Source organism: Eretmochelys imbricata, chromosome 1 (genome assembly GCF_965152235.1).
Source record: "Eretmochelys imbricata isolate rEreImb1 chromosome 1, rEreImb1.hap1, whole genome shotgun sequence".
Lineage (NCBI taxonomy): Eukaryota > Metazoa > Chordata > Testudines > Cheloniidae > Eretmochelys > Eretmochelys imbricata.
Genome location: NC_135572.1, coordinates 321828113 through 321882291, shown reverse-complemented (window position 1 = coordinate 321882291; position 54179 = coordinate 321828113). Strand labels below are relative to the sequence as shown.

Here is a 54179-nt window from a genome sequence, read left to right as displayed (position 1 = left end):
CATCAACAAGATACTTTACAGCCATTGCTACAATGTTTAAGTGGCTGGGTTGTGGTAAGGCACTAGATTACTGAACTGAGGTAAATTTGTATAGATCTGTGTACGTACAGAAGGCTCGCATAACACAGTTGATTCCAATAAAGTGTCAAGGGTGTAGTGAGATATTTATCTATGCACATACCCACAACCTAGAATTAGGAACGGTCTCAGAGCTTCAGGTGTCTTTATTGCCCCAGCTTTCGAAAGTGAGGTAAATTCTTTCCCTGCTGACTAAAGAAAGTAATGTTTTAATGTAAGCTATCCAACCTTATACAAATATTAGCCACAAGGCATTTAAGGCAGTTAGATTTCCTACTCCTCTCAAAATACTATTTCTCCAAAGTCTATCCTTTGCAAATAGACTAGTCATGGAAGCATCCTTTTAACAAGGAAAAAAAATGTAAAAGTCACTCATTTTATAGAGAAAATTATGCCTGCATTGCACTATTAGTAAGTCACAGTGTAAAGTAATATAATTCAGTAACCACTATTTCCATTGAGGACTTTGATAAAAACTGAATTTGTATACACTTCCCACTGTCAATTCAGTTTAAAGAGCTATGTACTTATAAATTAATCAAAATGACACGTTTGGGACTCTGATTTAGCTGGTGTTTCACAGTATTAGTACTAGAACCACATCTGTCCCTCTTTAGATGCGAGTATAATTAGACAAATATGAAGAAAATAGGAAATCCACTTTGTGGAATTTAGCAAATTGGTACTGTTAAAGGCTATTTACTCATAGCATTCAGTCATCTTCTAGTAAAAAGAAAGCATTAGCTACAGACAGTCTTCCATGCCTTATGAAAAAAATTGTATTTACAATTTTATATTAAGGGCATTGTTGTAACTTATCCATTTGTCCTTGTTGCTATGCTGATATATGGGTCTTCGCATGTGCTTCTTGGACCTCCTTGACCACCAGAATTCTGGTCAACATCTGCTCCATCACATCCACTTTCACAGGCTGAGCAGAGTACCAGATAGGACTGTTTGGTGCCACGACTGGTTCAGGGACCAGATAGAAGGCATCACTTGGCCCTTTGACACCTTGGGGGCTATAAGGAAAGTTTGAATTATACCAAGCAACACACTACTTAGTTATACTCCTTTTAAGAGTAAAATTAGTACTGACTTTCTTCTTTATTATGTAATAAGATATATTTGCTCCCACACATAAAAAGTTGCTAGCTTTAGGCATTCCTCTTTGAATTAGCAGTGATCCTCTCTTGCCAAACTCAGACTGGAATAGGTATTTGTTGTGGTGTGAAGCCCAAGTATTAAATGAGGGAAGTCGATCATTATAGAAGAGAAAATCTTTCCCTGTGAACTGCTGAAGTTGTTATAGCTAGTATGATGAAATGTGTTGAAAGCCATCAAATGTTTAAAACTAGTGTAGAAAATAAGTCCTTAGAGCCTTACCATTTAAAGCAATAGAAGTCATACAGTTTTATGGGGCACTGCAAAGGGTTGTCCGGGTTTTCAGGTTGTTCCACGTAAGTCTCATCTGCAAATCAAAAAAGAGACAAATAGTGTGCAGTATGTTCACAATACAGCATTTAGTTTCAATAAAGTATTTTTACTGATGAAAGTTTTTGATCAATAGTACTATTTTAAACAGTCTTATTTCAACATTTAAAAAAAATGTTTTTATAGCAGCTAAATATTTCAACAACAGGCACACCATTATTGTAGTATAAGAAACGTATTGCTCTTGCCAATGTCTGACCTAGTCTGTGGATAAATGATTGACAGCTTAGGAAAATAAAGCCAATCTGGTATGTTGTACTAGCAGATAAATGTCAGCCATACTGATTATCGGTATGCACAATTTTTATCATAGGAAACAGAGGGTGAAGCTCATGCAACAGTGAAGTACTCCCGGCAGACAGTGGCAGCTAAAAACATGTAGCTATAAAAACGTATACTGTGAGTCGTATGGCTGACCTAAAACATAAGGATTTAACCTAATATAAACAAACTGTTCATGTAAAAAGTTATTTACCAGTGATGAGTTTTCTGAATGTATCAGATGAAATCCTGACCCCCGTGAAGTCAACAACAAAAGTCCTATTGATTTCAATGGGGCCAAGATTTCATTCACTGTGTCTGCAGAACCCCATCATAGGTGTTGCAGATCCAGTCTAAAGCAGTCTGACTTTATGGGCATACATGCACCTCTGAAAATCCACTAAAACAACCTATGACTGAGTGATTGCTTCTTAAAGTACTTGATTTTGCAAATCCTTTTCAAAAATTACATATGCTTTCTGAGCTAGGAACCATTTTAAAATGCTTTGCAAAAAGAAGTGTATAAGAGACGGGACTTTTCCCTTGCAATCCGCTCAGTGGCTCCAGGAGCTGGATCACTAGGATTGATGCCATTTCACTAGCCTAGTGAATGCCTGGGCATCGTGGAAGGGACTGATTTGTAAACAGGTAACAATTCTGTTGCATGTCTTGGTGGGTAGTGTTTAGCTTCCACTGGATAAGTAGACAGTGTCATTCCCCAAACTGGCAGAAGGAGAAAGGAGATGCGGGGGAGACAGAGAAGAGGCAATACTGTCAACCTTCCTAAGGACTCCAAATCCTCCATTCTTTTAAGTAAATCCTATACAATTTCTTTGGATGAAGTCCTAACTAATATATATATATTTTTAAGTTGATTTAGACCCTCTGGAAACCAAGTCATAGTCTCTTTAGGAATAGCTGCAACCCAACTATTCAAACTCATTTTCATTAATAATCTGAAATGCTTAAACTTAAGTGGTTAGCATTTTTGACTGTCGTATACAGGATGCCTACTGGTTTATATTAAAGTCGCACTGAGAGGCCTCAATCAGCGTTGCAGCCCCAGGCAAACAAAAAAATGAGGATCCCTGCCTCAATTTAAGACAAGCTGTAACAAGCGACCACCAAGCAACCTGAAAGAAATGTCAGTAAGATCACATGGTAACATAGGGAAGCTGTGCAAGTTATTCCCACGAAGCATATAATAGGGGTGCCACAAACTTTTGCAGCATAAAGAAAGTTTTATGGAAAGCCATGCGCTGTTCAATACTTGCAGAAAGTGACCCAAAAGAATAAAATATGCATCCAGCCTTTCTGGAGACCAACTCTATTCAGAAAAGTTATAGTAACCAGTGTTTGATGCTCTTGTAGAGTCTGAATGTACCCTCTCATTCTATAACTTAGGAATCACCTCAAGAGTTCATCTGTACATGCACAATCCTCTCAGGCAGTGGGCGCAGGGATTTCATTTGAGCATATATCTGATGCTGTTTCTTTAAGCAATCTACTATGCCTTATGGCCGCAGAGAAGATACTCAACCATTATGGGGCAGAGCGTATGTAAAGAAGACCTGTAGTAACTGGAGAATGAAGCCAATCACTTGACAGTTCAGAGCACAGAATGAGTTGTAGTTTGTTAAACTTCTAAATAGGCTAGTTCCATGGCTCCAACCATTTTGGAAAATGTCTGGGACAATAGCCTGCCAGTATGCTGGAGACAAAAATCCTCTCCCCTACAGACTGTCAATGTGAACTCCACACAGATTGATGACAGGTTATAGTTTTAAGGAGAGAAACACACACACTGAAGAGGGCAGATATGCTTCACCAAGGCAGAGGTGTGTGTGCATGTTTGTAAATTAGGAGGAGTTCAGGGAGCAAGGAAATGGCCCAAGCATTTTGAGCATAAGTGATCTAAAATATACATAGCGTAACGCCATCTATGAAAGAAATCCTATGTCTGGGTTTCTAAAAGAACTAGATGTAGAAAAGATGAAAAAAAGAAACATGAAGGGAGAGAGGAGAAAGGAAAGAAGGGAGACAGCTTTAATAAAAGTTGAAAAAATCTACTATCTCCAAAAACATGAAAGTTGGAATTTTTAAGAATACCCTGTATTTAGCGCTGGCCTACCTTTGCTCTAGTTGATTTCAGTGGGTGCAGAGTTAGGCCGATACTGAGTGCATTTGAGGGTCCCAACCCAGATGTGCATCACTAGGGCTGGGGAATACAATCTAAAGCTCCAGTCCTGAGATTGACTCCACACCAGCAAACCCCTGCTTCCTTTAAGAACCCCACTGACTTAAATGGGGCTCTGCACAGTTGGAGGGGTTCACCTACAGTTATCTCTGCAGGAACAGGGTCGAAGCATATATGTACACTAACAGCAGTGCTCAGATTCCAAACAAATTGCCAAGAAGGCTTTTTTGTCATGTCCTTCACGATCTTAGTGGCAAACAATGGTACACAATCATTTTAAAGGTTATTATCCTAGTTTAATGAGTTCAAACCTTTTCGTCCTCCCAGAATCTGTCCATAAAGCCTCAGGAATCGTATTATAGAACATTTGTCCTTTCCGATGCTTGTATTTTTCCTGGTCTGCTTCAGAATTTTGGAAAAGGCTAGCTGTGCATGCTGCTCCACAGTTTTCAATATGAAATACCTACTCACATACAAGCGAAAAACAATTATAACTCAGTTTTGGAGAGAGAGAAAGACTCGGCAGACTCGGCAGGGAGTACTTAAAAAAAAGGGGGGAGAAATATTTTTTAAAAGGCTTTCCAGATTCTCAATAAAAAGTATAGCTTTGGACTGTGGACCAAATCCTGACCTGCTATACCTGTGTAAACCCAGAGTAATTGGATTCACTAGTACTGTTTTATGGCACAACAAGAATTCAGAATATAATCCAATCTATTCAAAGTCACATTCTGACTTTAACTAATTATTTGAGCTCATCTAGACCTCACATCAAATTTTAAAAAGGTCACTTCTGCATTGTACCAAAACCAGAAGTGAGGGCAGAGAGCTGAAACATTCCTTAATATCTCACTATACAGGTGTTTCCTTTTGGAGGTTAATCTATGGACTTGATCCTGGAAGTAACTCTGCTCACATGAGTAGCCCAACAAAGTGAGTATTTGCAAGATCCAATACTATGTTAGAAAACATCACTTAATCCTGCAAAGACTTACGCACGTCCTTAATTTTACACATTGTGAGTCGTCTCACTGAAGTTTCAGCTGGATTGGAGCTTTAGTGAAAACTCAAGGGTTGTTTGAGATCTTACTCCACTTGTTGTATACTCCTAATTTGTACCAAGGAGTCTTAAGCAACATTATAAAGAATCTCTAATAGCAAATAATCAGTTCTGCCTTCCACCACCATAAATAAAAGGAACATAAATCAACATGAAAGAGAAACAGGAAGACAGACTAAAAAATAATTGTAACAACCCAAAATCAGATTCTGAGAGCTATTTATTACGGCATAGTAAACAGAATAATCTTTCAAAATAAACGCGTTCTGAATGCTTCAAACTTCTTTTATTTGGGGAATGAGAGGAAGGTTAAAATATTGGTACACTTTTTGGTAGTTGAAGGCACTTACAGTATGTCTACACAGGGATAAAACACTTACAGTTAGACCACATCAGCTGAATTGGGCTCTGGGGCTGAAAAAAAAAAAAAACAAAAAAAAAAAAAAAAAAAACCACACCACAGCCTAGATGTTAGGGCTTGAGCTGGAGCCTGAGCTCTGGGACTCTGCGAGGGGGAGGGTCGCAGAGCTCAGGCTCCAGCCTGGGACTGAACATCTATACAGTGATTTTTAGCTCTGCAGTCTGAGTCCATTAGCCGGAGGCAACTGACCTAGGCCAACCAGGTCTTTAATCCCTGTGTAGACATACTCTCCAGCTCTTATTCAACAAAGCATTTAAGTATGTGCTTGAAGCTAAGCACATGGTTAAAACCATAATCCAAAGCCAACAGAACTCAAGGGGAGTCTTTCCATTTACCTCATTGAACTTTGGATCAGTGCTCAAGTGCTTTGAAGAACTGGGGCCTTAATCTTTAGCCTAATGACAGATCAAAAGTGCGTAACAGTGACCTAGGAATGCACATTCTATTGTGATGTTATTTAATTCCAATCTGTTTAAAATCATTACACACTGAAATTCATTTCAACTATAAAAAGAGTAATGCTGTCTTTTATAAGATTGCAAAATGAAGTTTATTTTAAATTTCTGTTTTTGGCAAAACATTTAAGTCTCTATACCCCCTAATATTTGGACACATCTTGTAATTAATGTTAATACTGCTTTGTGTTTTTGTTGATTCTGGTGCAGAAAGAAAAACTATTTAAAAAAACTAGGAATGGTATTTCTTTGTTAACTGCAGTAACAGAGGAAAAAAACAAAACTTGCCTTGCACAGAACAGTGATTTTTTTTTTTATTAAAGTAAAGGCACGAACAAATATTTTAAGAGGATATTATTTACCAGATAATTTTAAAGGGAAGTCAAATTCAGACCAACATGAATTGAAACAGTTACTTTAAAATTTTAGTAAATGTTTATCTTAATGCTTTTGTCAATACACATTCTAAATAGAGTCAAAGATCATCTTGTAATATAATTGAATACAACCAGCATGCGGTCAGGAAGAATCATTGATTTAATATCTACCTTATAAATATCAGAATATTTAGTTTTATACAGAGAAAGAATATATTTACACAAAGGAAGAATAAGTCAACATATATTATAGGACTTCTTGATTCCAACCTGTTTTTAGAAAGTTAAATTCCAATTTGAGATGAACAATTCAATGCCAATGTAATTAAGTACATTAAAATTCTAAATTATACAATTAGGGTAAGCAAGTGGTGGGGGGAAGAGGAGGGAGGGAAGTGTAATAGCTTAAGACACTAATGCAGGGATTGGCAACCTTCGGCACGTGGCCCATCAGGGTAATCCGCTGGCAGGCCACGAGACACTTTGGTTACATTGACCATCAACAGGCATGGCCCCATGCAGATCCCAGTGACCACAGTTTGCTGTTCCCGGCCAATGGGAGCTGTGGGAAGCGGTGGGCTGCAGGAATGTGCTGGCCGTCGCTTCCCACAGCTCCCGTTGGCCAGGAACGGTGAACCGGGGCAACTGCAGGGGGCCGTGCCTATTGATGGTCAATGTAAACAAAATGTCTCGTGGCCTGCCAGCGGATTACCCTGATGGGCCACGTGCCGAAGGTTGCCAACCCCTGAACAAATGAATAATATATTACCTTTCAATTGTGGTTTATTTGCAATGTATACATAGTTTGCCTGGCATTTAAAATGGGGCTTTCACTGAAAACAATATTAATGGATGTTCAGAAACTGACAGGACAAAAAAAGAAATACCAAGTTATTAAGAATTTACATAAGCAGCATACAGGGATTGTATCTTATAAGACTCAAGTAATGAGTCCTATAGTGGTTTTCACATAAATATTGTTTGTGGTTGTGAGAATAACCAACATGATAGTTCTGTTGTAAAGAAAGCAGTATAAAAAAAGAGAATGAATTATTTAAGTTATGATAAGAGGTTTGTCTTTCAGTACTTATCTTATGAAAAATTAGATATGAGTAATTAAGGAAAATAAATCTAATGACTACTCCCAACATGCACTATCTACTCCTCCGCCCCCTTCAGTTCACCGTGTGCACTATTCATCAAGAGATAATGAGAATTTGAGCAAAACACAAATAGTAAGGTTTTGGCAAGCATTAAAAGTATATTTACCAATTCATCTGTTTGGTATGCAGGGGATAGAAGGAGTTTGGGAAATCTTTTTCAGCAAGTTACAAAAACTAAGCCATTTGGTAGGCTACATAAACTCAGACATGGAAGACTTTTATAGAAAACATTCTTACTTAGTGTTGAAATACATCAGTGTGAACAGGAGAGTAGCAGGAGAATGTGCTCCAAGTTGTTTGCAGTCCCATAACATTTCCTCCATGATACAACTAGACAGAACATACCCTGGAAAACATATACTGATACTAATAAATTCATGTCAGAACATAGTCAAGTACAGACTTCATTTCCCCCCCAATGTTTCTCCACTTACCAGAGGGGCTCACTCTTGGACACCATCCCTTCATCACGCCATGAAGCCTTTCCAAAAACTTCACATAATAAAGATCAGCAAAAATGTTGTCAATTCTGTCATTGTCAAACATATACTATGAATAAAAAAAGAAACGGATGTTGGTAGGATAATAACTGAAATGAAAGCTTAGTTATAAAATGAGATCTAGTAAAACAAAGTTAGTTAACCTCTGTGTCGTCTCAACCATAAAATGGCTCAGAATGTAAACTCTACAAAAACATTACTCACTCAGTACAGAAGAACAGGAACATCAGTAAGTCTTCATCATTTCACACTAACATTTTCCCTAGTGGATTGGCCTAGCATGTTGGAATTTAAATTCTTTTTTTTTTTTTTTTTTTTACAATCATCTCATGTTTTAAATGAACCACTGACAAAGTTCTACTGACTTTTGCATGAGAGCGCAATTCCCATAAACTAGTACATTTTTAAAAATTGGATTTTAAGTTTGTTTATTTAAATTATTACAGGGAGAAAAATGAAACCAGATTCCCTTCCACCCAAATAGTCTGTCTCAATAATGCCTGTGACACAAGCATATACATCAACTTACTCCATTTAGACTTTAGTCATCTGAACAATAAACTGGAAAGTGAGTTTTGCAAGGACACAGTGAATTCAGAAACACTTCAAGAATATAAAGCTCATTAGTCCTATTGATCAGGTATCAGCAATACAGGTATTTAAGACTTATTGGAACAGTGTGTGCAAATTTACTATCACTGGCCTCGTCTACGCTAACAAAATTAATACCTATGTTCTAACAGTTCAACTGATGGCTGTTAACACTACCTGCACCTGAGCCCTATCTATTTTATAGGCTAAAACCTGCTCCACACTAAGTTCGCTTAGCAACACAAGGATGGACTGAACAACAAGCTGTGGGTCGTCCCATTCCCATTCCCTCTCCACCCTCCCCCAGCCACCCAACTATTTTGGATCTCTTATCATGAAAGCTTTAGTATGCTGAGTATTGAGGAATCCTATTATGCCTGAAAAAGCCCAAATTGTGCCCTTCCCCAAACCTCTCCAATTCCAACCCCCACCATCCTCAGGTTCAAAATTTTAAGCTTCCACTGTTTAATTCTATATTTTAACAAACTATTTTATGGGATTGCGCAGAACACATTACATTCTGCATTAGTGACACGGTTTCAGGAAAGGGAATATATGCTTTTTCAACTCGGCATGAGTAGCTACAATCAGCTCTCTTAAATTTTCTTTGGCAACTAGCTCTCATGGGTTATGTCCTGAAGGGGAAAACAATACTTTTCATGTAAGATCTAATTCTCCGTGTACAGTAAGAGTCCAACAGCCATTCAACTGAATTTTATGTTTACCTTTTGAATACAAAGAAATAAATAATACAACATGTCTGCTTCATAAGAGGAACCATCTTGCTTTCTAGCTTCTTTTGTCATTAGGCACAGCCCATAATTCAGTTCTGCTATTGGCACTGAAAGGACATCTTCCCTAAAAGTCATTGGTTTTCTTCCTATAATGTGAAAAGAGCATATTTTGAATCACAGAATATCAGGGTTGGAAGGGACCTCAGGAGGTCATCTAGTCCAACCCCCTGCTCAAAGCCAAGTTTACACCAAGTTATTTTTCTCCTGTTCTTTGTCAAGTTAGCATAAACCTTTCTTTTCTCTCTAATACGTGTGTGATTTCAATGAAGAGGAAATCTTTCATGATATTTTTGATGCTGAGAAGTTTGGGGGTTTTATAAGTGACAAACCACTACATAACCAAGTACACTGCTAGAAAAGAGCTCTGGTACTGTTTCTGGAAACTGCTATAGGTTGAAATATTCTGAATGAGCAGTTTCCAACTAAGGCTCTGTGTAAACTGTATTATTTTTTGTATTAAATCACAACAGCTTCAGGGGTAAGTGTTGGAATTTCATGGAATACCAGAATATGAACAGTTGCTGAGTTCCCTGCCCCGCTGAACTGCTGCAATTTTTCCAACAGCAGAAAGCAGGCATCCCAGCTTCCACCTCCCAGCTGAGGCAGAGGCTGCTTATGGGCGGGCTAAGTAGGTTGATCACATCCTGGGGAGGGCAGGTAAGTGGTGGGCCAGTGGTGGGAGTGGACATGGCAAACTGGGGCAGGGTGTGTGTCATCACATGGTGCTATCCATCCCAGCTCTGGCCCCCCTCACACACATGCTCATGCTCCAAGAGGAAAATTTCTCTCGGCTCCTGTGGTGTCTCCCCTAAGCCGGCCAGGGACTCCTGTGGCGTAGGTTAGGCCAGCCCAGGGTCTCCTAATCCCCATGCATTGTCAGCACCTTTCCCGTCTCCCTGCTGGCCAGACAGAAAGTAACAGTAGCAGTCTAGGCCAGACAGCTAGCACCACATGATGAGACATCTCAATCTCCAACCCCCAACTGCAGTAGCTGAACCCAATACGTTGATTTTTCCAACAGAGGGGAGGCAGAAACAGGGATGCCTCCTTCCGCCTCCCCACTGTTGCAAAAGTCACAGTATTGAGCTAATCTCACCATTTCTGTGCAGTCTGTGAAATCATGATTTACACAGAGCCTTGTTTTATATCTAATAGCCTAATTCTGCAACCCTTAATCATGGATTTCAATGGGATGACTTGTGAAGAAAGATACTATTGAACAAAATCAGGCCCTGAATCTTTAGATGATGTACAAGGACATCTTTTTTTCAAGAAAAGGAGTACTTGTGGCATCTTAGAGACTAACAAATTTATTTGAGCATAAGCTTTTGTGAGCTACAGCTCACTTCATCGGATGCATTCAGTGGAAAAAAATTACTTTTCAGTGAATGGTGAAAAGTAAGTTAAAAATCATACTTCCAAATCCCTGAGGGTTCTTTCCAGCATCTTTCCATACATCCTCATTTTTTATTTGTGCCCAGCTCTTCCAGAAATTAGCTCCTTCTTCTGGTTTGAGTTTGAAAGGAAGATGTAAATCAGTCTGTATCTGCAAGTGTGGCAGTGATTGAGAACCCTGTGTAACCAGAAGAAAAAAAAATAAGCCATTTGAGAAAAAAGAAGTTTGGTATTATAGGCAAAGAAAGAGTGTAACCTTAAGTATATGCTGATATTGTACTTAACAGTATTTAAGTTCTCTTAGCATTTCCATTATAAATTGTATAATCTCAGCAGTTTTTACAACCTGCTTTTAGATATGCAAAACAAGATTATCCTTCCCCAAAATGCTTTACAATACTATCTGGCAATACTGATGCCTTGTTTCAATTCTTTTTGGCCACTATTTTGAAAAATGCTTTGTCAGTGATTAGGGAAGTTTATTTAAATTTTTAAGGCAGAGAAAGGGTTTTTAGAAGTTGATGTCTTTAGGTTTAAAGCTTTACTATTTTGTAGCAGTTATTGAATCTGTGTCATAACAATACATTGAACAAAAGCCAAGTGCTGAAGCATATGCAGGACACTGCCTTTAGGAAGCAGGCCCTATTGTGCACAGACAGGGACCCCTGCTTAACATATTCCAGTCAAGTGATTTCAAGCCAAATTTATTTATTTTCTTTCAATTTATAAAGATACATGTTTAAGAGGGCCCATCCCAGCTCTGTACACTCTGCCATTATTTAATCTTGTAGAATTTGTATAATCCCTATCCCAATCAGCTTCATTTGTTTACAAAAACAGCTGTCTCCAAACAAAGTTTAATACCTTAAACCATATCCCTTGCCACCTGCATCAAAACCTCCCAGCATGCCCTGAAGAACAAATTAAGAGATATTTCTAACCAAAGGAGGCAGAGAGAGTGAGCTGCAAAGCCAAGGAACCCACAATGGGAATGCTACACTAACCATTCTTTTATGTTATGGATACTTGATCTCAAGTGCCTCCACTGACTACATCTTTGGCAATATCACAGAGAGGCAGTCTCTCAAGTAGGCAAGTCCCAGGTCATTTTGCATAATAGTAATTGGTTACAGCATCAAACCCGAACAGAATGGTGCAACTGAAAGAAGCTTCAGAAAGAACAGAAGTCAGCTGCCCGTATTCTAAGTCTGATGGACCGTTAAACAGCTAACAGGTTACTGTCGACCTCTTAGTGTCAATTCAAAGTATTGGTGATGCTCTTTAAAGGTCTGAGTAGTTTGGAACCCAGCAACTTGAGTGTTCCACTTTATACCCAGCCAGAGCTATCTAAGAGCATTCCAGGTGATCTTGCTAGTGTAGAGAGATGTTTGTAGAATATTGTAATTTAGAGACATTCCCTCATAAGGGACAGTATTATGAACACAGGAATTTGGAGATGTGCCTTGGAGGCAGGGGGTTGGGAACACCATATGGCTGTGTGCAGCAGTTCACCACAGCAGCTCTCCAGTTTGTTTTCAGAAAAGTTTTATTCCTCTCTTTCATTTGGTTTGTTTAATGAACCCCATGATTGTTACATGGTGTCAGAAGAGCCAAATGAGAAGGAAACTACAGTCATCTTGAAGTTAACTCCTGTGTTTGGAACAGAAAGAGTCAAAGGGGGGCACCAGAGAAGCATGTGGAGCACTAGGCACAGAGGCTTTTGCATGTATTTGTTGAGTACACTAGTAGCTTGACTAGCTTAAAAAGGGGGACAGGGAAAGCCAAAAATGGATGTGTTGCAACCTCCTTCAAGTCTTCAACTGTCAGGCAATGCTGCAGAGAACTGGAAAAAATTCAGACAGAGATTTGAATTGTATTTAGTGGGCAGAGGGGAAAAAAGCGATAGAATGAATTCATCTATCTTTTTGCATGTTGCTGTGGAGGAAGCATTGGACATTTATAACAACTTTAAGTTTGAAGAAGGTGAAAGAGTGAAGACAACTAAAATACTGATTAAATTTGAGGAACACTGCATGCCAAAAACGAATGAAACCTTTGAGAGAGATGAATTTTTTACATGAATGCAAAAAACTGATGACACCATAGTTAGAGCAATATGTCACAGAATTAAGGAAACTCAGTAAAACCTGTGACTTTAGTGATCTGACAGAGACCGAATCATTTGTGGCATTAAAGACAATGTGTTAAGAGAGAGAATGCTCCATGAAGGAGATTTAACTTTAGAAAAAGCTCTCCAAATATGCAGGCAGCAGAAACTGTGAAAGCACAAGCCAAACAGCTGAAGGGTATGTACTGAATACAAAAGAATATAGCCAGAATAGGTCAAATCAAAGAGTGGAACCACTTGCTACGAAAACCACTGCTAGGGGGAAGACTGGGTACAGACGGTTATATGTGGAAGGTGTGGATCACAGCATGGCCCCAAACAGTTTTCCAAAGGCAAGACACTGTCACAAATGTGGGGAAAATAATCATTTTGCAAAATGCTGAAGATCCAAAATGCAGAGAAGTCAAGCACATCCAGTTCCACAAAGGCCTTATCAGAAGGTAGGCACTGACTTATTTACCTGGCAATCAAAGGGTTATTTTAGAGTCACATTATTCTCTGTATCCAAATATTTGCACACTGCACAGTACTAACAGTAAGTCTGTGATAGCCAGTATGAAGGGAATCTTCTCCAGACATGGAATTCCAAATTGTCTTTAGTGATAATGAGCTGCAATGTTCCAGTGCAGATTTTGAGCAATTTGCCATAGATGGGATTTTCATCACAAAACATCAAGTCCAAATTACCCCCAATCAAATGGACTTGTGAAAAGGTCTATAGGGACAGTAAAGAGCCTTATGAAAAAGATTTTTGACTGTGGGGGGTGATTTGTCTAGGGCATTACTGGTTTACTGAAGTACATCCCTGGAGAACGGCTTTTCTCCAGCTCGGCTGTTAATGGGAAGAAGGATCAGATTTAATTTACCAATTTCTGATAACTTTATGAAATCACATAACAATGAAACCATGCGGAATACAAAAAAATTAGAAATGGAAGCAGAATTATTATTTTGAAAACAGGGCCTGTGATCTCCCATCTCTTAACCCAGGTGATGGTGTGCGCCCCTGAGGAATCACACCTCTAATACTTGCGGCCAAAGGGGTATTATTAAAGAACAGCTGCATCCAAGGCCTTATGTAGTCCGGACAGATCAGGAAGACACATTTCGATGTAATCGAAGGGATCTACAAGTAATCCCAGAAAGTTCTAACACATTGATAGCTGACGTGGATTATGGTTTCCCATCTGACTGATCCTTTATCATCAACGCACAAAGGAACGAGAGAACAACTCACATGGTAATGAGAGGCTGATACTCAGAAGATGAGAGTGGGAGACTAAACGTCCTGAAAGACTAAGGGTATGTCTACACTGCACAGCTCTTAGTGACAAGACTGTGTTGCTACAGCCGTGTCACTAAAAGTCACACAGTGTAGCCACTGTTTGTGGGCTCTTCTGCCGACAAAAAACTTCCACCCCCAACAACTGGCGTTAGCATTGCTGGCAGGAGAGCGCTCCTGTTCACACTGGTGCTTGTCGTGGCAAAACATTTGTCTGTCTTTTTTTTCTCTTTGGGGGGGTGGGAGAGGAGAGAAGAGGTTAAACACCTCTGAAAGACAAAAGTTTTGTCGTTCAGTTGCCAGTGTAGACACAGCCTCAGAGAGACTTGCTAACCTGCCTGGATAGTGGGTATTTGAGGAAAGTGAGTGGTAAAGACTCACTCAAGAACGATGTGCTGGTAACCTCTCCTCTCTAGGTAGTAGACACATTGCATTTTCGGAAATGTACTAGATGGGTTGAGAATGTGTTATTGGAGCATGGCTAGTTGTTTATATATAAGAGTTAATTTGTTTTTCTTTAAGAGGGAAGATGTAGAGATGTGTTTGTAGAAGATTATAATTTAGAGATGGTCCCTCATAAGGGACAGTATTATGAATATAGGAGTTTGGAGTTGTGCCATGGAAGCAGGGGTTGGGACCACCAGGGCTGTGTGCAGCAGCTTACCACAGAAGCTCTCCAGTTTTATTCCTTTCACATTTATTTGGTTTGTTTAATGAACCCCAAGATCATTACAGTTAGTTCCTGGAGTTTAATTCTGCAGGACTAGCAGCGGAGTTCCCAGTAAAGGGTGTTCACCTTGGGAACTCATTCCCCAGCCTAGAGCTTAAGTCTGGCAGCCTTCAGAGCACAAGCTTAAAGCACTCATTTTTTGGTTTTAGTACTCAATAAAGTTTTCATCTGTGTTATTATAGAGGGTGCCAGCAGATCCCCCTATCTTTAGGTTGGGGAACATTTTATATTATCCATTTTGTTACTGAATCACATGATAAAATTTGTTTTTCCCCCTTTTTCTTAAGAAGTCCAAGACAATTACACACAAAACGCCAATTACTCAAAAAACTAGGAAATGCCAGTTGTATGGTTGCCTCAGAAACCTTAGTTTTGCCCCCCCACTCCATCTGTATGCACTATACTATTATGTAATTATACACATGGGGGGGGGGGGGGACAGAACTAAAACTGAAGAGGCAACCATATATCTGGCATTTCCCAGCTTTTGAGTGCTTGACTTTGCAACCTAAATAATGTTATTTTAATATAGTTTTTGTGGGCAATAGTATTATTTAAAAGTGTCAGTAGCGCTGTATTGCTTATTTTTATTTTGTATCACATTGCCAAGGCAGCGAGTACTCTAGAAGCTAAGAAAGATTATTCTAAAGATTTACATGTTTGTAATTTAAAACAATTGACCCTCCAGATCAGGAACAATCCAATTGTCTCAGTTTTATTAGGATTACCCACTGCAGACACACAGCATGGGCCTCTAAAAATAGTGGTCGTCTTTATCAATATATATTTTTTAATATTGCGTTTTACTTGAGCTTTTTTTCTGGGGAGTGAAGAAGAGTGAGATAATAAAAGGATTATTTTGCAAAGGAGATATTGTTTCAATTTCTATACCAATTTTAAAAAAAGGAAAGGAGTACTTGTGGTACTTTAGAGACTAACAAATTTATTTGAGCATAAGCTTTCGTGAGCTACAGCTCACTTCATCAGATGCATACAGTGGAAAATACAGGAGGGAGATTTTATATACACAGAGAGCATGAAACAATGGGTGTTACCATACACACTGTAACAAGAGTGATCAGGAAAGGTGAGCTATTACCAGCAGGAGAGCGCGGGGGGTGGGTGGGGGGGAAGGTGAGCTATTACCAGCAGGAGAGCACGGGGGTGGGGGGGAAGGTGAGCTATTACCAGCAGGAGAGCGCGTGGGGGGACACGGGACGACACCTTTTGTAGCGATAATCAAGGTGGGCCATTTCCAACAGTTGACAAGGACAGTCGGGGGGGGGGAGGGAATAAACAAGGGGAAATAGTTTTACTTTGTGTAATGACATCCACTCTTCAACAAAAAAAACTTCAAAAACAGACTCCAATGAGAGACTGCTGAATTGGAATTAATTTGCAAACTGGATACAATTAACCCAGACTTGAATAAAGACTGGGAGTGGATGTGTCATTACACAAAGTAAAACTAATTTCCCCTTGTTTATTTATCCCCCTACTGTTCTTGTGAACTGCTGGAAATGGCCCACCTTGATTATCACTACAAAAGGTCATCCCCCCGCTCACCTTTCTCGATCACTCTTGTTACAGTCTGTATGGTAACACACATTGTTTCATGTTCTCTGTGTATACAAAATCTCCCCACTGTATTTTCCACTGTGTGCATCCGATGAAGTGAGCTGTAGCTCACGAAAGCTTATGCTCAAATAAATTTGTTAGTCTCTAAGGTGCCACGAGTACTCCTTTTCTTTTTGCGGATACAGACTAACATGGCTGCTACTCTGAAACCTGTCAATATACCAATTTAGATAGTTGTAGCTTAGAATACATTTTGTTTCCATGTTAGCACAAAATGAGTTTACTGGGAAAGTCAGTCCATGAGCTAGGGAAGAGATGGAGACCAGTTTTAAAGAGGAAACCGTTCACAGAAGAAGAAAGCTCCTAGTGCAAAGAGTGGCAAGTGAAAATGCAACCCCTAGCTAGAGAGAGTCACAGCAAGAGCACAGAGATAAATGAAGTGAGTGAGAAGTACTGTAAATGGAGCAGGAATCAAAGAGATAGAGTGTGGAATTAGTGAGTTCATAAGAATATGAATAAAAGGATTACTTGAAATGGAGGGGAGATATGCAGGACAATTAACTGTCGTCTGTAACCTATCATTTAAATCAGCTTCTGTACCAAATGACTGGAGGATAGCTAACGTGAGGCCAATTTTTAAAAAGGGCTCCAGAGGTGAGCCCGGCAATTACAGGCCGGTAAGTCTGACTTCAGTACCGGGCAAACTGGTTGAAACCATAGTAAAGAACAAAATTGTCAGACACATAGATGAACATAATTTGTTGGGGAATAGTCAACATGGTTTTTGTAAAGGGAAATCATGCCTCACCAATCTACTAGAATTCTTTGAGGGGGTCAACAAGCATGTGGACAAGGGGGATCCAATGAATATAGCGTATTTAGATTTTCAGAAAGCCTTTGACAAGGTACCTCACCCAAGGCTCTTAAGCAAAGTAAGCAGCCATGGGATAAGAGGGAAAGTTCTCTCATGGACTGGTAATTGGTTAAAAGATAGGAAATAAAGGGTAGGAATAAATGATCAGTTTTCAGAATGGAGAGAGAGAAATAGTGGTGTCCCCAGTCCTATTCAACATATTCATAAATGATCTGGAAAAAGGGGTAAATAGCGAGGTGGCAAAATTTGCAGATGATACAAAACTACTCAAGATAGTTAAGTCCCAGGCAGACTGCGAAGAGCTACAAAAGGATCTCTCAAAACTGGGTGACTGGCCAACAAAATGGCAGATGAAGCTCAGTGTTGATAAATGAAAAGTAATGCACATTGGAAAACATAATCCCAACTATACATATAAAATGATGGGGTCTAAATTAGCTGTTACAACTCAAGATAGATCTTGGAGACATTGTGGATAGCTGTTTGAAAACATCCACTCAACGTGCAGCAGCAGTCAAAAAAGAAAACAATGTTGGGAATCATTAAGAAAGGGATAGATAATAAGAGAAAATATCATATTGCCTCTATATAAATCCATGGTCTGCCCAAATCTTGAATACTGCATGCAGATGTGGTCGCCCCATCTCTAAAAAGATATATGGACTTGGAAAAGGTTCAGAAAAGGGCAACAAAAATTATTAGGGGTATGGAATGGCTGCTGTATGAGGAGAGATTAATAAGACTGGGACTTTTCAGCTTGGAAAAGAGACTACTACGGTGGGATATGATAGAGGTCTATAAAATCATGACTGTATGGAGAAAATAAATAAGGAAGTATTATTTACTCCTCCTCCTAACACAAGAACTAGGGGCCACTAAATGAAATTAATGGGCAGTGGGTTTAAAACAAACAAAAGGAAGTTTTTTTTCCCCACACACAACACACAGTCAACCTGTGGAACTCTTTGCCAGAGGATGTTGTGGAGGCCAAGACTATAACAGGGTTCAAAAAAGATCTAGATAAATTCATAGAGGATAGGTCCATTAATGGCTATTAGCCAGGGATGGAGTCCCTAACATCTGTTTGCCAGAAGCTAGGAATGGGTGATGAGGGATAGATCACTTGATGATTACCTGTTCTGTTCATTCCCTCTGGGGCACCTGGCATTGGCCACTGTCGGAAGACAGGATACTGGGCTAGATGGACCTTTGGTCTAACCCAGTATGGCCGTTCTTATGAAAAGCCACAATGAAGTTTAAGGCTTCTTATCAGGGAACCTTAATGGTAAGAAGGAAGATAAAAGTTGGGAGAGGTTAGTATGGGAGAAGAGAAGAATTCAATCTGCAAGTAGAAAACAAGGAAAATGAAAGGAAGGAGAAGAATTTCTCCCTCATCACCACAAACAGGAGAAAAGAAGAGAAACAACCTTCCCAACCTTTACTGGCCTCACTTCAGTGCTCTTGTCTGCCCTCTCTGATCTTTAATGACTAGCTAGCATATGTAGAGCTAACTGGAACATGCTTGCTATTTACTGCTTCAGTTTCTGAACTTCACTATTTAGAAGAGGTAATTCTTTCAACTCGCTGTTTATATTAATTTCCAGGAGACCAGTGGAGCCACTAAGAACCTAACACTGCATGAAAGTGTGACAAATCAGTTCGTACTTTTTATGCTACTGTCTGAGGAACCTGCAGGAATAGTTGTAGAGTGAAACAAGTGGTGATCCTTGAGGAACACAAACTTGTTAAGTAACGTGAAGTGATATAGTTCAATAGTCATTTCCATTAATTACTGAAATATAGCACTGCACATTAAGAGTTCTCACTGTACAGCTGCAAAAGAATACTTACAACAAACATGACTCTGCTGGTACAGCACAGTTCACTAACATAAAGCAGCTAAGGAAGGCTCCTAAAGCAACATCAAAAAGGTGATTTAGAAATCTTGTGTGCAGATGAATCTCAAAATAGTTGTTTCAGTAGCTACAGTGATCACCTGGAAGATAAAACAAGGCCCTATTAAGGAAACTTTATTAGTTCCACTAATAAATTTGTAAAGATGCAATATCGAATAATTCAGATTCACTTGTCTCCTTTTTTGTTTGGTCTTGGCTTCCTTTAATGAGGCATTGTTGGGTTAAGACGTTTTTTAAGCGTAAGGAAATTTTTTTTTGTAAACATTCAAATACATAAACTGAAATAGATCACAATTGCAATTTATTTTTTGCCATATTTTTTGTTGGTTACTTTTTACCTCTTGCCTAGAACAAAATGAGGCCTTATGGGAAGTTTCTGCCCCAAGACAAGTACTTGGTAAAGGAATGTAACAAATGATTCATAGGGTAAGGAAGGTGGCAGCAGACAGAGCCTGACTGCTGTGAGGGATACAGCACTGGTTTAAATCTATGTATTTTCTACCAATCGTTATGTTTTGTACTTGTACATTAAGATTTAAGTTATAAACACAACGAATTAATTTTTCCCTATTGCTCAGGAGGTACACTCCTAGGAAGAGGAGGCAATGCGCACACACACACACTCACTCTGTCTTCTCTCCCTGCATCAACTTTGCACCATATAAACAGGCCCAGGTTTCTATTTTGTACCATACCTAGTGAATGAGGTTATTTAATCCTTGCATTATTGTTTTAGTAGGACTGCAGTGTTGGATCTAAACAGTGGAAAAAATAATCAGTCCAAGAGTCACATACTCTAAAAAAAAATCTCTATGCACAAGTGTTTATATAATATGAAAAATATTTACAGCTAATATTTCAAGTGTTTACAGTATCCTGGGCTGAGGGAGATTCAACAGATTCCAACATGGGAGTCCAAGGTTCCTTCACACCCAGTATAGTCTTAATGACATACATGGACTGGGGGTAATGCAAGACCCTCTCTAGATATCATAAACCCCATTGTGCGGCCTACACAACAAGGAGTAACGAGTTCCTCCATGGCTGCTCATCGAGAAATAGGCTGTTCATGGCAGGCTGCCCAATTTGCAGATCCAATCCCACACAAGTTGTCTGAGGTTACAGCAGATGCTAGACCAACCCACATATAAGGGATAGGGAAGTTGTTCTGAAGCCTCCTTGCTAGGTGGGGAAAGTTCCATCTCCCCTCCCCCCCAAAAATATTTCTCTAGTTGTTGGAGAAGAGTAAAGTTAATACTGTATATTCAGTATGTACTCATACTTAGCATAAGCAAGCTGTGTTGATGCAAGTTCATGCTTATTCAAATAAATTCAGTATTAGTTTGAGAACATGGGGCAGGGAAAGATTTTCAGATACACAAATAGAAACAAGGTGCACAACTCTCACTAAATCTCAATGGGGGCTGGGCATCAAACTACACTTTGTGCCTTTGCAAATCTCCCCCTTAGTCTTTGTGCATATACTATTTTTAATACATATTCACAGCATATACTTAATGGAAGCCATAAATACTCAGTTAGAAAGAGGGAAAACATGGTATCTGTAAGAAGAGTGGGAAGAAAAAGCTGGGTACTACTAGCCTGTCATATTGATATTTATCACAGTCAAAAATTATTGAGTATGTCAGGATATGAATGTTTAGAAGAATAATGTTTAATGACCACTAGAATAAGTTTGTTAATATAGTTGTGTAAAATATAACAGACTTGCTAAGTAATAGAAAAAGGGTGGTACGTATACTTGCATTTCACCAAATCATTTAAAAAAAACTGTATCATGATAAAGTAAATGGATAAATAATAGGGCTGCCGATTAATCGCAGTTAACTCACGTGATTAACTCAAAAAAAATTAATTGTGATTAATCGCAGTTTTAATCACACTGTTAAATAGAATACCAATTGAAATTAAATATTTTGGATGTTTTTCTCCATTTTCAAATATATTGATTTCAATTACAACACAACACAAAGTGTACAGTACTCACTTTATAATATTTTTATGACAAATATTTGCAGTGTAAAATTGATAAAATAGTATTTTTCAGTTCACCTCATACAAGTACCATAGCGCAATCTCTTCATCGTGGAAGTGCAAAAAACGTAGATTTGTTTGTTACATAACTGCACTCAAAAACAGAACAATGTAAAACTTTAGAGCCTACAAGTCCACTCAGTCCTACTTCTTGCTCAGTCAATCACTTAGACAAACAAGTTTGTTTACATTTACGGGAGATAATGCTGCCCACTTCTTATTTCCAATGTCACCTGAAAGTGAGAACAGACTTTCGCATAGCACCTTTGTAGCTGGCATTGCAAGGTACTTACATGCCAGATATGCTAAACATTCGTATGTCCCTTCCATACGTCCATATGTCCCTTCCCTTTGGCCTACCATTTCAGAGGACATGTTTCCATGCTGATGTTGCTTGTTAAAAAAAAAAAAAAAAATGCATTAATTAAATTTGTGACTGAACTCCTTGGGGGAGAATTGTATGTCTCCTGCTCTGTGTTTTACCCACATTCTGCCATAGATTTCATATTATAGCAGTCTCGGATGATGATCCAGCATGTTGTTCGTTTTAAGAACACTTTCACTGTAGATTTGACAAAATGCAAAGAAAGTACCAATGTGAGATTTCTAAAGATAGCACTCAGCCCAAGATTTAAGAATCTGAAGTGCCTTCTAAGAATCTGATCAGCACGGGGTGTGGAGCATGCTTTCAGGAGTTTTAAAAGAGCAACACTCCCATGCAGAAACTACAGAACCTGAACCACCAAAAAATAAAATCAGCCTTCTGCATGTGGCATCTGACTCAGATGATGAAAATGAACATGTGTTGGTGTGCACTGCTTTGGATTGTTATCAAGCAGAACCCATCACCAGCATGGACGCATGTCCTCTGGAATGGTGGTTAAAGCATCTTTAGTGCATCTGGCACATAAATATCTTGCAACGCCAGCTACAACAGTGTCACGCGAATGCCTGTTCTCACTTTCAGGTGACATTGTAAACAAGAAGTGGACAACATTATCTCCTGCAGATGTAAACAAACTTGTTTGGCTGAGCGTTTGGCTGAGAAAGAAGGAGGACTGAGTGGATTTGTAGGCTCTAAAGTTTTACATTGTTTTATTTTTAAATGCAGGGGTTTTTTGTACATAATTCTACATTTGTAAGTTCAACTTTCGTGATAAAGAGATTTCACTGCAGTACTTGTATTAAGTGAATACATTATGTATTAAGTGAAAAATACTATCTTTTATTTTTACAATGTAAATATTTTTGTTATAAAGTGAGCACTGTACACTTTGTATTCTGTGTTGTAATTGAAATCAATATTTGAAAATGTAAAAAAATCCAAAAATGTTTATATAAATAGTATTCTATTAATTTTTAATTGCACGATTAATCACAATTAATTTTTTTAATCGCTTGACTGCCCTAATAAATATCAATTAAATAAAAATATCACATCTTGGATTAGAGATGGATTGACAAAAAGGAAACAGAAAAGTCCTAACTGGCAAGACCTCCACATGATAAACGATCATGTGGTTGTCACTGAGTCCAATATCTGATCTAAAAGAAGAACAATGCGGATCACTCATTCTATTCAACCAGGCTTTTGCTTCTAGAATGAGGAAAGAGTAATTCTCTAGGGTAACCTCCAAATCTGTCAAGTAGAAGTTTTTTAACCTTCTCTATACTGATGTATGGCTTTTAAAAAAAAAAAAGTGATCAGGTTACTCAGTTCTTAAGATTTAGTTTGAAAGAGAAACACAGACCTCTTCTTTTAATAATATTTACATTCTTTAATATGAGTATTACCATTGTGCCTAAGTCATTTCATTGCTACACTGGTGTATCCCTCTGGAATCCCCTTATTTATTTATAACTTTTTCAAAACTTTTGGGTGCAACAACAACAACAAAATTAGGACTATAAACTACTACTATTACAGCCCTTGTCCATTTCTGTCCCAAAACAATGCTACCATAATCCCACAATTTTAGGTTTACATTCAGCTACATTTTAAGGGAGGGAGAAGACCAAGTTTAAAACAAGTAGGGTTGATTAGTGTTGTTCATGCAGTCAGCTAAATTAAGGTTTGTAAACAAATATTGTGCTAATTTTGCCAAGAAAATTAAGACAAGCTTGCTCCTTACAACGTATCTATAGTCAAACAAGATTTTTAATTAAAGGACACATTGGTTTTGGCCAAGTTACTTTGCAATATAGAATATGTACTGTAATTACTGCTTTTCAGTACGGTTCATACCAGAACTAAGTTAATAGAGAATTATTTGGTCTAGTACTCAGAAGTAGGGGCAGTTGCCTGAATGAGAAATCTTTTTCTACTGTTTATACATTGTAGAATCACAGTTTTATTAGACATAGTCCCGAAGCCACAGTTTTGACAAGGATCCCTAGTTTCTCAAAAACAAAAAACACACCCACACCTTGGTCTGCCCTCATTGAGACCTGTGCAGTGCAACTGAGGTTCAATATGAGCATAGGGCCGTGGAGCTGCATGCAGATACAAGACCATCCACCTGGAACACTTTGCCTAAATTTGTTATAAGGTAGAAGGGGGGGGGGGGGGGAAATCTACATGGGTACATTTCAAATTTTGGGACAAATATGCCCTGGTGGTGTAATGTTTTGTCTTTTAACATGGTAATATCCTATCAAATAGGGAAGTTTGATTATTAGAGTACGTTATGCAATGACAAAACAGGAAAAGCTAATTTTGCAATGTTTAATATTGTATCTCTGAAGCCTGTACAGTTATGATTTATACACTTGTTAAACTCTTCAGGAAGTTTTTGTGCATGTATATTTTAGGCAGATGAAAGGCAGCTAAAGCTTCAGACTATCTTGGCCTCAATACATAATCCCACCTGAACACACCTTTGCCTGAGAAGGAGTTAATACGAGTGATAAGAAACCCAACTTGGAGAAGCAAATTGGACCCAGAGAAGTCACAAACACACATCCCACCACAGACCTTCATATTTGTGCTCACCTGCACCTGTTGCTCATCCCAGTATTCAGCTGGTTGATACATCCTCTTTCCACTCTGTACAGCAAGAGGAAGGTGTGTATTTCCATTCTTATTTACACATTGCACTGGGAAACAGGGTGTGCTAGGAATAGGACTCTCCTGAATACTCTTTCTAGCTTCTGAAACAGCTTGAAAATTATCCTTGCTTTCTTCTAACTTAATGCTAGTCATATTCATAGCCATTTCACCAATCTGAATAATACCACAGGCATCCCGATAAACAGGGGTATTCATCATATTCTGAGTTTCAGGGCAAATTGCATGAGGACAAACTGCCCATGATTCTACATCAGGCAGATGGCCATTTGTTCCTGTAGCAGGTGCAAGTCCATACAGTTGATTGCTATCTACTGTTAGCAGTTCTTGTTGAAGAGAATTGTAAGCCTGCTGTTGGGTATGGCTAGGCATTGTTAGTACAGTAATAGGTATATTCTGCAGAGAACTTTGACTATTACTGTAGTTGTCTTCTACTGGCATGTCAATTTTCCTTTTCTTCATAGGTTGAGAAATACATGACAGTCTTCTTTCCCGTTCAGAAGTTGGTGTATTAAATTGCCCTTCAGGGGAGGGCTGAGCCTCTATCTGCAGTTGTACTTGTTTGATCAAATTATTTTGCTGCATTTCTATTTGATGGCCTTGTTGAGGCTGTGTATGGTACACTTGAATATGCTGATGCTCCAGTGGTCCACAGTAGCTTAGTGCTGGATGTTGGAGAGGAGATGTAACTGGATGCACCAACTCTAACAAAGGCCCTGATACATCGGTGCTGCCCATGTATATATAATGATTTCCTTGTTGGTATACCGAGATTGGAGAATGCACAAATTGCTGTACTTCTTCTGGCCCTTGACTACTTAACGAGTCTAGAAATACTTTCATGTGATGTTGAGGTATTGAATGGGCTTTCATACTTTGGTGATCTTCATACTGGATGGAATGGTGCATCCTTTTGAGAACTGAAAGAGTCATGCAAATAATGTATGTTTAGACTAGAGCTATTGTAGAAGCAACATTCTCTGACACTCACCTAAACGAGTCTGGTTGCTCTTCATTCAATAGACATTTATAATTCCCAACAACATTAATGAGCATTACTGCATGTTTGGACTAGGTACCTACATATTTAGGATGTTCTAAAGAAGCATAAGTCAGAAACTCCTCAAACCCCTGAGAAGATGACAGCCGGGCTGTGCTTAGCTACTTTCCTATGCACATTGCTCCCTATAAGCTTTTGCTACTTTATATTTGTGAGAGAATATGAACACAGAAAACAACTGAAATTATTTCGTGCCTAATCGCCATATGGACATTCATGTGGAACCCGGTGAAATCAATGGAGGTTTATGTGCAGGGTGCTCACTGCAGGATCAGTGCCTTAGTTTTCAATTTTTCTACTACAAAAAAGGTGTAGAGAAAACAGTTTATAGGTTCATATTTATACATGAGTAACAATAAGAGGGCAAAAACATTTCTATAAACATTGTGCAAAACATAAACAACAGAGTAAACATTGTTACTGCACTAGTCACTTCAGTTTATGTGTAATGAAAGAGAATGGTTGGATAATACTTGTACCTGTTATATGGAAAAATGGAAAGCTTTAGTTGCAAGATGGATAATATGAGCTTTACCACTGCCTTAATCATAAGCCTCAACCTTGTTCTGGTGTGACGCTCTCTAAATGATGGGATTGTTCAGTCACCATGTCCACTATATCCTTAGTTTGTGTATAGCAAAAAAGAAAGCAAATTGTAATCTAGACAAAGCCACTAAACAGTGGACCAAGTCCCATTAACTAAAAAAGGTGACAGCAGGAACCTGTTTAGTTACTGTCAGTGTCTGTTTTTGAAGCAGGAACCTAAAGATTAAAGGCTCCCTATATCCTTGCTATTCCATTAGTCATCTGATATCTGCAATAAAGAATGACCAGATAGTTATTCCTAAAACAGTTGGCTTTAGTCAAAATTAACTGTTTAAACAGATTATTTAGCTGTAATTTTATCTACAAAATGAGGTAACACTAAAAACTGTAAAATTGACTGATCTTGAGAGAGACAAGGGGGGTGAGGTAACATGTTTTATCAAATCAACTTCTGTTGGTGAGAGACATAAGCTTTGGAGCCACACCGAGCTCTTCTTCAGATCTTAAGAAGCACGTAACTGCTTTTATTTTCGATGTAGTTTTCAGTGAGAGGGACACGGCTTCTGTCCTGAAGCTGTCATTTTGTATGTAGAATAGGTAGGGGAATTTTCCCCATCCCCTCTCCCCCTTTATCTTATCAAGAAGTAAACATACATACTTGCACTTCTGAGACCAAAAGAAACCTCCGGTGTGCTAACTCGGTGCATTATTTCCCCTCAAGTCCAGCACTCAATCACTACACGCTAAAAAATATTTTCCACGTGAGCACGATTCTACCCCCCGTAACTCCGGCGGCTACACCTACAATCCCAGAGCAGTGAGGACGAGCAAACGGCGGTGTCATTTTCCCAGGGTCCCTACCCCACCCGTTTTGGCTGCCCAGCGGAGTACCCTGCAAGGGATCCAGAACCAGACAGCACTGGACGCGCTGCCGGATCCTCGCAGGCACTTCAGCCCCTCACGGGGCAGCGCCTCCGGGTCCCCCAGCACACAACAGCCGCTGCAGCTAACCCCACTCCCCAGCACGGCAGCAGGGCTCAACTCTCCTAAGGGCCCCTGGGCACCTGCCTGGCTCGGAGCCCCAGCGGGAGGGATGCGAAGAGGAGTCACAAGGACAAAGGGGCGGGTGGGGTGGAGGGAGCCTGAAGAGGGGCTGGGGGCGCGGCGAGACGGGGCTGGGTGAGGAGCAGCTGCAGGGGAAGGCAGCGAGAGGCGGAGGAGGGCGAGCGGCCGGGGTGGAGCTGGGGCGGCTGGCCCCACTGCACCGCGCCCCAGGCACGTTACCTCTGGGGTAGGGGAGTCCGCGGCACCGGCAGTCCCGAGCCGCCCACGCCGGGCTTTGTCTCTCCGGCTCTCTGGGGCAGCCTTCCCCTCACGCATCCGCTGCAGAAGGAGAGCTCCTGCTGCAGCTGTGGCTGCCGCCCGGATCCCGGCTGAGCGACAGCGGCCCGAGCCACAGGGAGAGGGCGACCCGCCCCAGGGCAGCGTGGTCCCAGGTGCCGGTGCAGGTGAGCTCCGGCGCGCGCGACCAGGCGCTTACCAGGGGGCCAGGTGCGTCCAGCTGAGGGGAAGATAGGCGCAGGCGCGTGCGCGGGCCTGAGAATGGGTGTGCACGCGGGTGCGCGTGCCTCGGGCGGGGGTGCACGCCTGGGGTTGGGTGTGCGAGCCTTACGCGGGCGTGCATGCCTCAGGCGAGGTGTGCGTGCCTGGGGTTGGGTGTGTCTGGAGGTGTGCATGCCTCGGACAGGGTGTGTGCGTACGCAGGTGTGCATGCCTCAGGCCGGTGTGCAAAGAAATTCTGTTCTCCTATTTATCTGTCTAGAATTGTTCTCATTAAAAGTCTCCCTTATTATTTTCACAAAGCCTCCCTCTTTTTGGAACAGCTTAGAGTAGTTTTCAGAGCAGCAGCAAAAAAACCAGGAGTACTTGTGGCACCTTAGCGGCTAACATATTTATTAGAGCAGTGTTATCACCCGTCCCAGCTGGTGCCACTCTGGAAATGGAGTGCCAGAGTGCCTTTGGGTGCCACAGGGCTGCAGGCCTAGGACTTCTAGCTAGTTCCTTCCGACTGGCCTTTCAGCCATCTGTGGGAAGAATCCTTGTAACTGCCTGCATTGTGCACCCAAAGTGGGACCCACATCTGCCTTAATCTTGTGTTGTCTTTAACAAAGAGGAACTATAGGTACAAAAGAGCAATGTGGCAGCCTGGATACTCCAAACCAAAATGGAACGTGGCATACTAAGACCTTTAGTCTTTTAGAGTCTTATTCTCATATGAAAAGTGAAGACCATGGTGACATACTCCTTTTGTATGGGGGGGAAATGTGCAGCCCTTCGTTCCTGGAAAAGTGCCAAATCCAGCTTGGAGGCAAAGTCAGACGCCCTTGCTTCTGCCATTGTTCTACACTGTGGTTAACTGGACCAATGAGCAGGGGAAGAGGACAGCAGGAGGGAGAACTTTTCCTTTCTGGGTTCCCTGAAATAAAAGAGCAGGCAGCACAGATGGAGTTCAGAACACAGGAGAAAAAAATTAGTTCGAACATTTCCCGACAGAAGGGCAGAGATTAAAACATTTTTAGCACTGGGTAGGCCAGTGATCATGAAGCATTTTCATCTCTACCATTTACACTATGGGGAAAGCTCTGTGAGGTCTGTGTATGTGTGTCAGGTCCATGCTAAAGAAAAGGATGACCCTCTTTAGCTCTTTAATTCTAGAACCCCATGATCCTAATAATTAGAACCCCCCTAATTGTGCCTACGCTTGAAAAACATGTGTTCAATGAGGATTGTCTCCTTCTCCCTCCATCCCCAAAGCCAGTGCTGGATACAGCGGTCCTACTGGACAGTCAGTTGGGTTCAACATCGTAGTAAAGTGTGCTAGAAGCCAATCTGTGCTGCAACTGGTTCACCCTGTCCACACCATTTTCAACAGTCTTGAGGTTGTGTGGGAGCTGCTATGCTTGACACCAGATGTCTTTCAGATGGCAGTTTTCAACTTTAGAAACCATAGATAAGTGTTTCCTTGTGGTTGTAATAGAAAAGCAGATGGAAATTAGGAGACTAAATACCTTTGTGGATCTGCACCATAGTAAATAGTGATGTAATGACTTCTTCAAGATGGTAATTCCAGGGCCATAACTAGGGCGGGGCATGCGGGGTAGTCATCCAGGGCATGAAGACTTGGAAGCAGAAGAAATGGGGTGGCATAGAGGGAGCCCATGGGGTCACATGTCCCCCAGATTTCTGCCTTCCATTTAGCACAGAGGTTTTCAAACTGGGAGGGATGTCCGCCCCCCAGTTTGAAAACTGTCATCTTCTGCCAGGAGCCAGTGGATCGAAAGGTGGGGGAGCCACTTAGGCCCCTGGCTCTCTGTGCTGTGGGAGCATGGGCATGGGCTGGCTGCCTGGCAGCCCTCCCTACCCTGCTCTCTGAGCCAGGCCACTACCTAGAGCGTACCTGCTGACATTGCCCCCTGTAGACAGCCAGGCACTATGGGCAGAGGCTGGCTCCAGGTGGTGGCACCAGCTGGTGCCGGGCTGCTATGGGGGAGAGGCAAGAGCACATCAGGGGTAGAGTGACCAGACAGCAAGTGGTGGGTAATAGGCGCCTATATAAGACAAAGCCCCAAATATCAGGACTGTTCCTATAAATTTGGGACATCTGGTCACCCTAGCCAGGGACTTAGCTAGGAGCTGTGCTGCCTGCTCTGCCTGGGGAGCTGCTGGCCGCGCAGAGACAGCCTAGCTTGGGGAGCAGGGCAAGGAGGACTGCCGGGCAGCTGGCTCGTGCCCCAGCTCCCACAGTGCAGAGAGCCAGGGGCCTGAGCAGGCTTGGCGGCTCCCATCAGCTTCAAGTTTGCCAGTTTTGTGCTAAGTGGAAGACAGAAATCTGGAGGGACACGTTGTAGTGAGAGATTTTTGCCTTGAATGTTCTGAGTAGAGGTTTGCAGTAAAAACACGGAAGGGGTTTAAATTTTCATTTCATTATATTTCTCTCAATTGGACGTAAAAAGAGTGGTGACAGTATCCGGACACTTTGGTTTGCATAAAACAGTAATTAGTTGTAAGATTTAGGCTTTAAATAAATAGAAATTAATGATAGTTTAAATTTAGAAAATCCACTAAGGCTGACCAAGATGGCAGATATAGGGAGGATGTAGTAATGGGGAATGATTCAGCAAAATCCTAGATTCCAAGATGGCATGAGGGGAGGAGCACTCCTAGATTGACAGCATGCTAATTACATGTGACATCATGCTAATAAAAGGGGAGGATCTAGACAGGAAGAGGAAATATGCTAATACCTAGAAGCTGATTGGCTGAGTTAGGCTAATAAATTATGTTTATGAGATGACCTTGAGAGCACAACCAGTATATAAGGCCAACAGCTAGCAGGCTGAACTTATAGTGGGTTTGGGATCTGGAGAAGAGCAGAAGCTGCAAGACATCTGCAAAGAAGAAGCTACCTGAAAATTAGCCACCTTCAAGAAGAAGTAGCAGCAAAAGAACCCTGAGGTTGCCTTGGCAATGGAGATATGCCTTCCAGCAGCCGCCCCACCACCAGCAATTGCCGCTGCCACCACCATGGGGCAGTAGCACAACTGAAGAAACTGTGCTTCATAAAGATTTCAGACAGAGCAGAAGGACCCTGTGACAAAGCAGAGGGAAACTTGAAGGAAGAGTGTAAGTCTGATCTCTTTTTTAACTACTATTTAAGAGTGTATGGGTTTTGCCTGTAAATAAAGCTGGATGCCTGTGTCTTGAATGAGATCTCTCCTACCCATCTTGTAACTGCCTGGCCAGCGCTTACAGGATGTTGAATATAAACAAGTGTTTTAATCTGTGAATATAGTGTTAGTTTTCTCATGGGTGTCTATAAGAGGCCTGCATATATCACATTGTATTAAATATAGGGTTAAACTGTAACATTAAGACTAAAGGCCTCTGGGTGTATGGGACCTCTATAGGCTTGTTACATTGAAAGGATTGTATTTCCTGCATGTGTTAGATATCCTTTGTAGTCTGTGTCTTGGATTTTGCTGCCCCGCTTAAATTATTTCAATTGTAATTCTATTGCATTTTACTCTGTTCTTTATACCTTCTTTCTTGCTTTCCTAAATACACAGTAATTTATTTCTTTAAATAAAGTATTCTTTTGTTTTTGAAGAATTACTGCTTGTGTGTTCATTCTTGTTTGGAAGGCTGTACCCATGTCCTTTCAGGTGTTAGCAAGACTAGCTTGCTCTGGAGAGCCCTCTGCAGGTCAGAGACAAGCCCCCTGGTAACACTCTGGCAATTCCTTTAGAATAGGCCACAACCTTGTTTACCCTTTGTCTAATTTTAACAAATTTGTAGGTAATTCAATTAGCATCTAAATTTTAGGGTAACAACATGACCCTACGGGTCCCTCCCACATGTTGCCCCTAGGGGGCACAAATATGCTTGCTCACCCTGGGTGCTCAAATGCCTGGTTAGGGCTCTGGTTAATCCATTTTATAAAAGTTAGCTCAAAACATAGGTTTGTAGAAGCAGCTTTTTTACCATTTTAGCAACAGAAGGATTGAAACACCAAAACAAAAGAAGAAAAAAAGTTGGGATAACAAAGAAGAGACTATAAGAAGCTGATATTTAGAAGATATTAAAGGAAAACAAGAATTTTTTTGCGCGTAGGTAACATTTCTTCTTTGAAGATAACATTTATAGTGGTACTGTCAAGCAATTAAAAAAAGTAAGCACTGTTAAACAATAGAATATCATTTTATTTAAATATTTTTGGGTGTTTTCTATATTTTCAAATATATTGATTTCAATTACAACACAGAATACAAAGTGTGCAGTTCTCACTTTGTATTTTTATTACAAATATTTGTGCTGTAAAAAACAAAAGAAATAGTATTTTTCAATTCACCTCATACAAGTATTGTAATGCAATCTCTTTATCATTAAAGTTGAACTTATGTACAAAAAATAACTGCAGTCAAAACCAAAACAATGTAAAATTTTAGAGCCTACAAACCCATTCAGTCCTACTTTTTGTTCAGCCAGTCACTCAAACAAACAAGTTTGTTTACATTTGCAGGAGATAATGCTGCCGGTTTCTTATTTACAATGTCACCTGAAAGTGAGAACAGGCATTCGCATGCACTGTTGTAACCAGTGTTGCAAGATATTTATGTGCCAGGTGCACATATTTATGTGCCATATATCTCTTTATGCTTCAGCCACCATTCCAGAGGACATGTGCCCATGCTGATGGGTTCTGCTCAATAACAATCCAAAGCAGTGCAGACTAACTCATGTTCACTTTCATCATCTGAGCCACCAGCAGAAGGTTGATTTTCTTTTTTTGGTGTTTCGGGTTCTGTAGTTTCCACATCAGAGTGTTGCTCTTTTGAGACTTCTGATAGTATGCTTCACAGCCCATGCTAATCACATTTTGGAAGGTACTTCAGATTCTTAAACCTTGGGTTGAGTGCTGTAGCTACCTTTAGCCCTGGTCTACACTAGGACTTTAGGTCAAATTTAGCAGCATTAAATCTATGTAAACCTGCACCCATCCACACGATGAAGCCCTTTTTTTCGACTTAAAGGGTTCTTAAAATCTATTTCCTTACTCCACCCTTGACAAGTGGATTAGCGCTTAAATCGGCCTTGCCGGGTCGAATTTGGGGTACTGTGGACACAATTTGACGGTATTGGCGTCCGGGAGCTATCCCAGAGTGCTCCATTGTGACCGCTCTGGACAGCACTCTCAACTCAGATGCACTGGCAGGTAGACAGGAAAAGAACCATGAACTTTTGAATTTCATTTCCTGTTTGGCCAGCGTGGCAAGCTGCAGGTGACCATGCAGAGCTCATCAGTAGAGGTGACCATGATGGAGTCCCAGAATAGCAAAAGAGCTCCAGCATGGACTGAACGGGAAGTACGGGATCTGATCGCTGTACGGGGAGAGGAATCCGTGCTATCAGAACTCCGTTCCAGTTTTCGAAATGCCAAAACCTTTGTCAAAATCTCCCAGGGCATGAAGGACAGAGGCCATAACAGGGACCCGAAACAGTGCCGCGTGAAACTTAAGGTGCTGAGGCAAGCCTACCAGAAAACCAGAGAGGCGAACAGCCGCTCTGGGTCAGAGCCCCAAACATGCCGCTTCTATGATGAGCTGCATGCCATTTTAGGGGGTTCAGCCACCACTACCCCAGCCGTTTTGTTTCCATCCTTCAATGGAGATGGAGGCAACACGGAAGCAGGTTTTGGGGACGAAGGAGATGATAGCTCACAGCAAGCAAGCGGAGAAACCGGTTTTCCCGATAGCCAGGAACTGTTTCTCACCCTGGACCTGGAGCCAGTACCCCCTGAACCCACCCAAGGCTGCCTCCTGGACCCGGCAGGTGGAGAAGGGACCTCCGGTGAGTGTACCTTTTTAAAATACTATACATGGTTTAAAAGCAAGCATGTGAAAAGATTAATTTTGCCCTGGCATTCGCAGCTCTCCTGGATGTACTCCCAAAGCCTTTGCAAAAGGTTTCTGGGGAGGGCAGCCTTATTGCCTCCTCCATGGTAGGACACTTTACCACTCCAGGCCAGTAACACATACTCAGGAATCATTGTACAACAAAGCATTGCAGTGTATGTTTGCTGGCGTTCAAACAACATCCGTTCTTTATCTCTCTGTGTTATCCTCAGGAGAGTGAGATATCATTCATGGTCACCTGGTTGAAATAGGGTGCTTTTCTTCAGGGGACATTCAGAGGTGTCCGTTCCTGCTGGGCTGTTTGCCTGTAGCTGAACAGAAATGTTCCCCGCTGTTAGCCACGGGGAGGGTTGAGGGGGTAGCCACGCGGTGGGGGGAGGCAAAATGTGACCTTGTAATGAAAGCACATGTGCTATGTATGTAATGTTAACAGCAAGGTTTACCCTGAAAGAGTGTAGCCACTGTTTTATAAAATGTCTTTTTAAATACTGCTGTCCCTTTTTTTTTTTTTTTTCTCCACCAGCTGCATGTGTTTCAATGATCACAGGATCTTCTCCTTCCAGAGGCTAGTGAAGATTAGAAAGGAGGAAAAAAAAAAAAAGCACTCGTGATGAAATGTTCTCTGAGCTCATGCTGTCCTCCCACACTGACAGAGCACAGACAAATGCGTGGAGGCAAATAACGTCAGAGTGCAGGAAAGCACAAAATGACCGGGAGGAGAGGTGGTGGGCTGAAGAGAGTAAGTGGTGGGCTGAAGACAGGGCTGAAGCTCAAATGTGGCGGCAGTGTGATGAGAGGAGGCAGGATTCAATGCTGAGGCTGCTGGAGGATCAAACCAGCATGCTCTAGTGTATGGCTGAGCTGCAGCAAAGGCAGCTGGAGCACAGACTGCCACTACAGCCCCTGTGTAAACAACCGCCCTCCTCCCCAAGTTCCATAGCCTCCTCACCCAGATGCCCAAGAATGCGGTGGGGGGGCCTCCAGCCAACCAGCCACTCCACCACAGAGGATTGCCCAAAAAACAGAAAGCTGTCATTCAATGAATTTTAAAGTTGTAAACTTTTAAAGTTCTGTGTGGCATTTTCCTTCCCTCTTCCACCACCCCTCCTGGGCTACTTTGGTAGTCATCCCCCTATTTGTGTGATGAATGAATAAAGAATGCATGAATGTGAAGCAACAATGACTTTATTGCCTCTGCAAGCGGTGATCGAAGGGAGGAGGGGAGGGTGGTTAGCTTACAGGGAAGTAGAGTGAACCAAGGGGCGGGGTGTTTCATCAAGGAGAAACAAACAGAACTTTCACACCGTAGCCTGTCCAGTCATGAAACTGGTTTTCAAAGCTTCTCTGATGCATACCGCGCCCTCCTGTGCTCTTCTAACTGCCCTGGTGTCTGGCTGCGGGTAACCAGCAGCCAGGCAATTTGCCTCAACCTCCCACCCCGCCATAAACGTCTTCCCCCTTACTCTCACAGATATCGTGGAGTACACAGCAAGCAGTAATAACAGTGGGAATATTGGTTTTGCTGAGGTCTAAGCGAGTCAGTAAACTGCGCCAGCGCGCCTTTAAACATCCAAATGCACATTTTACCACCAGTCTGCACTTGCTCAGCCTGTAGTTGAACCGCTCCTGACTACTATCCAGGCTGCCTGTGTACAGCTTCATGAGCCATGGCATTAAGGGGTAGGCTGGGTCCCCAAGGATACATATAGGCATTTCAACATCCCCAACAGTTATTTTCTGGTCTGGGAATAAAGTCCCTTCCTGCAGCTTTTGAAACAGATCAGAGTTCCTGAAGATGCGAGCGTCATGTACCTTTCCCGGCCATCCCACATTGATATTGGTGAAATGTCCCTTGTGATCCACCGGAGCTTGCAGCACTATTGAAAAGAACCCCTTGCGGTTTATGTACTCGCTGGCTTGGTGCTCCGGTGCCAAGATAGGGATACGGGTTCCGTCTATGGCCCCACCACAGTTAGGGAATCCCATTGCAGCAAAGCCATCCACTATGACCTACACATTTCCCAGGGTCACTACCCTTGATATCAGCAGATCTTTGATTGCGTGGGCTACTTGCATCACAGCAGCCCCCACAGTAGATTTGCCCACTCCAAATTGATTCCCAACTGACCGGTAGCTGTCTGGCATTGCAAGCTTCCACAGGGCTATCGCCACTCGCTTCTCAGCTGTGAGGGGTGCTCTCATCTTGGTATTCATGCGCTTCAGGGCAGGGGAAAGCAAGTCACAAAGTTCCATGAAAGTGCCCTTACGCATGCGAAAGTTTTGCAGCCACTGGGAATTGTCCCAGACCTGCCACGCTTTACGGTCCCACCAGTCTGTGCTTGTTTCCCGAGCCCAGAATCGGCGTTCCACAGCATGAACCTACCCCATTAGCACCATGATGCATGCATTGGCAGGGCCCATGCTTTCAGAGAAATCTGTGTCCATGTCCTGATCACTCACGTGACTGCGCTGACGTCACCTCCTCGCCCGGTATCGCTCTGCCAGGTTCTGGTGCTGCATATACTGCTGGATAATGCGTGTGGTGTTGAATGTGCTCCTAATTGCCAAAGTGAGCTGAGCGGCCTCCATGCTTGCCTTGGTATGGCGTCCGCACAGAAAAAAGGCGCGGAACGATTGTCTGCCGTTGCTCTGATGGAGGGAGGGGTGACTGACGACACGCCTTACAGGGTTGGCTTACAGGGAGCTAAAATCAACAAAGGGGGTGGCTTTACATCAATGAGTATTTCAGGCAGGACTTCACGGAGGGTTCTAATAAGAAATGGTGCACCTAAGTAATTGTTCTTATTGGAACAAGCAGGTTGGTCTGGCCTCTGATTGATACATGGCTAGATTTACCTCGCTGCACCTTCTCTGTGAGTGACTGCAGTGTGACCTAGAGGAATGAGTCCCCTAGACGGGGGAGGGGGGGGAAGCAAATGAGTACAAAACAAATCTGGTCTATTTCTTGTTTTGATCCACTCCATCTATCTTTTACATCTTTGGCTGGCAGCAGACGGTGCAGAAGGACTGCAAGCCATCCACATCTCATGGCTGCTCGGCAGAAGATGGTGCAGTAGGACTGCTAGCCATCCTCATCTCTTGCCTGCCTGGCAGAAGATGGTGCAGTAGGACTGCTAGCAATCCATATCGCCTGCCTGCTCACCATAAGATGGTTCAATAGGACTGACTGCAGGACTAAAGAGAATGACCTGGTCAAGTCACTTCTAATGTAGTCCCTGCACCCATGTCTGCCCAGGTGCTCCTGGCCGACATGGCCAGGAGCACCTTGGACATGACGATGATGGCTACCAGTCCTACTGCACCGTCTGCTGCCACAAGGCAAGGGGTTGCTGCTGCTGTGTAGCAATGCAGTACCACGTCTGCCAGCACCCAGGAGACATACGGTGACAGTGAGCTGAGCGGGCTCCATGCTTGCCGTGGTATGGCGTCTGCACAGGTAACTCAAGAAAAAAGGCGCAAAATGATTGTCTGCTGATGCTTTCACAGAGGGAGGGCGGGAACAGGGGCCTGACGATATGTACCCAGAACCACCCCTGACAATGTTTTAGTCCCATCAGGAATTGGGATCCCAACCTAGAATTCCAATGGGCAGTGGAGACTGCGGGAACTGTGGGATAGCTACCCACAGTGCAACACTCCGGAAGTTGACGCTTGCCTCGGTACTGTGGAAGCACTCCACTGAGTTAATGCTCTTAGATCATTTTCTGTGGAAACACACACACTCGAATATATAAAACCGATTTCTAAAAAACCGACTTCTATAAATTCGACCTAATTTCGTAGTGTAGATATACCCATAGAAATCTCACATTGGTACCTTCTTTGCGTTTTGTCAGATCTGTAGTGAAAGCGTTCTTAAAACAAACAACATGTACTGGGTCATCATCCAAGACTGCTATAATCTGAAATACATGGCAGAATGCAGGTAAAACAGAGCAGGAGACCCACTATTCTCCCCCAAGGAGCTCAGTCAAAATTTAATTAACACATTATTATTATTATTTTATTTTAACAAGCATCATCAGCATGGAAGCATGTCCTCTGGAATGGTGGCCAAAGCACGAAGAGGCATACCAATGTTTAGCATGTCTGGCACATAAAAACCTTGCACTGCCAGCTACAAAAGTGCCATGTGAATGCCTGTTCTCAATTTCAGATGACACTGTAAATAAGAAGCCGGCAGCATTATCTCCAGTAAATGTAAACAAACTTGTTTGTCTTAGTGATTGGCTGAATAAGAAGTAGGACTGAGTGGATTTGTAGGCTCTGAAGTTTTACTTTGTTTTGTGTTTGAGTTCAGTGGAGTTATTTAACCAAAAAAAATCTACATTTGTAAGTTGTACTTTCATGATAAAGAGATTGCATTACGGTACTTCTATGAAATGAATTGAAAAATACTATTTCTTTTTTACAGTGCAAATATTTGTAATATAAAGTGAGTAGTGTACATGTTGTTGCATTCTGTGTTGTAATTTAAATCAATATATTTGAAAATGTAGGATAACATCCAAAAATATTTAATAACTATCAATTGGTATTCTAGTGTTTCACAGTGTGAGTAAAACTGTGATTAATCACAATTTTTTAGTCAAGATTTTTTTAGTTAATAGTGTGAATTAACTGTGATTAATTGACAGCCCTAATTCATATATTTTTTTTTAATTTTCAAAGTGCAGCACAAAATTTATGTCCCCCTGCAGTATGTGCAAAGTGAACAGTACTATTGTTTCACTTACCTTGAAAGTGAAAACTGCAAGTTCTTTTCTCTTTTTTTTTTTTTACACAAATGGGGTGAAAGTCCTTAGTCTGTAAGTAGTTCTGTGTCATGTACTGCAGCGACCTTTTACAGCAATACCCCATAGATTAACCTCAGCTGCCTGTGGAGGTATTAGATCTTTTCACAGTGTCATTTAAATTAAAGACCTTAAAAAGAGTTCACTTAATGAAATCAGAGTGGAAAGAAGAGATCAAAATGAACAGAAATGAAAAATAAAACTCATTACAGGCAGATAAATATAATGTCTTGTGAATTATTGCAATCTTCATCCAGTTTATCCTGCTGATTTGTATGGAAAAACATTACTTCAGTCTGAAGTCAGTAAAGTTTGGTTTAGATTCAAACTCAGAAAGCCATCTTCTTTGTCTTCTGTCTGTTTTAATTTATATTTTAAAACACATCAAGTTTGTTTGTTTTAAAAGCATTTATAAATACAGTTTTATGGATTTCTATTCTGCTTTTCGCGCATATGACCTCATGTTTTTCCCATTCAGTGCACAGCCACAGAAGTGAGTCCATAATCTCTAATGTCCTGTCTACATTCAGAATCTAGCTATGTTTATATATCGTAGATTCATAACACATTTCTAGCATGGCTTGGTCCTGTGCACGCTACCAGCCAAGATGCAATAGAAGACAGTTCAGTGGAAGCTGTGGCTGAACTGCATTCTAGTATGGCTTTCAAAATGGCTCTGTTGCTTGTGTAAATAAGGCCCCAGGCATTTTAAAAATAAATTATTCAGTGTGCTACTACAAGTTAGCCTTTTCTCCTATTGTAGGTGTATTTTAAAATTCTTTTTAAAAACTACTAAAGTGCTGTTTTAGTGCTCTCTCCATACTCCTTTTCCTCTTTTCTTCTGTTACAGCCCCCAGTATATCAAGTTTACCCCTATTCCCTGTAAAATAAAAATTATATTTGTGATGGTGCAGTGATCATGTTCTGGAAGTGTCAATTTTAACATCTCCCTTGACTCCTTATGTTGAAAAAGTTATTCCTTTCCCACATTTCAGCTATGTGGCTTCTACATCTTGTCTCATTGTTGAATAAGCATGGCAAACAATAGCTTGCAGTCTTTGGTCCTGATTCTTCAGTCCTTATACTCTGACTCCAACTAATTTAATTTGGAATTTGCCTAAGGGGGAGTCACCTGAACAGGAACTGCAAAACTGGCCCCTTTGAGGCATTATGTAATGTTAAGTCCAGTCCTAGAAACATACATGTGAGTAGTCCCATTGGAAAAAGGGCTCATTCGTGCAAGGTGCTGAGAATGCTAGACCCAAACTTTTTAAGTATGTGAGTGGTTCTTTTGACTTTTTATTGAATTTTGAACTGGCCCCTGAGATGAACAGGCACCAAGTGAAGAGTCATTTGTTTCAAATACCTCAACTTGTTTTTTATGTCTTCTTTTTGTACAACAGTTTGCAAGTGTTAGAAAGTAAAAACAGATACCTGACAATTGAGAGAGAGAGAGAGAGAGAGAGAGCGTGTGTGTCTAACTGTAAAGGTACATCTACACTGTTAGCTGGAAGTGTAATTTCAAGCTCCAGGAGACATGCCCGTGCTAGCTCTAATCAAACTAGCATTGTGAAAATAAAAGTGTAGTTGCAAAGGTACAAGCCACAGGATGGGGTAGCCATCCAAGTATGTACCTGGTGTCTCAGATGGCACTGTGCTTGGGGTGGCTAGCCCTTCACGCCACCATGGCTACACTTCTGTGTTTAGCACGCATAAGCTCAATCAGAACTAGTTCATGCATATGTCCTTGAGCTGGAAATTACATCTCCAGCTCAAACTGGAGGCTTACCCGAATTGTAGCTGATTAATTATGTATAAACAAAAGCTGGATTTGGGTCAACGTAGAAATATGGCAGTCGGAGTTGATTTAATTGATTCTATAGAATGGTGCAGCAGAAATTAAAGGGAGAAATGAGATCCCACCTTTTTTGTCTTTGTCCAATGAATTCTATTCCAAAGATTTATTTAAAAAGGATTCACAATGTCTGTTTGTCTACCTATCATTTTCAACTCTTATTATGCATTGTTTGTTTGGATCTGTACTGTTGATGCTGCTCCTACTCTTTAGAATCAATGAAATAAATGGTCCAGGTCCAGGATCAGAACCAAGGCCCAGTTATGGCAATGGAAAGACTCCCATTGGCTTAAGTGGGCTTTGGATCAGGACCCAGACCACCAGACACTTTTGAACAGACCCTGAAATCTTGTTTCCTTACTTTATCATTATTAGTGGGTTTTGGAAAATATTGTCTTTGTAATCGGGGCCTTGACTATACCTTGACCAAGAAATTTGGACCTTGACAAAAAAAGACTACCCCTGACCTAATTTAGTACAAAAGACTCAACAACATTCTTCGTAAAGTTTACTGTCTCTAAAAAAATTCCACTTATCTCCTCTGAATGCCTTTACATAGTAACATTTTGTCACATAATATCAAGAATCTCTATCTTCCTGCTTAATCAAAGTACTATGGATTTTATGTAAAGTTCATAAGAGTTGTATTTTCTGGTAGATATATAAAAATAGTGTTAACACCTAAGTGGTTCCATTCCCACAAATTGACTAAGACAGGTAGTTAAGCATTTCTTCCACCTCAGTGACAACATCTGCGTCAGCAATGACTCAGGAGACATATGTCTCCCTGTTTACAGCCACAAAGGAATTTATTGCCCATATTTTGCAGTACTTCTGACTGAATAAATCCACTGACTTAAAATAAACCAGAGAGCCTGATTCACCTCCCGTTGATGCCAGTTTTACACCTATGTAACACCAATAATTTCAATAGAATTATTCCTGATTTATATTGGCTGAAGTGTGAGGAGAATCAGGTCCATGGTTAACAAAGGCATCACATTTCTTTCTAAAGCTAATTTATTATAGCTGTGTTGCAGATTTAATCAGGCTTGCTGTTAAAGACCGATGTCTACTACGTAACTCCTTTGATAATATTTCTAATGCCATTTTATCTCACCAATGAAAATGTTTATTAATTTTTACAAAATAATTGTCATTCAGGTAAGAAAATAAAAGGGATCATAGTGAACCTCTGGAGAGTCCAGATATTAACTTGTGTATGATAGGCGTTTAACAGTAGCATCTTCATCCTTGCAGACATGCTTATTTTTCTGGCTTTGCCTCACAGTCTGTCATGTGGTTGGTTAAGCTGTTTGGACCTTTTTGTCCTCTGCAGTGAAAATGTCGCTATATACTAATTTAATCCTGCTTTAGCAATAGGGTGGACTGAATGACCTAATACTGTAGTATTTTTCCATCTAACTTCTCTGATTTTCATTGTATATGAGGAATTTGTGCATCCAGCAGTTTATTGATTTTAAAAAAACCCTCCAATTTTTTAATTTTTTTAAACTATACAGAAAAAATCAGTGTCATATGGGACTAATTCAAATACCTTACCTAAGTCTAAGTATCTTGTATAAACAGTTACTTTTGTCAACCAAACTTGTAATCAAAAAATTTATATCATGTTTGTATGACAAAAATCTATTTACCAAAAAAATCATGTTGATTGGCATTAATTATGCCACCATGCTTTGTTCTTCACTGGTTGTGTCCTATCTCAGCGTTTACATTATTTGTGTGGAATCCATGTCAGGCTTAACAGCCTATGGTTACCCAAGTCATTCCATTACCATTTTTAAATATTGGCACAACTTTAGCATTTCTCCAGTTCTCTGGAACTTCCCTAATGTACCATGATTTGTTAAAAATCAACATTAAAGGTTCAAAGAGACCATTGGCCAATTCTTTTAATACTCTTGGGATCAAATTATACAGTTTTGCCGATTTAAAAATGTATAACTTTAATAGTTGCTGTTTATCAACTTCTGTAGTTACTAATATAATAGACAGTATCTCCTTATCACTGTGACATATAAATATATCATTCTGCGTCTTTCCAGATGCAGAAAAGAAATGTATTTGACTACTTTTGTCTTTTGTGCATCACAATTGACAATTTTTCCATCCTTATCTAGTATCAGACATTTACCATTTTTAGAATTTTGTTTGCTCCTGATCTATTTAGAGAATTCCTTCTTATTGTCCTTTACCCCATGGGCCATAGTTGTATTGTTTGTTTGTTTTGTTTGTTTGTTAAATGGATACCTTTAGCTTGCTTCCCTTTTAAGTTTTAGCTTTCCCCAAAGACTTTAGTTTTATACCAGTGGTACACATACCACAGTTGAGAACTTCAGTTTTATGATATACATTTAAACAAATTTATTCAACTCCATGTTTGACCAGAATCGGAATAGAAAATACCACAGTGTGCAGTACAGTCAAGTTAACACTGCCATAAGAACCTAAACTTTTGCTTTTCTTGATATTTTTGTTTAAAGTTAACAGTGCAACCTTAATGTTGCATAATAACTTTTTTGCATTTCATATATATTTAATTTCCTCACTACATATGTATAATAAACTGTGAATTGCAGTTCCATCTAAATATTGATTATTTCTCAAAAATGTGCATTTTAGTTACTATGAAAATCTATGTTATATACAGTCAAATCATGAGGAAACTTGTTCGGAATTGGACAGGAGGAATGAAATACCATAGACAACACATCTAGATGGAGAGAAAAAAATGGTCATAGATAGGAGCTGAACAATTAGCATATTTGGCCAAATCATTTTTATGACAGCAGACCTACTATGTGTATTACAGTACAGTCTCTATCGTTGTGCGTAGCGGCCTCAGCCAGACTGGGCCACACTGTGCTAGACATTGTACAGATTTAGGCTCTGATTCTGCAAACACAACATTTACTTGACTTTACTACAGTGAATAGTTCCATTGATTTCAATAGGATAATGCACAATAGTAAAGTTAAACATGTGTATGTTTGTAGGATTGAAGCCATACAGACCAGTTTAACAGCAGTATATGATTTAAATTGATCTGTCCTTATACAAGGTACAGAAATGCATCTGTTTTTCCGAGTAAGTTTTCATGTACACAGCTCAGAAGCAAGCTCCTATGAGATGAATACTCTGTGTAACTTTATCCTCACAGATCCTGCATATGGCATCATTTATTCTGAAAGCAAGGAAAAATATTGGAGACATGAATAAAAATAAATCGGTGCACTAAGGTATGACTTTCAATAGCTAAACAGAATTGAGGACACTGTAGCTCTCACAGCCAGATATGCTGTCTGGATTTTGGCACCTCTCCAGATTTAGCATGTAGGTTGAACTGTTTGCAACATTAAAAAAAAGTGTGTCTATTCAATAATTCTCTGGTGTTAGATAAATAAAGGTTCATCTGAACCCATCTCAGGGCTTGTTTACACAAGAAGCGCTACAGCAGCACAGCGGCACCATGTAGCGTGTCCGGGGAAGACGCTCTATGCCGACAGGAGAGGGCTCTCCCATCAGCATAATAAAACCAACTCTGCAAGAGAAGCTCTCCCACCAACAGAGCGCTGTCCACACCAGCACTTAGGTTGGTGTAACTTATGTCGCTCGGGGGTGGCTTATTGACACCCTTGAGTGAAGTAACTTATACTGACAAAAGTGGTAGTTTGTACAAGCCCTGAGAAGAAGCTAGAAACTGTCATTCCTTCAGGGTGCATCAATGAGCATTGGTTTTTGTATGTTTGTAACTTGATATTCTGTTGGAGAGCTCTGGTAGGCAGCAAGTGTCTCTGGAACCAGACAGACTTAAAATAAACTGAGATTGAGAGGTAATTCTATCTTTTACTGTTAATAAACTCAGGTCCCAAGCCTGAAAAGGCTTATGTATCTGCTTAACTTTGTAGTTAACTGTACTGTGAATAGACCCACTGACTTAGTTAAGCTGGCACATATGTTTTTGCAGGATTGGGGCCTTAGTTATATTTCTAACGTGTTTTGACTCTGTTTTTATAGAGGGAGCAGCAGTTAAAGCTGCATAATGGTTTCTGGTCTCACTTCTTGTTTTCAATCATTCATAACTTTCTGGGTAAAAATTAGTCTGAGGGCTTTGCTACAGTGTGGCAAAATGTGCCAGGTGGATGTGATGTGTAAATCGCACTAATGTACTCTGCACTAACTGCTCCATATACACCCTGCTGGAACACTCTAAAAGATACCCAGTCTGAGTTAACGTAGTCCTCCTGTCTGTGCCAGCAGGGTCTAAATGGGGCAGTTAGAGCAGAGCATGTTAGCGCGTTTTACAAATTGCAAGCCTCCAGTGTGCTTTGATGGTGCCATGTAGAAAAGCCTTGAGATTTTTCATGTTTGGGCTCCAGTCAAGGCTTTTGGGCAAGTTTGATAGTACAAGAGAAAGAAACTCAGCTGTTTTTGAGCACTAGGGCAGTAAAAAAATGCACTTATTATTTTAAATAGTTCTTGTTAGCTCTTCTATAGCAATAAAGATAAGTATTATTTCTGTTTGTTTGAGCAGTTCTCCACTAGTTGCCTTAGTGCCAGATGTGCCTTTTCCCATTCCCATGGAAATTTCCCTAAATTTGAACAGGTTATAAACCTCCAAAAAAATCACAGTTCACACATGCTCAATAGAGTCTTGTTTAGATTTCAGCAGCAAAGTTCTCTGAAGATTCCATCTGCACTGAGCATGGTCAATTCCAGGGTTGCAGGGGCTGACCAGGATTTCCCTACAATTGATCCTCCCAACTGCTGGGGCCTGCTGTGGCACTGGGAGCAGGAACGGGAAGCAGCAAAATGGTCTCTCCTGTGCTCTCAATTCTCCTGGTGCTGGAGGTGCCCAAGCAGAGAATGAAAGAAGGAGAAGGCAACTTGATTTGGACTTCAGAGCAGTGAGAGGGCAGGGACAGGAGCAGAAGGGGAGGCAAAGCACTGGGGTGGGGTGGGGTCAGAGAGCAGAAGGACAGTGAGAAATGCGCCAGTGGGGTGGTGGAGAGGAAAAGGGGGTAGGAGGAGAAGGATGGGGAGAATAGAGGTGCAGAGGGGCAGGAGCCAAGAGATGGGAGGGTGAACAGATAGGAGCAGATGGGGAGGGGGCCAGAGCTGGGATGGTAGGGCACATAGGAGAGGAGGACAGGAATAGGCTTACAGGGTACACTGGTTTGTAAGCACTAGACCACACTCTCCTCCCGAACCTCGAATTAAACCCAGGACCTAAGTCTCTACATTCCTTGGCTGCCAGCAAATACCTGTGAAACCAACTGGCAAAGTGTGTGATTCATCCCCCTCTCCACCCCCAGTGGCTGGTCCATATATGGAACAACCGTCTGATATTGATACCAGTTAGTCATTTAGCTCACATAAGAGTCATGTATGCAGAAATTCTAGTGGTAATTCAGTTTAAAATGGTTCTGCCTTTTGGAAACTGGCTTAGCACTCTTATACTGGAGCAATGTTGCTATTACAGTTTACATGGTGGTTAGTCATTCTGCATCTAACCTCTTTCTGAAGAGAAAAATATCTCCACAGACATTATTCCCAACTTATTTGGATTGTTCTTGACTATACCCCAATAATTCAACGATTTCCTATATCTCAGCTGCTGTATCACTAGGCTTAGGTGCAATGTCCTGGGTTCCAAATTTTGGGAGCTCTGAAAATATAAATATTAATGCAATGCAGTGGATACTAACTAGTCCCACCCAGTTCATATAAATTTCATATGAAAGCAGCAGTCTTCTGGTTAAAGGACTGATATGAAATCACTCAGAAATGAGACCCACTGCAGGTTTTGAATGTATGATTGCTTTAAATGATGTTTCACATGTACTAAATATGGGGGAAGATTTCAGTTAGCTAAAATAAAGTTTTGGTCCTGAAATAAATTCAATTTAAAAAATAGTGCACTTGTATAGTTTTAAAGGTGGTCTGCTTTGCTTGATTTTTATCACGCTGAAATACTGAACTATATACCAATCCATGGTATTCCCACACCTTGTATGCTGTGTGCAGTTCTGGTGACCCCATCTCAAAAAAGATGTATTGGAAAAGGTACAGAGAAGGGCAACAAAAATGATTACGAGTATGAAACAGCTTCCATATGAAAAGAGATTAAAAAGACGGGGACTGGTCATCTTAGAAAAGAGACAACTGAGGGGGAAATACGATAGAGATCTATAAAATCATGAATGGTATGGAGAAAGTGAATAGGGAAGTGTTTACCCTTTTAGTTAACATAAGAATCAGGGGTTACCCAACAAAATTAATAGGCAGCAGATTTAAAACAAATATAAAGAAGTACTTCTTCACACAAGGCACAGTCAACCTGTGGAACTCCTTGCCGGGGATGTTGTGATGGCCATAAGTATAACTGGATTCAAAAAAGAATTAGATAAGATCATGGAGGATAGGTCCATCAATGGCTATAAGCAAGATAGGGAGGGATGCAACCCCATGCTCTGGGTGTCCCTCAACTTCTGACTGCCAGAAGCTGGGACTAGATGACAGGAGATGGATCACTCGAAATTGCCCTGTTCTGCCCATTCCCTGTGAAGCATCTTGCACCAGCCACTGTCAGAAGATAGGATATTGGGCTAGATGGACCATTGATCTGACCCCATATGGCCGTTCTTGTGTTATATTCCAAACTTAGAATTAAAGTTACTAAAATGTATGAAGCCTGTTGGCAACTGCAGAATATCAGTTAGTGCTAAGGCCTGAGTTCTGCCATTAACTTAAATGGAAACAAAAACAAGAGTCTGATCCTCTGGTAGGGGAATAAACCTCAATCTTGATGCAAAAATGGTTATTAATTTATAATTTTAATTTATTACAAACTTGCCTTTGTCTTTACTGAATTTTAGGAGATATTTACAATTGCTTTCATGCGTGTGATGCTTAGAGAAGAATAGTTCACTTGCTTATGCTTTAGTTGTTTATTTTATTAAATATTATATTCAGGTTAATTAAAGAAACTGCTGGGAAACCTCTGCTTTGTCCCAGTAAGTGATTGGTATAAAAGACTTCAAGAATACTTCCTCCTTGGCCGTAGATCTGTCTTTGTCCCCTCCCAGTCTGATTGTGCAAACTCTGGAATGCAACTTTATTACTTCTATTTTGTTTTAATATTCTATATTGTTTTGTTTTATATTATGGTAGAAAGATATAGCTAAATGTTAGTTATGATGATTTGGTTTTCTCCCTGCATAGAGTATTTGGTAGGAATCTCGAATTGTGGGTGAAGCTACTACACACTGTAATCTTGGGAATTGCTTGGTTGACAGGATTGTCTCCTCAAAAAGCAGGACATCTCCTCCTACTTAAGGGTTAAGAAAATATTCTTCTAGGATCTCAAAGAGAAGTGATGTGTAGCACTTGTCAAGGCCACAAAAGATAAGCCCAGAGCATCTTGTCACTCCTTCTTCCCTTCCTCTCTTCACAAAGAAAAACCTCAGTTTTAAACGCTCACAAAGAACTCTAGAAAAATTCACAGAAAATCATCCTGAAAATGATTTATTTTATATATGTTCAAGTCTTAATTAATTTAACTCCAAGGAAAATATGTGTAGTTGGTTCTTTAAATGCTTTGCTATAAGCTTCTTTTGTGATGTTCATTTGTAAATGTCTTGTACCTAAATGCAGAATCTAAGGCAACAAACTTACCGATACCATTGCTTGGTGAATAGTAAGATGTTTTATTTCCGAATATGGAATCAAGTGACCTTGCTATAACTAGTGCCTAATATGAAGAAACCATGAGTATAAAATATTAATTGGCGAATTAGTTATCTAGCAATGCTAGAAAGCAGCTTCCTCACCAAACTCAGGAAGACAAGAAGATCCTCTCTCAGGATTGTTAAGAAGCTAAGGCAATAACTTATTTGATGACTTGAGAGAGTTTAAAGACTCTCTCTGAGAACCATTTAATTTTAACACGACAATTTTAAAAGATGAAAGAGAGAGAGGTGAGATGATTTTTGCAAAAGTATTGCCAAGCAATTTGACTTAAACTGTATTAATTTTAATGGGATAATGAAATGCTGTTGTAATTTAAGATAAACAACTTCTGCTGTTCAGCAATGGATTGTTTGAACAGTGTACGCCAGAGGGAAGACATAAGCTAAGTTTGGTAAACAGAGACAATGTGGGATTTAATTTGAATTTAAGATTCTTAGTATTCACTAACTTCCCAGCCTAAAGATCACTTCTTAAAGTGAATTGATAGGTTTACAAGAAATTTGATCATTTATCTCTGCCTATTATAAACTGTTTGTTAGACATGATGAGCCAAACCGGAGTCATCAATCCTTAAATGAAATTCCCTTGCCCATCTACAAACTTTTTGTTTTCCATAATATATCAGAAAAGGACTCACTACTGATTGGCTTATTTTGGTTTTCATTTACATAAAGAATGAAAGATGAAAGCACTCCACAAAGAGCTATACAGAAGTGATTACGACTGAAATAGCCATTGTTTACTACTTGTTTGTGGGTTTTCCTCTTTTCTTTTTCTTTATTATTAAAATATTTTATTTGTCTTTAACTCTGGTGTCCCACAAGGCACTTAAAAACATCATGTGACTGAAACAGTGTGATGCGGGAGGAGAGGCTATTGAATCCTTGGATTGGCACAAAGAGAGACCGTTATTAAGATCAGGCCTCTACCCTTTCTTGTTTCTTTAGGCTATAAATTTTTGGATAAAATTGCTTGTTACTGACACTTTAAAACACCCCTTTTTTACACCACCCTGTGAAATTATGAATGCTGTCTGGGAGGTGCTGAATGCCTTGATACTACACAGGTGTTCAGAACCTGGCAGGACGGGGCCTTTATTTTGTAAACTGCAGTCTGGAGGTTGGAAGGATATCAGTGGCTAAAGCCCTATTCAGCAAAGCAGTTCAGTACATACTTTAATTCCCTTAGTCAGAATTTGGAATTTTCTAACAGGAGAATGGAATAAGTAGACATTATTTCTCTGGCAACAATTAGAGACACTGTCAACTCAAACATGAAATTACTTTTTCAAATTTATTTGCTCTTGTTTCACATAATAATATATATTGCCAAAATTGAAAGAAATAAAAATAGTTCTTTTCTAATTTGTTCAGTGTTATTTTCTGCACTTGACAGTTCTCTGTATAAAGTTTGACTCAATTCTGTGTTGATAGTTTCACTTCCAAATCTCATGTCAGCATGCACAATTTTCCTACACACTCTAATTCTGTGAACACTTACTACCATGAGTAATCTATCTGCCTAAGTAGGCAAGGTGGGTGAGGTAATATCTTTTAATGAACCAAATTCTGGTTGAGAGACACGATTTGGAGCTACTCAGGGTATGTCTACACTGCAATTTAAAACCTACAGGTGGCCTGTGCCAGGGGACTCAGGCTCATGGGATTCAAGCTAAAGGGCTCGATCAGGGATCGAGCTAAAGGACGATCAGGGATTTCCCCATCATCCTACCTCTCCAGTGGTCGTCTAGGCAGTGTTGCCAATTAAATCATTGGTTGGAAATTTGAATTGAAACATTTATTACACACTTTAAAAGCGTGTACAGTATATAATAAAATACTCAGACCTCAAAGGATAATAGGCTTGAAAAGGATGAACAAAGACTAGCTTCTTCACACAGCTATTGCTTTTATGACCATGTCAGCGCATTTGTTTCGACGATGTTGGCCTAGCTAATAATTTCAAATTATGATTTATAAGCAAGGTCTGATGAGCTCTCCCCTGACAGCTAGTGATGAGCTGGAGGGTGGTGGAGAATGTATTTACCTGAACACACCTACTCTGCCTAGGTATCCAGCAGACAGAGCTGTGTTGCCCAAGTGATCAATTTTGGCTGGTGTTGGGTTACAAATAACTTTAGTATTGAATGCGGGGGTAATGTTGTTGTTCTTACTGTATGAGTAAAGGGAAACAGAACTGTACTTAGCCTGTCCTGATTGAGGGGGTCACCCTCAGTGCTTAATTTGTGCCAGGCCTGAGCCGCCCAGCACCTTTAGGCTTGTCAGTTCATAGCCTCCAGGACCCCCCAGGCTTGCCACATCAGTTATGAAAGTAAAAACTTGCTTGAGGCCCAGTACCTAATTGCTTGAGCCCCAGAACTTCTTTCATTACAAATTAAGCACTGGTCACCCTGAACTGAACTGCATTCACTAAGCAGGGGGTTTGCTTGCCAGATCCCAGTAGAGAGAGAGAGAGTGTGGGACAGGTGTTTTGCTTGGTGGTGTGGGCTCTGCTTAAGAGGCACTATTTGACCTGCTCCTCTTCCTTCTGTAAAGACAGAGCTCATTAGGCTCCATAGAGAGTCTCCTGAGTTTTTTTAAGTGACCACTAGAGCTGAAATCACTGATAATCAGGTCTAAGTGCTTAGAGCTGCTGCGGGACAGTGTTTCTGTGGAAGAGACGGCCCAGCCTGCACTGACAGCGAGGTTCCCCCACTGAGAGTTGAAGTCGCTGAGAGCTGGGTGGAACCTCGAGACCAACTCACAGGCGTCACAGCAGCAGGTGGCAGCAGGAGGTGATGGCGCAGGGCCATCAGCAATGGAGCAGGGGAGTGAATGGGAGTGAATGGTGGCACAATGAAAAACAGCAGCTAGAGTGAGCAACGAGCAGCTGGAGGAATAAGCAAGATGGCTTCTCCCTCCCATCCCCCAGGGTGGGAGGTGAACTCCTGTGAAAACACCTATAAACTCTGGGTCTCCACTGACCAAGGACAACTATGAGTGGGGTGTGGTAGAAGGAGAAGGGAGGGGCAGGGTAAAGGAACATTTGTTTGTTGGACTATGTTTTAGTGACTTCGCTCCCGAATGCTAGATTTGTGACTGGGAAACTTATATAAATATACATTTCCTAGCATACCAAGATTTTTAAAATGCATTATTTGCCAAGGTCGTTATCTCACATTGTCACTATCCCAAAAAGTTGTTATCTTGGGGAGTTTCTGTACTAAACATTTGTATTTTTTACAGAAGGAAGGAACAGAACAGGCCATCATTGGGTGATCCATCCCCTGTCGTCCATTCCCAGCTTCTGGCAAACAGAGGCTAGGGACACTCGGAGCATGGTATTGCATCCCTGCCACCAAGGCTAATAGCCATTGATGGAGTTATCCTCCATAAACTTGTCTAGTTCTTTTTTGAACCTTCTTATAGTCTTGACCTTCACAATGTTCCTTGGCAAAAAGTTCCACAGGTTGACTGTGCATTGTGTGAAGAAGTACTTCCTTTTGTTTGTTTTAAGCCTACTGCCTATTAATTTCATTGGGTAAGCCCTAGTTCTTGTGTAATGAGAAGGTGTCAGGATTCCCTCCCCACTCTGAACTCTCGGGTACAGATGTGGGGACCCACATGAAAGACCTCCTAAACTTATTTCTACCAGATTAGGTTAAAACTTCCCCAAGGCAAAAATTCTTTGCCCTTAGAGGGTATACTGCCACCACCAAGTGATTTAACAAAGAATCAGGGAAAGGACCACTTGGAGTTCCTATTCCCCCAAAATATCCCCCCAAACCCTTATACCCCCTTTCCTGGGGAGCCTTGAGAATAATATCCTAACCAATTGGTTACAAAGTGATCAGATCCAAACCCATGGGTCTTAGGACAATAGAGAAATCAGTCAGCTTTTTAAAAGAAGGATTTTATTTTTTAAAAAGGTAAAAATCACCTCTATAAAATCAGGATGGAAAATAACTTTACAGGGTAACAAAAGATTCAAAAACACAACAGAACTTCCTCTAGGCTTAGTTTCAAAGTTACAAAAAACAGGAATAAACCTCCCTCCAGCAAAGGAAAAATTCACAAGCAGAACAAAACGTAATCTAACACGCCTTGCCTGGCTTTTACTTACAATTTGTAATATGAGAGAGTTTTTTAGGATGGTTTACAGGAGAAGGAGTTTTCTGACCTGATGCTTCTCTGCTTCCCAAGAGAACACACCAAAACAAAGCCTTCCCCCTAGCCCCCACCCAAGATTTGAAAGTATCTTCTTTCCCCATTGGTCCTTTTGGTCAGGTGCCAACCAGGTTATTTGAGCTTCTTAACCCCTTACAGGTTACCCTTAGCTGTATGGTTATGACAGAAGGAGTAAGTAACATTTCCTTATTCAGTTTCTCCACACCAGTCAATATTGTATAGACCTCTATCATATCACCGAAGTCATCTCTTTTCCAAGCTGAAAAGGCTCAGTCTTTTAAATCTCTCCTCCTATGGAGCATATTCTGTGGTATTTGAATGCCAGGCTGTAGATTACAGATTACTTGGTGTGTGTGGGGAGGTTACTGGATCTATGAAGGTAGATGTGGTGATCTGTGGTTTCTTGTATGTAGTTGTCTGTGGGGTTCCATTGTTGAAGTTGATCATGGTGTACAGGAAGTTGATGCTAGTATGGGAGTGTTTAGAGAGATTTTAATGGATGGGTGGTCCTTGTTGAAGTTGTGGTAGAAATCTATCTGGGAACTTAAGGCATCTGTTGAGATGATGAAAATATCATTGGAATTTCTCTGGCATATCATTGGTTTCATGGTGCATTTGTCCAGAATTTTTTCTTCAAGGTGGCATGAAGAGGTTGACATATCTGTCTAGGTAGTTTATGACTCCCATCATTGAAGCATATGGGTGCCCAGTCCCACTGACTCCAATTTATGGAATGGGATCTAACAATCCATTCATACTTGAGCTTTATGCACCATTTTGGCTAGCCCCAAGCAGTAGTGACAGGATGAGATATATTGACTAATTCTGTAATGACACAACATTAAAAACACCTGCACCCCATGCCACATGCCAGCAGTTGCAGGTTCTGTCCCTGCCATGCAGAAGGCAGAACCAAGCATATAGAAGTGGCTGGAAGGGTGTCTCTCTACCCCACGACCTCTGTAGGGAGCCAAGATAGTGATCAAAGAAGGTCTCCCTTTTTCCCCAACGCCTTTCACAGAACAAAGAGGAAGATGAATGGAAAGACTGCTGGTAGATGGAGTAGAAGATCAACTTGAAGTTGATCCTTTAACCACTCTGCAATGCTGGAAGGCCAGCATAGGCTTGGGAGGGAGGGCAAGACTGGGTGCAGGGGGAAGGAACCAAGGCCACATAATTTCTTCACATTGAAAAGCGGAGAATTAGAGGCTGGGATCAGGTGCTTCCGCTGGGGGACTCCTCTGCAAGGTGAAGCAGAAAAGAAGTACCAGGAGCTAGAGGGAGCAGACTGTCCCCAGCCACGTGCATGCACAATCCTCTATTGTTTTTATGGTTTGCAAAAAAACATTTAAAAGCAGGAAATCAAACAACAACAAAAGAAGTGAAGAAAAAACATTAAAGGGGACTCAGGCAGATGCACTTTCTCTAAATGCTCAATGCAGCTGTTGGTATCTCTTTTGATGGAGTAGATTTAAAATAGTATATCATGCAGAATTTGTTTTTTAAATCTTCATCTCTGCTTGGCAAGTAACTAACACAGCTCAGTGGAGAGTCACAAAGAAAGTAAAAAGGATGAGGGTTCTTAAGAGGAGGGTGGGAAGGAAACACTCAGGTACCTACTGGATTGCAGAGATCTGAGCTGTAAAACTTCAAAGAGAGGAGTGTGCTGCTGCAAACTAGTCCTCTACATTCAGTTTGTAGATGCCATGTAGCTGCACCTCATCAGCAACCACATCTCGCTGCCAACAGCCACTGTCACATCTCATTTTCAATAGCCATTTCTCGCTGCCGGTAGGCACAGAGCCTTTGCTTACTGCCAACAGCCTTGTCTCAGCAACAGCCATAGTCACAGCTCATGGTCAGTGGGCACTTATAGATTCATAGATATTTAGATCAGAAGGGACCATTATGATCATCTAGTCTGACCTCCTGCACAATGCAGGCCACAGAATTTCACCCTCCACTCCTACAAAAAAAACACCTCACACCTATATCTGTACTATTGAAGTCCTCAAATCGTAGTTTAAAGACTTCAAGGAGCAGAGAATCCTCC

At 40.9% G+C, this 54179-nt stretch overlaps 1 protein-coding gene across 1 annotated transcript; it reads right to left on the bottom strand.

The window, feature by feature from the left end:
• Window positions 1-913: 913 nt before the first annotated feature.
• Window positions 914-27794, bottom strand: LOC144259564 (transcriptional regulator QRICH1-like). Its single transcript, XM_077807849.1, has 9 exons — window positions 27563-27794; window positions 24342-25336; window positions 10808-10964; window positions 9323-9477; window positions 7941-8055; window positions 7744-7852; window positions 4342-4493; window positions 1465-1549; window positions 914-1100 (listed from the first exon to the last, which is right to left on the bottom strand). The coding sequence occupies exons 1-9, from the start codon at window positions 27792-27794 to the stop codon at window positions 914-916; spliced, it is 2187 nt and encodes a 728-aa protein (XP_077663975.1).
• Between the last annotated feature and the right edge of the window lie 26385 nt (window positions 27795-54179).

Bases quoted from the DNA above. Each gene is read 5' to 3' on its own strand.
- LOC144259564 (XM_077807849.1), bottom strand. From the start codon at position 27,794: ATGCACACCTGCGTACGCACACACCCTGTCCGAGGCATGCACACCTCC. The intron at 25,337-27,562 runs GTAAGCGCCTGG...TGACTCTTTCAG, and splicing joins TGGACGCACCTGGCCCCCTG to TTCTCAAAAGGATGCACCAT. The intron at 1,101-1,464 runs GTAAGGCTCTAA...CTTTCCTTATAG, and splicing joins GACTTCTATTGCTTTAAATG to CCCCCAAGGTGTCAAAGGGC.